The sequence below is a fragment of the Galeopterus variegatus genome, unplaced genomic scaffold, assembly GCF_000696425.1.
Source record: "Galeopterus variegatus unplaced genomic scaffold, G_variegatus-3.0.2 Scaffold311, whole genome shotgun sequence".
Taxonomy (NCBI): Eukaryota; Metazoa; Chordata; class Mammalia; order Dermoptera; family Cynocephalidae; genus Galeopterus; species Galeopterus variegatus.
The window spans coordinates 552855-624943 of NW_007726422.1; the positions used below are offsets into that span (position 1 = coordinate 552855).

General features: G+C 36.1%; 2 protein-coding genes across 3 annotated transcripts in view; both read left to right on the forward strand.

Annotated features, from left to right (window-relative positions):
• Positions 1-24662: 24662 nt before the first annotated feature.
• On the forward strand, positions 24663-50876 carry ING3 (inhibitor of growth family, member 3). Of its 2 annotated transcripts, XM_008567341.1 has the most exons (12): positions 24663-24825; positions 25071-25142; positions 27320-27420; positions 29065-29130; positions 40082-40178; positions 42009-42080; positions 42877-42996; positions 43284-43441; positions 44046-44239; positions 45830-46022; positions 48348-48386; positions 49941-50876. In XM_008567341.1, the coding sequence occupies exons 1-12, from the start codon at positions 24798-24800 to the stop codon at positions 50055-50057; spliced, it is 1257 nt and encodes a 418-aa protein (XP_008565563.1). In that variant the 5' UTR covers positions 24663-24797; the 3' UTR covers positions 50058-50876. The 2 variants fall into 2 exon arrangements, 1 of the variants encoding a protein (XP_008565563.1); XR_550126.1 differs by lacking the exons at positions 40082-40178; positions 43284-43441; positions 44046-44239; ... (1 more) ...; positions 48348-48386; positions 49941-50876 and having other exon boundaries at positions 24685-24825; positions 42877-42964.
• Positions 50877-62156: 11280 nt separating this feature from the next.
• Positions 62157-72089, forward strand: part of LOC103586167 (cadherin-like and PC-esterase domain-containing protein 1) — a 97428-nt gene continuing 87495 nt past the window's right edge. The window contains exon 1 of the mRNA XM_008567342.1: positions 62157-62978. Coding sequence (XP_008565564.1) covers positions 62730-62978 — 249 coding nt within the window. The 5' untranslated portion in view covers positions 62157-62729. The remainder of the gene's footprint in view (positions 62979-72089) is intronic.

Genomic DNA, 72089 nt, shown 5'->3' on the forward strand with positions numbered 1-72089 from the left:
ATCTTGTAGGAAAGAGTGATAAATTATACCCAGGTCTGGCCAGCTGCAGTGCCCAAGATTTTAGCCACTCTACATTATAATGCTTCCAAGGCAGGCCCTTTTTTAAGAACTTTACATACATCTACTATTTTAATCTTCACATCAACCTATGAAGTAGGAACTATTATCTCCATTTGCAAATAAGAAACTGAGGTAAGAAAAGGTTAAGCAACAGCCAGTGAGTTATGGAGAAAGCATTTAATCTGATGCTGTTTAATTCCTAAGCACATGCCACTAACCATTACACCAACAAAAGTGTACAATAAACAAGTACAGTATATTTTTAAAGACACAGCAATGTAAAAAATTTTAAGATGTCAAAATTTATCTCTAATATTGCCACAGCATTAAAAGAAATAAACTGTATTTAATTAAAAACTTTGCATGGGAGTCAGTGTTGGGTGACATTTCAATATTTTAATGACTCCCAAACACCCTTTCAAAATTACGTTATATTTTAACTCATATAAGACAATTGCAAAGACGAGCCTTTAAAACCTGCACTTTTTTACTGCACACACAAATAAAACATAAAGTTAACATTGATCTTTTTAATTTTACTTGTCTAACGGTTAATCACTTAAAGATGTGAGATCCTTGTGCTAACATGAGATGAGAATGTAAATTAATTCAAAGAAATTGTGAGAAAATAGAAAACAAATGGTTAATAACTGATGATGTGTTTGCAGACTATAAGGAAACATAAAGGAAATTATGACTAATTCATCTGCAAATGAAATTAACTAAAAGAGAAGTTGTGTATTTGTCTAAATCTGGGCTTAAAGTCAAGTTTGAAGATATACGGAAATTCCATTTTCCTGTCGATGAATCAAGTAAATTAATGATTCTGATCTTGAGAGATATGTTACCATCCATAATTTACTTCTTCAGCTGAAAATATGTACATAGGTCAAAATAAAATTTTCTGTAAGAATGACATGTTCGTGGTAAAGCACTATTTATTCAATATTTATCATTATAGAATTTCATTTATTGACATAGCTATCTCTAAGACTTTACAATGAAGATGGCTAGCACTGATGTTTACTTTTAAGAAAGGAATGTCAGATGACATAATCCTAAAAGCCAAGTTGTGTATGAGTGTGTGTTTATGCCATAGACATAGTATAGAAGGGAAGATACAAGGAGAGAAGAGTAGCTTAGTTTCTATTAGAGGTAAGTTTAAGTGTAAACAGTGGTCGAAAGATTTTCTTAAATAATTCAATGAATCTTGACTTTAAACCTCTGGATTTTAGAGGAATGAGAGATCCATTTGAACAAAGAACTCTTTCTTAAATCTGGGAAAAGGTAGCTCTAGAAATTGTGTACATATAGGTCACCATGAACTCTTTTTCGACCAGATTATACATGGCTTTAAATTAGAAAGCACTGTGGGGCTGGCCAGTTAGTTCAGTTGATTAGAGCACAGCCTTATAATCCTAAATTCATGAGTTAGGATCCCTGTACCGGCTAGCCACCAAAAAAATTAAAAATTAAAAAATAAGGAAGTTAAATTAGAAAACATTGTAAATGAGAGAGAGAAGGCAAGCAGTTTCTCCCATGTAGAGAAGTTAGTTGGGAGCCCTCACAAAGAAAAATAATGTCTTAATATTTGATATATTATAAATAACAGAAAATTATCCAAAATGCTAAATCAAAATCTGGAGCTAGGAAAATTCTGGGAGATAATGCATGCTTGTGGGGATATGACACTAAAAGTATCATGGTGAGTGTTCTCTTTAATTTAGAAGAAAAAGCCAGAGTTAAGTTAAACAGTAATTGTTGCAACCAATAACCAGGTAAAAAACAAATTTTTAAATATTTTATGTTTCTTTAAATGCTGCTCTAAATATTTCTTTCTTGGCAAATCATAGAAAACAAAGGAAAACAAAACAATGCCAGATCAGAAATGTATTTCAACATAATTGTCATATCATAAGTAAAATGCAATCCATTAATCCATTAGATTGGCTGTAAAATAATAGCCAACCAGATAGGAGAGACATATTTAAAATGAAATGACTCAAGGAAGGTTGAAAGTAAAAGGGCAAAGAAATACTAATCACATGGGGAAAAGTAGGGTTTGTTATACTGATATCAGGCAATTATGAAGTTTTTAATTTTTAATGCCAAAACAAAAGGCATTAAAAAATGGATACTTTAAGATTGTAAAGAATGCAATCCACAATAAATATCTCTCAAGGATATTTATGCATCAAATAACATCTTCAAAATTCAAAAAGCCAAAGCTGCAGAAAATACAAGACACAGCAAGGCAACAATATTTAGCTCAACACATGATAGATTAAATGGATAGAAAAATAAGTATATAAAGGCCCCAAGTAACAATAATGTAGAATTTATATTGAACTCAATATCCTGAAAAAAAAAAAAACTTTTCAAAAATTCCTTTAAGCATTTACAAAAATTTACCATGTGTTAAGCCACAAAAATTCAATAAACTTCAAAATATAGAAACAACACAAAACACATATCTGATCACAAGGCAATAAAATTCGAAGTCAACAAATATAGAAAAAAATCTTCACAACCACCTAGAAAGTCAAACTCTAGTAAAGTACTTTTGGAGCAAAAGACTACCAAAACCAAAATTTTAGAATATTTGAGTATATAGTAATGACAATAAAAAACATAAATGCTTAAAGAAGGTTTTAGCCTTGTACACATACATAATTACACAAGAATGAATAAAAATAAGTGAAATATATATTGAACTCAAGGATTTGGAAAAAAAATCAAATAATGTGAAAAAAGAATTGTTTCAATATAGTTTTTTGGTTGAAACCAATAGATTCCATGTCTGATAAAATTAGGAAGTTAAGGGCCGGCCCGGTGGCGCACTGGAGAGTGCGCCGCTTGGGAGCGCGGCGGCGCTCCCACCGAGGGTTCGGATCCCATGTGGAGACCAGTTCCCGCTCACTGGCTGAGCGCAGTGCGGACGCAGCACCGAGGGTTGTGATCCTGTTGCTGGTCCCTGGTACGGGCGCAACACCGAGGGTTGCGATCCCGTTACTGGTCAGTAAAAAAGACAAAAAGGAAAATAAAATTAGGAAGTTAATGAATTTATCAGAAGAATTAGGAAGCTCTTTAAACCTTCAGTAGGACCCCAAAACCAGGCTTAGAAGATCCAGTCAAGAACAGCATTAAAAAAACATCACAGCACTGAACTGAACATAGAGTCAGCACCACGGGGCATGGAAACTGCAGCTTTTACCATGAGCCCTGCACTGGATATGGACACTGCCACTCTTAGAAAGAATTCCTCTTGCTGCTAGCTTCAGCACTAGTTTCTGATTCAGTCTGCAGGGGGTACATCTGATTGGCAAAGTGAGGTCATGTGCTGTGCTATGCTCTGAATATCTGTGTCCCCCCCACCCCATTCTATATATTGAAATCTAATCCACAGTGCAATAGCATTAAGATGTGGGGTCTTTAGGAGGTGATTAGGTCATGAGGGTGGAGGCCTCATAAATCGTATTAGTGCCTTTATAAAACAGAACCAAGGGAGCTTGATTGCATCTTCTACCATGTGAGGATGCAGCAAGAAGGCACCATTTATGAGGCAAAGAACAGCCCTCACCAGACACTGAATTTGCTGGCATCTTGACTTTGAAATTCACAGCCTCCAAAACTGTGAGCAATAAATTTATGTTGCTTATAAATTACCCAGTCTATAGTGTTTTGTTATAGTAGCCTGAACAGGTTAGGACATACTGTAAGGAAGTCTGGAAATGCAACCATCTATCTGGCTTTTATTCCCATAGCATAAAAAATTCCCCAAACATAGTGTGCCTAATGACAGTTCAAAAATATAACAATTATCCACCACAGCCCACTGCATTAACTGCCCAGAATTAACGCATGCTTTTCCAAACCTAAACTTCTAAAAACTACATCAATAAAAACAACACAATGCAACGCAATGCCACTATTCCTCATATAATGAAAGCAAGTTCACCCTCTATGTAAAAGGGAGAGAATTTAGGATCTTTTCAATTACTGTATATCTAAACCAGCAAAGGTACAGAGTTGGGAACCAAATATTTGGGAAGTGGATCATTCCCACTCGAATTTTTACATTCCAGGACTCCTATATTGGTCACTGGTTTAGAATACATAGTGCATCCTATTTGACAGTACACCACCCTCATAAGGTGTCTCCCTAGTGGCACAAAATCTAAGTCTTCAATTGACCATTCTACCAGTTCATAGGACAGACTCTTTTGAGATTATTATATGGTAAGAGTTGTGAATCATATAAACATTACCTCATTGGTTGACTTATTTCACTGTGAAATTAATTATTCGATCAGATACAAGGACAATAATTAGATAGTCAATCCATAGATGGCGGTGTTGGAAGAGCATGGTGACAGGGAAAGTGAATCAAAACTGACTTTATTCCACTAAGGAAAATGTCATCGCCCCTTCTAACTTCTAAGCTTTTCAACATATTCACAAGCTGTCAGAGCATCATAGGCTAAGAATTGATTGCTGCTACTATCAGATTTGGCACATAGCAGTGGCACTACCACGTCACAGTGGATGAGAACAAGTCCTTCTTGTTTAGCTTGAGCAAAATCTCTGTCCTTGGCACATGCCCACTGAACAAGCCACAGGGTTTAATAGGAAAAGTATGTGACTAACATCCACAGAGATAGGCATCTTGCTCATCTGGTTATGGAAAGCCAATCTTGCTGTGGAGATCTTTTTGTAAACATTCAAATGTTTACAAATATGTCAGATACAAATATCCTGACATATTGGGTATATTATTATTACATGTCATTTCTCCCAAAGCCTTTGTTACCAGTCTCCAATATTGCTTTCCCCAAGTCCCAGATGATTTGGACAAATAATTAACCATACCCATGAATTGGTATATTTAATTCCTTATATCAAATCATCCCACTCCACAATTCTTATAATTAGCATTGCTCCCATTCTGTTCAGTTTCTTTAGTCACAGCCTATCCTAATATTTCACTTTCCGTCTGACTTCATCATAGGGGAAAGTCTCAGTAATCAGCATGGTGCCCACAACAAGTGTTACCACCGCCCCACCTAGCGCCCTCTGTTCAGTTAATAACCAGCTTCAAAATTCTATCTTAAGGAAATTCTCTTTAGGGTTACTTCTGGTACCAATTACCTCAGCCAAAGTTCTCCAGAAAACAGAGCCCATGATTTATTTGAAATTATAGAATTAGAACATAAAATCCAAGGGAGTAGAGATAAGAGGAAAAAAGGGTGTGAGGGAAGGAAGGCAAGCTCATAAGAGTATGAGTGTTTTACCTGGCCATTGCTTAGTGCTACGCTTGTCCTCAGGAAGTGTACAAAGTGCATTTCTGGATAATTATATGGTGACTTGGGAGGCAGGGGAATTCATTGGTTGTCATCCTTCAGGGGTCAAAGATGTGCCTTATAGTGTGTTCACTTCTCAGCAATTCGAAGGTGTGCATGCATACATTTGATCACAGAGCAGAATCAGGAGGTAAGAGGCATAAGACACAGGCTGCAGTAAGAACTGCATGGTACAGGCAAAAGGGAAGAAGCACACTGTGTGAGAAGGTTGCCAGGCACCCACTGGTTGTGCCTAAATGAAGTCATTTACAGCTCAGGCAGCTTAGAACAAGAAACAGGAGATGCCAGAGGTGCTGACCTAGTTCATCAAAGGTATCTGATACACAAAAACCCTAAGTATCTGTAACTTCCTGATATTCGGTCCTGGCAGCATGATGTCACCATATTGTAATCCAGTACAAAGTCCAGTAAGATGTTGAAATGATGAAGGTCCCAATGGATTAAACCTTAGCATGGAGCTGAAGCAAGATAGTGAAGGTGCACTGCTGCCCTTCCAGATGAAAGATAACTTCTTTTGATGTTCTTGCTTATTGAGATATAGAAAAATACCATTTCACAGATCAAAAGTTGCAAAGCAGGTGCCAGGGTATGGGCTGACTTGCTCCTGTAAATGGACCATATCTGAAACAACAGTAGTAATTTGTATCACCAAATAATTAAACTTTAAAAATCTGCTTTCATTTTTGCAAACAAATTTGTCATTGGCTAAATGACAATGTGACAAGTATCACAACCACTAAGCCTCTCATTATTCCATAATAAATAATTATGGGACTATTACCATGTGCCATAAGGGTTTGGCTTTTCTTGGGACTGAAATGGTTAACCATGGGAGAGTCTTGATCAGAGGGGAAAAATCTTTTGACTTACCTTTTGAAAGGATAACTCTGCTGGTCGGTCGTGTAGAGAATGGACTGTAGAGAGGAAGGGGGTGGCGGAAGTAGAGAGGCTAGTTAGCACACTATTAGAGTAATACAGAGAGATGATGGCAGATTGGTCCAGAGTGGACCAGGAAGACATCTCAATTTTTAGTGATAGCATTAATCTCTTTGATATTCCTGAAATGTGGTATCACCTTAGAGAATTGGATAGTTTGGGGAGGAGAGAGAAAGTCATCTCAAGGTGAGTTTTCTTACCATTGTTCCAAAGTGAATATTCTCCCAGTAGCTTGATATATTTCAACATTACATTTAGGAACTGGGGAAATTATCGCAGACTGAGTTTAGAGTAGCACTGGATGGACTATGAAGCAGAGTCTGTTGAAAACTATAATGAATTCTATAAGCACCTACTTGAATTTGTGGACCACAGAATTCTCTGTATCCAGGTATCAACAATTAGTTGAGAGCAGGTATCCAGTAATCTCAGAAAAGGTAGGTGTATTTCACCTAAGTGCAAATTGTCTCTTTGGGGAAGGCTAGAAAGAAAAATTGATGGCATGACCATATAATGATGCAAAGGGATCTAGATCTGTAAACTAACTTAGGTCTTGGAATCTAGTAGAGTGGTTCAAATCAAGCTCCTGTTCTCCAGACCTTGAGGTTTTTGTTATAGAGAATAAATAGGACCTTAGTGTGTTACCCAACTATTAACTTACAGGGAACTGATTAATCATTAGCCATGACTGAACATCATCGCAGGTCAGATCATTCAGATTACCAGTGAGGCCCTGGTGTTGATCAATAGGGCCAAGCCCATTCTGTCCCTGGTAGTTTAACGTGGCTATGTGGCCCATACTACCTTGGATCCTAGCATCGCCACTGCAATCCAAGAGTTAATGTCAACTGCAGCATCTTCCATTAGCATTCTTAGCTTACACAGACTATCCCCTTAGAGCATTTTTCAAATTTTCTGGTGCTCTCTTCAAAATTTGTTTCGCAATGTCATGGTAAACGCCAAGTCTCTAGATGCACTCAACAGACATGATTAGGAGGAGAGTGAGAGAATAGCATTTGATAAGTTTATTACAACTTTCTTATCTCCTTAAGGCTTAGGTTCTTCTCACCTTTTCTGGAACCTCAATTCAATAAACGTAGGCCACTGTTAAGTACTTATTTAGTCAACCAGTCAAGCACAATTACTCCCAACTGCTTGAGCTTACGTGAACCTTGGTTCACTGGTATATGCCCCCACATACATAAATTAAGCCTGACCTAAACTTTTTTCTCCTTTCTTAGTTTAGCATCTTCACAATCCATTTACAGTTTCATTCTTCTCATTTTTGCTTATATAATTAGCAAAATCTTACCAGTTTGGGTCCATTAACCTTTTCTTCTTGAGGTTGACTTTGTATTTGACCTTTTCTGAGCCATGCTGGGATCTGACTCTAGCTGTAGGTTTGGAGCCAATCAGAGGAGGTGGCAGTGAGACATGAGAAGAACTGGTCTCCCATGGGTGGTAACTATCTCAGGCAAGGTCATTAAAGGATTCTCAGGTAAGGCACAAATAGCCTCATTTAACAAAGTAGGAGGGGTTGTTTTTTATTGTAGTAGAAGCTCAGAAATACTTGGAGATTTGGAGTCTTTGAGTCATCTGAAACCTTCCATATGATCCCATTCCTGTTCTTCATGTCTTTCTCTTGAAAAAGAAAGCATTATACTCAGACAAGAGATATGGTAGGGCTGTGATTTTTTTTTTTTTGATGCTGTAATCCTATAATTTATAGAATCTAACTTGAAGTTTATTGTTGCAACAAAGCAAAATATCTTTTGTGACAGTCATACAAATTTTTCTGGAATGGCTTGAGCAAGTAATTTAGGATGTTTCTATTGTTGTTATTCTTTAAATTTCTCCAACATAATGTTAAAAGCAAACATCTGATCTTGAATTCTTTATGGCGTTCAAACTTGAGTGCAACATAACCCTGATACCAAAATCTGACATGGAAAAGACTAGAAAAGAAAGTTTCATAATCTTCATGCCCATAGACACAAAAAGTCCTCAAAATATTAACAAATTAAATCTATCAGTATATAAAAAGTATTACAATAGCATAACCATGTGGGGTTATCCCCAGGAAGGTAACATTGATTTAATCATCAAAAGTCAACAAAATTAACTATTTTATCAGAATAAAGGAGTAAAATCATATGCAATATCATAATTTAGATAAAACATTTGACAAAATTCAACACCAACTCATTTTGAAAAACAACTTTCAACAAACAAGGAATAGAAAGGAACTTCACAAATTAGATAAATAGCATTTTCGAAAAACCTATAGCTAACATCATATTTAATGATGAAATATTAAACACTTTCCCCCAAGACTAGGAATAAAGTAGGCACATTTTCCTTACTACCACTTTGCAACTTCATTCTAGAGGTTCTACCCAGTGTAATTGGGCACAAAATACAAAAGAAATAAAATTGTCCGTGTTAGTTTGCTAGAGATGTTTTAATGAAGTACCATAGACTGGATGGCTTACACAATAAAAATATATTTTCTCACAGTTCTGGAGGGTAGAAGTCTGAGATCAAGGTGTGACACTGGGCTATCCAGTTAGCTCAGTTGGTTAGTGTCATGTTATAATACCAAGGTCGGGGTTTGAATCCTCATGCTGGCCAGCCCCAAGGGGAAACAAACAAACAAACAGAAAAACAGTGTGACATTATCTTCTCTCTGTCTACGTCTGTGTCCAAATCTTATAAGGACACCAGTCATATTGCATTTGGGCCCACAGTAATGACCTAATCTTAATTTCCTCTGTAAAGATCCTATCTTCAAAAGCAGTCACATTGTGAGGTTCTGGGGGTTAGGATTTCAACATGTTAATTTTGGGGGAGACACAATTCAGCCCATAAAATTGTCTTCTTTACAGATGATATGATTATATATGTAAAAAAATCCTAGGGAATTTACAAAACAAACAAACAAAAAAACAACTCTACTAAAAGTGAGTGAATTTAGTAAGGTAACAGGATATAAAGTCTATATTTTAAAATTAATTATATTTCATGTACCAGTAAGAATAAAGGAACATCCCGGGTTGATAACTGTGTAACAAGCATAGACAGCAATCAGCACTGATAAGAGTGTAATATAAAGAGCTGTGGAAATGGGGGAAAGAGGAAGAGTTTATAGAGTAAAAGGCATGATTGAGAATTACAAGGTAATTGAGGATGTAGCATAAGAAAAATAAAAAAGAAATTAGAAACTACAAAGAAAGAGGGGAAAGGGACAATAATCGATGGTCCAAACATTTTAAAAAGAAGTGGCATCATTTTGAGCACTTGATGGAGTATTATAAAATGGTATTGAGACATTTTCCTTCAGTTGCCTTCACAGTTGTTACATCGGACCTCCTAGAAGAAGAAAAGTTTCTTTCCCTAAATATTAAAAATATATTTATATAGTCATAACGATGTAAATGCTGCCTATTTGTAACCTTTTAGAGTTATCATATAGACAAGGCAAGAAAGATTAGGCTGTGGTTACAGGGCAGAACGTAATATTAACAAATACGACAGGTAAAAGTATAGATGCAGAAGGTAGGAAATAGAAGGGGAGAAGTTAAGACAAAAAAAGTTAGGCACTGTAATGACTTTGTCTCCCAAGGAAGGAGTCAAAGAGACACTGTCTCAAGATGATGGAGTTAGGGTTAGTGTTAGAGTTACAGTTAGGGTTATACATGTAAGCATATAATTAACATTAAAAATTTAAACAATGAAAAAATTATATATCAAACCCTGAAAACAAGGAGCGAGTGTAAGTGTTTTATATGCTCATCTTTTGTATTGAAGATGCAATATAATCTTATCTAAATTTAATATTCTAAGAACTTTATATATATGTATACAATTCTGACTTCTGAAGGTAATTGCTAAAAGAATTAAAAACAGAAATAGTAATTACATCCAGAGAATCAAAGGGAGGTGAGGATGAATTGGCAGGAGTCTGCTGCATTTCATTATAAGCTTTTTATAGTATTACTGTGTTACCACATGCATGAACTTTAAAAAGTTCATGGAAAGATTTGTATTATCTTTTAATTCTATTTTTCCATGAACTTTCTGAAGTATCCTCATATTACTTTGGAAGAATCTATCTATCCATCCATCTACCTACCTATCTACATCTATCCTTATTATCTATCTATATTTACTTCTGTATATAAACTTTGGGGACAATTGAATGATCATTTAGAAAATAACATTTTAGATAACTGGTCTCTCATTTTGCCATTATTTTTGTTACTATAAAGAAAACAATAATAATAATAATTTTTTTGTTTTGTTTTCTACCAAGGAGGAGGGTTATAATATTAAATGTGAAAAATTGCCTATCTTAAACTATCTTTGACATTTTTTATGACTAATTTGGAGCAAAGATTAAGGATATATTTTAAAAGTTTCTTGAATATACAGAGTACTAATGTAAGGAGAATATATATCTCTGAGTTTCATTAAATCAACTACCAAAAAAAATATGCTTATAGGAAAAAGTGCTGGATTCAGCAGTTCAAAAATAAGGGTTATCATATACTAGAATAGGCTACCAATAAAAGAATAATCAATTACACATTAGTATTGGATGCTATATTTCATTTTTTCAATATTTAGATACCACTGGTAATTTTTTTTCAAAGTGAATAAAAAGTTGCAGATGTCAGTGCTCAGGATATACATTAAGAAGATAAGAAAAGTCATGGTTCAGGTATCTGTGGAACTTCTACTCTAAAATCTTTAATACACTCTTGCAAAAAATGTGGAGCTTTTCCCTCACAACATACAAAATTATTTTCTTTAGTTTTATTGTTTTGTTTCTATTATTATATATGTTTTAGAATTAGAGAAGTAGAAAAAGGAAGAAATCTATGGAGGACAAATGATAACTTAACATAAAAATTTGTTTTTCACTGCCCTCTACTGTACGATTTTCTCAAACCAACACTATTTGTTTAAGGAAATGACAAATTCCTGTTAAGCACAAAACATTGACTCAAGAATGTTGGGTACTCTTCAACCACAACATCTGTCTGCAGCTGAGCTTCTTAGTCTTGGCATTACTGACATTCTGGACCTGATAACTATGTGTTGCAGGTGGCTATCCCATGTATTGTAGGACATTTTGCAGCATCCCTAGCCTCTACCCACTAGAGGCCAGTAGTACTTCTCCAACTTGTGATAACTAAAATGTCTCCAGACTTTTCCTAATGTCCACTGGGGGCAAAAATCACTCCTGGTTGAGAACCACTAGTCTACATATTAGCATATCTGTAATGTGGTCTCATTATGAATCAAAGCCATATGCATCAAATGATGTTATCTGTTCCCATGGATCCACTGATTATATCAAGATGACACAATAGAAGTATTTGTTTACTCCATCAGTTTAGTCCTAAAAATATATTTTCATATATTCAGCTAGATGACAAAGTAACTCAAGTGTTATATGATGCTGATGGTGCTATTCATCTTTGCATCGTTCCCTTCAGCCATCATTGCACAATCACTACAGTGTGAATATGTGCAGAAGCAGAACTTACCTGGCATCCATAGCAGATTCTTTTCTCTATGATTAATTAGTTCCAAAACCTGAATTATGTTGTTTTTGCTACCTCAGATGACCTGAACATAGTGTTTTGAACGTTGTCCTGTATTCCAGGATTTGACTTGGCACTGAATTTTTTCCTCCGTGTGTTCTTGACCTCATTTCCCATCTGCTTTCCCCAGATTTTGACCTCTACATGTCTGACCCAAGGCCAGTAATGGGACTCAGAGTCCTGAATGCTTCATTTGCTTAATGACTTGACTTGGTATTTTGACACTTGAACACCATCTGGATCCTGATATTGACCCAGGATAAAAGACTTTTGAGAATAAAATTGATTATTGTAAGAATAGTTGTAAGATTATTGTAAGAATAGTTGTAAGATATTTGTATCCAGTTTTGTAGAAATTGGAAAAATTTGTGAGCACAGACACAACAGACTACATAGATTGTCAAGCTTATTGCCATTGTGCATGTGTGTATATATAAAATATATTTTGGATTATAAAATAACTTGAAAGCTTAGAAAATATAGAAATATGTAATAAAATACAATTGGCAGCTGGCAGGAACATGGGGACCTTCAGAAGCTAAGGGCAACCCCTGCTGACAGATGACAGGAGCATGGGGTGCCATCACATGGGTGGCCTGCCACTGCCACAATCACTGACACATTGGTGGTCCACCATAGCCACTGCTACAGCAAACACCACTGCAAGTGTGGCCTCCCAACACTGTCACCACAAGGGTGGCCTGCCACCACACCTGCAGCTACCACCACTGCAGCAGCTACTGCTGCTATGTAGGCAGCCCACCAACCACTAAACTGCATCGACACAAGGAAGGTCACTAGAGGAGCCTGGGGAAAGAGATGAGCAAGTGCAGACCCTTGATCCAGTGGCCCAGGGAATTATGCTATTCCCTATGGTAGCACATCTGGGGGTGGGAGGTACATGTACAGACCATGTGACTGCCTTGATCTGGGGAAAGACACACACAGAATTCCCAGAGAGTGTAGAAACCCAGGACAGCCAAATAGAATAAGGAAGAAAATTGACAACCACCACCAACTCATCTCCCAACCAGTAGAAGCAAGGATTCAGGAGGCACATCAGCCTGTAGGAAAAAGGAAAGAAAAACCCCACACTAGGTCATCAATTCAAACTGAGGAATTCCAGTATATCCCTGTGCACCCATCAGGCCACAGGACACTATCTGGGGTGCCAACAAGCCCACCCAGGGTCACCCACTCCAGCCAAAGAGTGACAAGACACCCAGGTGCTTCTCACAAGAACTTGAGAGCTAATGCATGTCCTTGATAACCCAATACAGTACGTTAACCTCAGCAAGGAATCACTAAGTGCCACTGTGCCTAGGCCACAGAGGCATACATACACAAATCTGAAACTGAAAATGGTTGAATTACCCACACTGAGACTACAGTACTGTGTCTACCTGGAACCAACAAAAAGTTACCTTATGATGAATATAAAACACATTGACAGGAGGAAGTCTTTCTCCTCAAAGCATACTCCAGAGTAACAGAAGAAGCAACTGCTTTACAAGATGACTAGACATCAGCATAGAGATACTAAAAATACAAAAAACCCTAAGAATATATAACACACCAAATGAATAATTTTCACGTATCAGACCCCATAGAGCAGGAAACCCTTGAAATGACTAAAAAGGAATTCTGAGCAACAATCATAAGAAAACTTAATGAGATACAAGAAAACTCAGACAACACAACAAAATGAGAAAACTATCCAGGATATGAAGGAGGAAATTTACAAAAAGATAAATACTTTTAAAAAGAATGTAGCAGAACTCCTGGAACTAAAGGATTTATTCAACAAAATAAAAAACACAAATGAGAGATTAAGCAGTAGGCTAGAGCAAGCAGAAGAAAGAATTTCTGATCTTGAAGACAGTCTTTTCAAAGTAATCCAGGCAGGCAAAAAAAAAAAAAAAAAAAAAAAAAAGGATTAAAGCAAATAATCTAAAAGAACTAGCAGACAATTATAACAGCACAAACATCTAAATCATGGGTATTCTGGAATGGGAGGAAAAAGGAAAGACATTGACTATTCAGTGAGATAACAGATGAAAACTTCCTAGGTATAGGGAGAGAGATGGACCTTTAGATCCAGGAGGCTCAAAGATCCTCAAGCAGATTCAATTATAAAACATAATCTCCAAGAAATATTATACTCTAACAGACAAAATTCAAAAACAAAGAGAGAATCCTAAAAGCAGCAAGAGAAAAGCATTAAGTCACCTAAGGGGAGTTGCCATCAGACTTGCAGCATACTTCCCAACAGAAACTCTACAGGCCAGAAGAGAAAGAGATGATATAATCAAAATATTGAAACAGAAAAAACCTGCCAGCCAAAAATACAATACCCAGCAAGGCTATCCTTCAAAAATGAGGGAGAAATACTGTATTTCTCAGACAAACAAAAACTGTGGGAGTACACAACCACATGACCAGGCCTACAAGAAATCTTCAAGGGAGTCCTGAATCAGGAATCCAAAAAACGATAATCACTATCATGAATAGACAAGAAAGAACAAAACCCACTAGTAGAACAAAAATGCAAACAAGAAAGAGAAAGAAACTATATCTCACTGCCTAAAAAACAAATGAACACCAAAGACAAACAATAAAAGGGGAAGAAAGGGGCCGACCCGGTGGCTTTCTCGAGAGAGTGCGGCGCTGGGAGCACAGAGGCTGCGGGTTCGGATCCTATATAGGGATGGCCGGTGCGCTCACTGGTTGAGCGCGGTGTGGACGACACCAAGCCAAGGGTTGCGATCCCCTTACTGGTAACAAAAAAAAGGGGGGGGGGGGAGAAAGAAACAAAAGATATTTATAACATCCGAATGAAAATTGACAAAAACGCCAGGAGTAATACAATTCCTTTCAATAAGAACATTAAATGTAAATGAATTCTCCACTATAAAAACAGACTGACTGATAGGATTAAAAAGCCAGACCCAACTATATGCTGTCTTCAAGAGACTTACCTCACCTGTAAAGGCACAAAGACTAATAGTGAAGAGATGGAAAAAGACATACCATGCAAATAGAAACCAAAACCAAGCAGGAGTAGTAATTCTTATATCAAATGAAATAGACTTTAAGCCAAAACCATAAAAAGAGTTAAAGAAGGCCATTGTATAATGATAAAGGGATCTATCCAGCCAGAAAGCATAACAATAATAAATATAAATGACCCAACATTGCAGCACCCAGATATCTAAGGCTAACACTATTAGACCTAAAGAAAAAGATAGACCCTAATATGGTAATAGCTAGGAACCCAAATACCCATCTCTCAGCACTGGACAGATAATTCAGGCAACAATCAACACAGAAACACAGGACTTAACTACACTTTAGACCACTTAGACTTCGCAGATATCTACCAAACATTTCATCCAACAACTACAGAATATACATTCTTCTCAACAGCATATGGAACATTATCCATAATAGACCACACATGAGGTACAAATTAAATCAACAAATTTTAAGAAATTGAAATCATTTCAAGTATCTTTTGAGATCACAAAAGATAAAAACTGGAAATCAATAACAAGCAAACTCATGAAAGTATACAAACACATGGAAATCAGATAACATGCTCTTCAATGAACTAAGAGTCCAAGAAAAATTAAACATGAAATAAAAAAAAATTTGAAGCTAATGAAAATAACAACACATCATATCAAGACCTGTGGGATCCTGCAAAAGCAGTGATAAGAGGGCAGTTTATGGCAATAAATACTTAAATTAAAAGAATAGAAAGATCTCAAATAAACAACCTAATGTTACACCTTAAAGAATTAGAAAAACAAGAAAAATCCAATCCCAAAATTAGTAAGCAGAAAAAAATAATTAAGATCAGAGCAGAATGAAATGAAGACCAAAAAATACAAAAGGTCAATGAAACAGAAAGTTCGTTTTCCTAGAAGATAAACAAAACAGGCAAACCACTAGCTAGGCTGACTAAAATAAGAAGAGAGAAGACCCAAATAACAAAAGTCAGAAATTGAAAAGGAGGCATTACAACTGATACCACAGAAATACAAAGAGTCAACAGAGACTATCATAAAAAACTATAAGCCAACAAATTTGAAAACTTGGAGAAAATGGGTGAATTTTTGGACACATTCAAACTACCAAGACATAACTAAGAAGAATTATAAAACTTGAACAGACGCATAACGAGCAATGAAACTGAGGCAGTAATCAGCAATATCTCAACAAAGAAAAGCCCAGGAACAGATGCCTTTACTGCTGAATTCTACCAGGCCTTTAAAGAGGAATTAATACCAATTCTCTTCAAACTATTCCAAAAAATTGAAGTAGAGGCCACTTTCCCAAACTCATTCTATGAGGCCAGCCTCACCTTGATATTAAAACCAGACAAAGATACAACAAAAAAAGAAAACTATAGGCTAATAACTCTGATGAACATAGACAAAAAATTCTCAACAAATTACTAGTAATCAGAATACAGCAGCACATCAAAAAAATTATATGCCATAATCAAGTGGGATTCATCCCAGGGAGACAAGGAGGGATCAACACACCAATAAAATCAAAAACAAAAACCACGTGATTATCTCAAGAGATGCAGAAAAAGCATTTGACAAAATTCAATATTCCTTCATAATAAAGACTCTCAGCCAATTAGGTACAGAAGGAAAGTATCTAAACACAATAAAAGCCATACATGACAAGCCCACCACCAATATCAACAGGAACAAGACAAGGATGTCCTCTATCACCACTCCTATTTAACACAGTGTTAGAAATGGTAGCAAGAGCAATCAGGAAAGAGAAAGAAATAAAGTGCATCCACACTGGAAAAGAGAAGTCAAACTGTCCCTTTTTGCAGATGACATGATCCTACATATAGAAAAGTCTAAAGATTCTACAAGAAAATTCTTAGAACTCATAAATGATTTCAGTAAAGTTGCAGGATACAAAATCAACACGCAAATGTCAGTAGCATTTTAATTCTCCATTAATGATCTAGTAGAAAAAGAAATCAAGAAAGCAAGCCCATTTACAAAAGTCACCAAAAATCCAGAATACCAGGCATCAATTTAACCAAGGAGATGAAAGATCTCTACAACAAGAACTGCAAATCACTGCTGAAAGAAATTAAAGAGGACACAAGAAGATGGAAGGACATTCCATGCTCCTGGATTGGAAGAACACTGAAATCCTATTTTCTCCACAGGGCTAGGTAGTTAACAATCATGACAACTTCATGTTGCCCTCTCTGGTCTGAACTTGGAAACTTATGAACCTGTGGTAAACGATCATGCATTATTCATTCAATGATTTATCACATCTTTATTGAACTCATATTACCTGCCAGATCTGTGGATCAACAGATGAATAAAACATGGCCTCTGTCCTTGAGGAATTCCAAATTAGTGGGGGAGGTAGGCTCTATACTACAATGTAGTAAGCCTCATCAGATATAAAAAAGCACTGTATTGTCATACTTTCACAGTCTATTTCCTCAATGGCAATAATACCCTTACCAAATTTAGAAAAATACTCTCGTTCCTACTAGCAAAATAAAGATGATTAAGCCACTAGTGATCTGGTTTTATTAAAAACAAATTAAAAATAAAAATAAGAAAAAAGCCTGAATTTTCCAAATACCACCTCTTGTCAATATCACAGAATACCTGTGTGATAAAGGAGAGGAAAAAAAGAAAAAGTAAAATTTTGAGGATTTCCAGCAGTGTTAAAAACCCACACTGTCACTAAAATATTTTCATATTGTATTAAAAAGAGAAGATGCTTGGTAATTTACATTACCAGTCTCACGAAAATAAATGTTAGAGCCTAAAGCTTTCAAAATCAAACCCAGAGAAATAGTTACAATTATACTATTGTGTATACATAAATTTATACATGCCTCCTGTGAGAAGAAGCATTTAAATAAACATACCTAGCATATCTGACACTCAAGGCAGATACTTTTCTTAATACATATCCCTCCTCTACACAAGAAAATTATTTTCAAAAACAATCATGAAATTAAATGAATAATAATGGGCAGAAAAGAAATTCAGACAGTGTAATCTTTTTTTTAAGCTTTATGATATAATCATGCTTGTAACGAATAATTTACAGCAAAAAAATAATGAATTAATCTTTTAAATTAAATTTAAGCACTTTGTTTTTGAAAAGGTAAAAACATTGGTCTGTTACACTAATGAATGTATTAAATGTAGCAATTGAATAAAGATTAAGAAGAATAACAATTTTAAAAGAATTCATTTCAACTTTCAAGATATTATTCGAACTCAGGAATACATATAAAGTATTTTTTTCTGAATAAACTAAAATTTGCATTTAATAAACAAAAATATTATGCCTTAGCAGGTAATAGTTTCACTATTTTAAATTTAAAATTCAAATAAAAATTCCAAGTGATACCATAGAATGATGTAATTTAAATAACTAAAGTTCTTGGGCCGGCCCGGTGGTGCACTGCTGCAGTGTGCCGCTTGGGAGTGCGGCAGCGCTCCCACCGAGGGTTCGGATCCCACATGCAGACTGGCCGCTCACTGGCTGAGTGAGGTGTGGGCGCAGCACCTAGGGTTGCGGTCCTGTTGCCGGTCCCGGTCCGGTGCGGGCGCGACACCGAGGGTTGCGATCCGTTGCCGGTCACGAAAAAAAGAGACAAAAAGGAAAAAAAATAAAAATAAAAATAAAAATAAATAAATAAATAAATAAATAAAGTTCTTTGTCTTTGTCCTTACAATCTCTATGCTTTGGACTTCTATTTTCAATCCACTTTTTAGCAGGAATATGTAGTGCCACAGTTACTTAAATTCAAGCAAAACTTCAATGACTGTATAGCACTTAGACCAACAAAATACTTTTCCAGGGGAAATATTTTATCACTGACATTATTTAGAATTGCTGGCACATGGTGGTAATAAAAAGTAGACTATAAAAGTCAGTTTCATTATTGTTTTTAAATCCTCTAAAGACAACACGTCCCTTTATTTGCCTGCTTTAGGGAAAGTGCTATCATGGCAGGACCTTTGGTATGGCAGTTGCAGCACCGTTTACCTCTTGGTACTGTCAACTCTACAAATATTTTTTCATGATTATATTTATGTGCTGGGCACTGTGCTAGGTACACATAAACATTATCTCCTTGGAGCCTCACAACAATCCTTTAGTTTAGTGCCAGTACCCTCGGTTACCCTCATTTCATGGATGAAAAAAAACAATCTTAGGGACCTTGGGTAATTGGGTTCAGATTGTATGGGTATAAATAATTGGGTTCAGATTGTATGGGTATAAATAATTGGGTTCAGATTGTATGGGTATAAATAATTGGGTTCAGATTGTATTGGGTTCAGATTGTATGGGTATGGGTATAAATAATTGGGTTCAGATTGTATGGGTATAAATAATTGGGTTCAGATTGTATGGGAGGCAGGATTCAAACCCAGGTCTGTCTGATTCCAAAGCCCATAACTACCCAATACTGCTTCCGTTTATTCATGTAAGTATGGATTGAGTGCCTTCTGAAGCAAGTTAGTAATAGAACATGCTTAAGAAACAATCCCCATCAGCAAATGGTTCCAAGATTCATCAGTCATTCCACTTTCCCTCTCCTATTTCTATAATTATACATTAGTTTTACCTGCTCAGAAACTTCACCTCAATGTTGTCTAGAATATGTTTTTTTTCCTCTCTCTCTCTCTCTCTCTCTTTCTATTTTTTTTTTTTCTGTCTCTCTTTGTTGAACTCCTATGTATAAGGTATTGGAACTTCCAGACTGATCTCAAATTTTCACATCTTTTCTATTTTCTATCTTTTTCTTGTTTGTTCTTTCTGGTCCGATTTTATCCATAAAGACTTCCAGTGTTTACATTTTTAGAATACCCTTGTTTGTTCCGCTAACAGTCTCTCAGAGTCTTCATTTCCTTCAGTGATTTGTCACGTTTGAATGTGAGCTCATTTTCAACAGAAGTTGCTCTTCTTTGTGTCCTAGGATGAGGAGCATCCTTAATGGGTATTATTGTATTTGCCTTTACGTGGGCCTCCTCATGTTTTGCCCGGCCAGGCTACTTTATACTATCTTGGTAAAAAGTTTCTGTACCCCGTGAGGAGTCTGAATTTGGACTCCAGGCCCATGCATGATGCAGATATGGGGTCTAAATTCCTCTAGGTTGCCTGGTAGATGGATAGCAAGCTCCTTTGTTGTTTCCCCAGGTAGTTTCACAGAAGGAACAGCCCTTGGTGATTACTGGCTTATTGCAACATGGTTAGGTCTAGCTTCCTGCAGCAAAGAATCTGAAGCTTGCAATATTTTCACTCTACCATGATCAGAGCCCAACATCCAATAGTTAAGGCCTATAAACCCTCAAGTTCTTTCAGCTTCAGCTCTTGTTCACTATTCCAACTCTGAGTTTACTCTTCACTTCTGAATTTCATACTTAGTTTTGAGCATTTTTCTTATATTTTATCCAGAATTTCTATTTGCTTTGAGGGGATGGTTTTGTGATAGCTTTATATCCAGGAATCCATCATTCATCTTAGTATCTCCTCTCTCCCATCCACCAAACCCACACAGAGAAATTCCACTGATAAATCTCCTTAAGTCTCCTTTCATCAGTCACTTGTTGTCGTCTTCTGCTCTGTATCCTCCTTTACTCTAAATTCTCCATCACCAACACACCCAGGAACCAGGTCAGGAGAGCAGACCCTTCCTTATAGCGGTCTCTTTAGTGGCTACTGGGAGGAGAAAAGGCTGAAAACATCCACAGACGTGTAAAGGAGACTATCATACTATATATACTGCTGAAAATGATCCAGTGAGTGACTCAATGGGTTTTAAAAATGTAAAAGTTACAGAGGTTCACATAAAGACAGCATTTTATTTTGCTTTCTTCCCATATTACAACGGTCTGTCATGGAGGATACACTGTTTGGCACAAAGTTTAAAAAAATTTATTACAATGTTTTACCAGAAAAGTTTCAAGATGTTGGTTTTCTTTGTAAGATAGGGAGGTGACAAAACCTTAAGATGTCAAGCAAGCCTTCCCGTGAAGACATGCTATATGAACAATTTAAATTTTCCTTTTTCTTGGACTGTGGTAGTCAAATTTCTCATCCACTTAAGAATCTTTTCCCTAATTTCTAATTCCTTCTACTTTAGTCAATAGTGTTACATGCAGTACTCTTACACAGCATTCCCTGCATCTTTTCTCTTTTGAATTTAGTATGACAGCAGCAGTATCACACCTGGAGATGAGATAATCCTAGAGTTATGGTGGTGTCCAGACTGAAAAGCAGCAGAGGCACAAGGCAGAACTAAGAGTAGCACAAAGGAAATATGTCATCAGTAATGATGATGGTGATAGCATCTGACATTTTTTGGATCATAAAATTTACCAGGCATTAATCTAAGTGTTTTGTATAGGTGATATCATTTCAACCCAGCACGCGTATGATTCAGCTACTGCTACTTTTTTCCCATTTACAAAACAGGAAATGGAGGCACTGAGTGTTAAAATAACTTTCTCAAGGTTACACAACTAGTGTTAGAGAAAATGACAGAGAAAGGGGAAAAAAAGTCAAGGAAAAAACTAGAGCTTCTCTGTGGGTTCTCAGCAGCAAGGGCTGTGGATCATGTATTTACTGTGCTGCAATTAATGTAATTCTGCCATGAAGTCATCGGTCTCCATGCCTCTTCATTCCTAATTTCAAATCCCAAGACAGTGTATCTGATAGGCTCAGTTTTGGTCCATCCCTGATAAATTATGATCAGAGAGCACAGGAATGTAACATAGATATGGTCACCCCAGTATATGAGAGGCACTGCCTAGAAACGTGGTTTGGTATTAAGTTGGCAGCCACTCCAAATGGTATTTACTGTATGACCTCATGATGTAAGAAGCTAGCACATGTGTGTACAAACAAGATTTTCTGATGCTGATACACGTTCCAACAATAAGAGTTAGGTTCATTAACTAAAATATACAGTGTATAAGTTTTAGTTTTTGTTTCTCTGCAATATGTACGTATACTGAGTGAACTGGTAACCATCTATCATCTCATTTTCCTTAGTATGGAACACTCCCTAAAGAAGCTCAGTTTACACTGAAAAGACGGACTTCTATTTCTGACTGTATGCCATTTTAACTACTCTGAATGAGTCACCTGCTGAAAACAAGAAAAAATGCTCGGTTAAAAAAAAAATCAAACACATTGATGAACTGGTAGGAAATGAAAGAATTCTCACAGAGAATGTAGGAATTAAAAAAGGAAGGAAGAAAAATGATAATATCCTGAGAAATAAGCGGGGTCCAAAGTGGGCTTTCATTTAGAAATTATCAGTCAAATTCTGAACACCCTAGTGCTCCTGCTTTGATAGTTGTGCAGCAAGCCAGGGTCAGAAGAAAAAGCCAAGGACCAGTTCAAAAGGAGTCATCTAACTGAAAACAAAAGGACTATATTCCCTGTGTAAGGGTGAATGAAAAATGAACCTCACACACAGAAGAGGTCAGTAAGGAAACATGCCTGTCTTGGCCTTCCCCTGAGAATCTATAACAAGCCATTTGGGCTAGAGGCTTAAATTCAACTTATCTGTGCAATACAACAGACCTCAACGTAGAGAGAATGGAGAATATAGTCTGATCCTAGGGTTGATGGTGCCTCCAAGCAATGTGCAGAAATGAATTCTAATATTAATTCTAATACTCTCTAGGAAAACTCAATTTTAACTCCAGCCTCAAAGAATCCCCACATTTACAACTCCAGAAACATGAATTCAGAGCCCCACATCACAATCCACATGGAAACAGACACCTTCCTTTCTCTCTTCACCAAAGGTACTTGCTTTTGAAGAAACACACAGCTCAAAAAGACCCCTAAAATTTTCAGTACTGGATTTAACACATACAAAACATACACTAAATATGTTTAACTTGAATAAGAAGTTAGAAAATGGCTTGAAAGGAGAAACAAACAGAACTTCTAAAACTGAAAAGTATTTGAAAATTTTGAGATGGAACATATGAAAGAAAGTTTAAGAGAAATGGAGGATAAAGTGAGAAAGTCTTAGGGATGTCTTAAAGATGTTCCCAGGGGTAATGGAGAAAATAAGAAATATGTAACACCGAAGAGATAATCGTTGAGAATTTTCTAGAATTGTTGCAGTACACCAACCCTGGAATTCAGGAATCCCCTCAAATCCTAAGCACAGTTAAAAAAAAGGGAGGGAGGGAATGAGGGAGGGAGGGAGGGAATGAGGGAGGGAGGGAGGGAGGGAGGGAGGGAAGGAGAGAAGGAAGGAAGGAAGGAAGGAAGGAAGGAAGGAAGGAAGGAAGGAAGGAAGGAAGGAAGGAGATCACTGTGAAACTGCCAAAATATTACAGAGATCTTAAAAGCAGCCACAAGGAAGGGAGGAAGGAAGGGAAGGAGGGAGTGAGGAAGACTGAAGGTACTAGATTTTGGATACAAGAACAGAAAATAAACTAGGTAATTATTAGGAGGGAAGTAGGTTCTGTTGAGATTTAGTAATATGACAGGAATAGTATCTTGATTAAGAGCAGTGAAAAAATCTTGAGTATAGCAGTATGTAATGAAGTAGGAAAATAGGAAACACAAACTTAGTTTCAATTCCCAATGTAAAAAAATAGAAATAGAACATTAAATGATGAACTGAAGACAATTTTCCCTGACAAAAAACCAAAGCTAAGTAAAGAAGCGTGGAAAATAACAACACTTAACATTTATTGAGTGCGAGGGTTTTTATGAAAATTAAAAAAAAAAAAAAGAAAGAAAGAAACTGAGCAGTTAAGTACTAAATATATCATTGGTGAATATTTGGCGGGAGAAGTCAAAAAGTAGAAAAAGACAGCTCCCATGACTGCGGACCGATAACACAGGCTATTTACTCAATATAATCTAAACTTATTGCTAATCCTTACAGGCCATTAGATACTAAGGTTCCAACCGTTATTTATGGTTGCTCCCTGTTTGTTTTTTTTCCTGCCAGTGCAGGTTGTATGTATAGATCAACTACAGGTACATTAGAATGACGATAAGACGGACCGCAAAATAGAATATATAGAGATAAATGGATATTAAGGACTATTTGTGCCTCTTTTAATCTGGGATATGCATATTCACTCCAGAGTCTCATTATACACTACTTTAAAATTACATGGAAGCCAATTAGATGTCCCAGTTATCTTTTAGGCGTGAATACTAAGGACCAGCTCCAGGAGAGTTCTGTTTTAAACCACCTGAAATGCTCGAACTTAGCTGATTATTCTAGCGTTTAGAACCTTTGCTATTTGCCTAGCACTACTTGAAACTCATGACTCACAAACGCCGGGGCATGGAATCACAGCAAAGAACAGGTGAAAAGTTGTTCCCAGTTCTCCTCTGCAAGCGCATACAACTCCCGTCATTCCCCGTGCAAAAATCAACAAATAAACAGAGGCACCGCATTTCAGATTCTGTTGCGCACCGTTCGCAACGGCGCCTGGTTTTCGTAGTTTCCACGTGAAGAACTGCCAGCGCCCTCTTCCTCGCTCAGGAGAAACAAAACTACACTTCCCACAAAGGCGCGGGGACGCGCACCGGCCTGGCTACGTCATCGCTTCAGCCAGCCAATGACATCTCCGGCCGGCAGTGAGGCAAGCGCCGTCAGTCGCCAAAGTGGATTTTTTTTTTTTTTTTTTTTTTTTTTTTGACGGAGTCGAGCGGGTGCTGATAGCGGAGGCGCCATATTGGAAGGGACAAAACTCCGGCGACAGCGAGTGACACAAATAAACCCCTGGACCCCCTGGTTCCCCCAGCTCTAAGGGCCGCGATGTTGTACCTAGAGGACTATCTGGAAAGTGAGTGCGCGGCGCTGGCGGGGGCCTCCAGTGGGGCCTGCGGGCGGGCGAGAGCGCGAGTGGACGGGCAGACGGGATGGCGGGAGGGAGGGGGAGGCGGGGGATATTTCTTTCTCACGGTAACTGGCAGCCTCGTTGTGGGCTGTTGGCTCCCTCCCCCCCGACGCACGCTTGCACGCACGCAGTGACGTAAGCGCGTCCTTTGCCGTTGGCCTCGCCCCTCTGACGGACTCTCCCTTTGACAGTGATTGAGCAGCTTCCAATGGACCTGCGGGACCGCTTCACGGAGATGCGCGAGATGGATCTGCAGGTGCAGAGTAAGTCGGCGCCTTTTACTCTTGTTCGCTGCGCGCGTTCAGTGCCGGACTTGCTTGCCGTCGACGCTAGCGCCTCCTGCTATTTGAGTCTCCTCCAGCTCACTCTGCTAGTACATAAGGAGTTGTCAAAGAGAACGACAGTGCTGAATCTCGCCTCTTCCTTCCCTCCCACGCTCCTTTGCCTGTGGCTTTTACAAGAGAAGGAGGCATTGGGACACGTGTATTCCTTTTTCGAGTTTGGGACTGTGCAGACGTGTTTGCCTTCATTGAGAACGTAGCTGTATGTTTCAGTGGACATCAAAATAAATGTTGAGAAGATTTTGACTCAAGCCGTTAAGGATTTCAGCATTATACTTAGGTTTCAGCATTTCTATTTCTGTTCAAGTTCATTTTATTCAAAAATTTTCAGTAGTGGAAAACACAGAAGCCGAGATTGTGTGTACATCTGTAGCGACGCTGGCGAATTTGGAATGTCAAATTTTGAAAAGTCACACATTATAGGATACACTTTCAATTGTCAACAGCATGTTCATTTTCTCAATTAAAATTAATGAGGGAAATGAGATTTTACTGTAAAGCTTCTTGTCTGCTGTAATAAAACTTTGGCAATTAGTGGGCTTTTCTTTTTCTTTCAGTAATGGCTTGGTAGTCTGGTGTCTTTTTCCTGAAATTGACGGTCCTCTGTGAAAGAGCAAGGACTGTAATTAGGTAGCTCAGGGGCCGCTTAGTATAGCTGAGAACCTATCCCCCTTGCTTCTCTGCCCACCACCATACACACACTTCTTTGTTCATGAATATACTTTTCTCAGCCTCTTGTCATTTCATGTGGTACATAATAAAAGGTGATATGGTTTGGAAGCCACCCTTTTCTATTTAGTAGGCTATAGTGTGGAATTGTATGTGTAGTTCTCCAGCTAACTTACAAAATCCATTTTAATTTTAATGTAGTTGAAATGCTGAATACTTGCTGAAGTAGTGTTCTCTGCAGGTTGGAGCACAGTCCTTCATGTCAGGTAGATACCAGTTTATTTTGGGAGTTTACTAATTCACTCATTGACCTTGACTGCATTAACCCTCGTTATCTGAGGGGTTTTCATTGTCTGTGAAAAGAGAATCATCTGAGGATTAAAAATAACATAAATTAGAAGGCATAGTACCTGATACAAGATAGGCATTGATAAAGGGTAGGTGTTATTTTAAATGTTTTTATCATCATTACAAATTTTAAATTCTACAATTTGGACTTAGATTATAAAAATTACAGTTTTCTTAAATAATTGTGGTTTTTACAATAATTTGAATTTTCAAAAGTGTATTATGGATTATAAAAAGAGACCTGTGTCAAATAAGTTAGGAAATGTTTATTTAAACAAAGGAAAATACTTTAAAAAGATTGATCGTGGGACTTCTCAGAATCTTTAAAAAGCTGTTATGTACTGTAAATCCTCAAAAGAAGAATAAGGTATAAACGTTTTCTTCAGTTTACATAACAACAGAATCCCTTTTCTTTTTCCTTTTTTAGCAGATATCCAATGAGATGACTATTTTTGGCACATATCTTGGGAAAAACTTACCTAGAATAAATAATATAGTGTATTAAGTGAATAGACGATTGTACCCTCTACTTTCATTTGTGATATGAAATGATGGGATGCTTAGCTTAATGCCGTATAGCAAATGATTAAAATCTTTTTATCACTTTTTTTAATTGAAAGAAATGTAAGGATTTTCTACTGATGCTTTTTTTTTTTTTGTCTTTTTTGTGACCGGTAAGGGGATCGCAACCCTTGGTGTGGGGTCGCCTGCATCTACTGATGCTTTCAATAAGCAATTGTATTTTGGCACATTCAGCTGATTTAATTCCATTAGCTTTTGACCCAAAGGCTGTACTATTGAAAAACTATGGTATAGATTCACTCTGCATTGAAGACTATTTTGATTATTGGGAAAAATTTTGAAATAACAAAAATAAGTTGTCAGTAGGGAAAATTATAACTTTTTAAACTAAGGTAATTAAGGCATTATATAATTACATAATCAAAGCATAACATATTTAAGTTACTGGCCAAGTGAAAGAGCGTCTGTTATCAGATTTTTTTCTTTCCCCAAATCAAAGCATGTATATTTAGTATATGAATTTTTTCATCTAAATATGAAATGTTTTTATTATGCTGTAGATGCAATGGATCAACTAGAACAAAGAGTCAGTGAATTCTTTATGAATGCAAAGAAAAATAAACCTGAGTGGAGAGAGGAACAAATGGCATCCATCAAAAAAGTACGTGCAACACTTTTATTAATAAATATTAATGATGATTAATATTAATAAATTTATTAATGACTTATTAATAAATATGAGGCCTCTGAAAAAGATATTTTAAAATTAAATAGCTTTCTGGATATCAAAGTGAGGGAAAGTTACAATGGCTTTTTAAAATTTAAATAATTTATTGTTTATAGGGATTTTTAATCACTGAAGCATGTGAAGTGAATCATTGTGCAATATATGCATGTATTGAAACAACACACCATATCTCACAAATATGTACAAGTATATGTTTATAAAAATGGCTTCAGTAATTAGTGGGTATTAGAGAGTTACAGAACCATTAAAAAGTACATCTTTTTCTTCTAGTTACATATAATTAAAGTTGCTTTGTCTTTAGAGATATAATACTGTATTCCAATTTTGGCCACAAACTGGGGTGAAAATCAATAGATGTTGAACCATATTTTATATATTGCTATGTATCTAAGTTGGTGGACTCACAGAAGAACAGAATTTTGAGAATTGGAAGGATCCTGAAAAAGTGTTTTTATATAAAAAACTAAGTTTGTACATGAATTGGATCTAGAATGTGGAATTTGAGTTTTTATTAACTTTTTAGTACTTCTAGCTTTTTTCCTGATTAGGCTGGCATCACCTCATACCCCAAAGTTTGCTTTAAAAGTATGATCTAGTTGATTCAGGGATGCACTAGAAAAACAAGTTAAAAGGCTTGGGTTTGGTCATGACTCTGCCATTTAGCTGTGTGACATCGAAAGGTCTTTTAATATAGTTAAGTAGTAAAGCCTCACTACACCCAACTTTCATAGAATTATTCAAAGATCAACTAAGAAAGAAATTTGTAAACTTCAAGTTGAGTAGTTGTATTATTTATTCTATCACATGGAGGGAAGATTGTCTGTAGTAGTAAAAAAAAAAATCAGAATCTGTAACAGAAGTGGTCCTGTCTTGGAAGATACCTGGAAGCCCAGGTTTGTGTGAGTATATACATCACATATATCCCAAAGTCATTGGTCATCCCTTTAACCTATTAAATTCTTGGTATAGTGCAACTTGAATACACCCCCAAAAGTCTGATATCCCATGGCAATTCATAGAACCCCTTTTTTCCTTTTTTTTTTTTTTAAAAAAAAATTATTTGTACTGAGGAGAAATCTAAAGCACAGGTTGAGTTGTATGAATTTATACCTAATATAAAATGGAAGTTATAGGACAATTGGAAAACAGGGATATGCAGATCAGAATTCTTTGAATAGCTGTACTTTTATAAAAAAAGTTTTAAAAATGGAGTATAAATGTGCTTTACAAGTTAGATAAATCATATCATTATTATTTTTTTCTTTTAAATACTATTAGCTCACAAAGCTTTTTTCTGTTTTAGAGGCTAGAATGAATGGTATTTCTCTTTATCTGTGTTTTCAAGGAATTTCGAACATCTTTGTTTAATTCTTGGTCCTTGTCCATAATTTCTAATCCTTCCTCATCCCCACCATATCCCTAATAGAATGTTTATTGCTAATGTAAAGTGACTAACAGTGATGACAAGGTAGGATAATAAAAATGCAGTTATTTGTCTTCCACATGCATATTTTAAAGTTATTAATTTATTATTGAAATGAAAATGTTTTAATTCAGGACTACTATAAAGCTTTGGAAGATGCAGATGAGAAAGTACAGTTGGCAAACCAGATATATGACTTGGTAAGTAAAATTAACGTGTATACTATGCTATACTACTTGTATTATGGATTATGTTTTAAATTTTATTGTCTTAAATGTAATAGGAAGAGTAGACTAAAACTGAAGTATTGCTCTCTTTATCCCATTTAATTTGAGAGTTCAGTGTCTATTTTTTGGTTTTTTTGTGGAAGAGTGATAGAGAATCCATAGTGTCAGTTAATAGGTCAAGAACCTTGCATTTTAGCCAAGTCTGTATTACTGTAAGATTGTATTCGATGTTAGATTTTTTTTGCTTTTTAACAAGAATTGGTGTTTAACTGTATTTTACTAATCCTTATCTTCTGAAGGTAGTGTGTTTACTTGCCTAATATATCATTTTGAGATTGTTTTCTGGTAAAATACAGGTAAGAGTACTGTGTTGATAAGAGTTCTTGGTAGTCAGGTTAAAATGAAGAGACTCATTCGAATCAGTGTTTATCTAAGTGACATGAATAGATAGTACTTGCCAACTAGGTCAGGTGGCAAAAATGTTTGGGAAACACTAGTTTATGTAAACTTTAAAAAAGGGTTATTTTTTGCTGCAGCACTTCTAAAAGATTGAAATCACCAAGGACAGATATAATACACAATATTTCTCAAATTGATGTAATTATGGTGCTCTTTTTTATGTGAAGCATCTTCTCCTAAAATACATACTTTAGGAAATAGACATTTCTGTTTTTGCTTCAAAATAAGTTAAAGTAGAAAACAAATGCTCACTTTTGGTTAACTTTAGCATGTAGATTTCATATCTTATTTTTGCAGTATTTTCTAGGTACAGTTTTATTACTGAACATGTAAGTAAAATACCTATAAGTAAAATGTCATTGGTGAGCAAGACAGAAAATAAAAGATACACACCTCACATGGTGTGCATTATAAATGCTTATACTAAGCTATAAAATATTTGTTATGTAAAGCCATAGAGAATGTTTAGTTTTTATATAGTGAGAATATTTTAATGGCTGTAATAACATAGGCTCTTTTGTTCATAGAGTTATTGTGAAAAAAAATTTATAAAAGATAATGTCTAAAGCAAGATAGAGTAAGCTGTAGCTTGAATGAAAACAAAAAGTTCTTGTCTCAGTCTTGAATTATATCTATAAACATAGAAAAAGACATATACATTTGAACCTAAGACTAATTTGTTTAGTAACATTCTTCCTTATATTAATGACTCGTGTGTATCAGTCTTCATTTAGAGACAACCTGGTTTTTAATTCATGTAGCACTTTGATTCTATTCTTTGTTTTATTTAATATTTTTATTTTACTGCTTTTTACACCTTTACTAAAGATACTCTTGTATTTAGAAAAAATATGTAACAGAAATGTATGCATTTTAAATATGTGTATGTGCATTCAGCTTTTATTTATATACCACACTGTTCATCCACTCTGTGCCTGATATAATGGAATTTTACCTGGGTATAATGTAGGAATAAAAAATAAATACTAGAAATGGTTTCTGACCTCAAGGTGTCTGTAAATTAGTTGGGAAGACAAACCCACAAAGTGGGGAACCCATATAGAAAGATGTAACAAATAAAGATTAAGGCAGTTGAGTATTAAGGGCTATCTGGTAAAAACTGAAGTAATGCACAGTTATTTTTTGATTTCTTACAGGGTATTATGAATTTTGAACAGAATTTATTCAGAGGGTCAGGGGCCTGGATTAGGTGTTGTATTGAGGAGAAAGCATCTCACTCAGAGATAATGGCCTAAACACAGAATGAAAAGTAAAACTTAATAAATTATTTGAGGAAGTAGAATAGCTATGCTGGCAAGTGAGGTAATAAATTTAATAAAGTACAATAAATGTGATAAAAAGTGAGTATTCATAATGAATTCATACTGAAGTGAGTTCAAACCCAGCTCAGACACTTCACTGACAGCGTGAATTTGGAAAAGTGATTTAATCTCAAACCTCAGTTTCCTTATCTGTAATACGGTAGTATTAATTTATACCTTACTGGAGGATTGGCATTAATATATACATAATGCTCTTATCTTGGCAGATAGTAGGCATTCACTCCTTATTTAAAGACTCTATCCATTTCATTTCTCCAACTGGAATTTTCTGCTTTCCTGAAGCCACTTCTGCCCTTTCAGCCCTGCAAGTTGAAGCTCTCTTCTCTCATTCTCCTGGTATCTCTAGGTCTGCCTTTTTTCTTTCTTTTCCCCTCCCTTCCTCTGCCCTCTTCCTTTTATTAATTTTCTTTTTCTCTTCCACCCTCCCTTCTTTCCTTTTTAAATACTTTGTTGCTACTTCAGGTGACCATTATATCTCTAATGTAAAAATCCCTTCCTCTTTGAGATTTAATCGTCTATATTATCCTCTACTTTGTATTGTCACTATAATTTAATGGCTTTTAGATCAGTCTCCTTCAATTATTGAGGAACTGGCACCTGGTTCACAGTTGTTCTCTCTTGAAATCATCTTACTTCCTAGTCATCATCTACTTAGACTTTTATAAATACTTATTTGCTTCTGCTGCCACAGATTGAACCTGATCATCACTTGGAATTACTCTACCTCTGAAATTCCTCTTGTGTCTACACTTCATTTTCTTCTACTTTCTCAGCTCTTTCCTATCCAATCGAGACTGTGGTTGAACTCTTTTCATATCAGTACCTCCCACATTGTTGCTGTCTTATGGCATGTTTTTACTTGCTCTAAAAATCACCAGTCTTCACAGGTAGCTGGCACAACTGTGGAACTTCACGCAATTGTGCAGTTGGTGCCACTACACATTCATGGTTTTCATTATCATTTGCACCTTTTACATCTGATGCTACTTGTTGGTCCTTGTATTTGAATTTGGTCAGTTTCACTTCTTATTCCTCCCAGTGGCTATTCCAAAACTATGCCACACTTGTCAGACAGACATCCCCTTTCCAATCATGTGGTCTTGTCTTGCATTGAGAATAATGTTTTGAGGGTATCCTGTGGGAACTTCATGGAATATCTCCTGCTTAGTAATTTTGCAAAACCTCATGTCTTCCTATGGCCTTACTCTCTTACCTCTAATCTCAAAGGATGAGGTGTTCCTCCTTTTCATTCCTCCGCTTTTATGCTTGTTCTCATCCCTTCCCATGTGCTCTGTGATTTTGCTGCATCACTTGTGCCTTCTCTCTTTTATCTTCACCCTCTTTTCTTTCTACCGGCTACTGTACCACAGTGATTAAACATGCTTAGGTCTTCCTCATCTTTAAAAAGAACTCAGACAATCAAACAAACACACATGAATCCTGCTGTGATCACATGAGTCTACTATAGCTAGCTTTGTCTTTGAGTTTCTCATTCAGTCTCTTTGAAACTCCCTCACCTTTATTTTTTCTTAAATTTATGGCAATCTGGATTCTATTTACCAATCCTCTGAAACTTAAGTTCTTCATTGCTAAATCCACTGGGCACTTTTCAGTCCCTTTTAACCGACTCTATTGGGAAATGTAATGCTGTTTATCATTCTTTTTGCCTTGATGTTCTTGCTCATATACTACTGTATGGCTGCTCTCTCCTGTCATTCAGGATCCTTTTTGACCCCAGATCTCTAACTGCATCCCTTTCTTGTCCTCCAGCTCTCACCACCATCCACATGCTTTATCCACAGTGAATATACTATGTGTGTATCACTCTCCCCAACTGGAATGATTTTCCTTTTCATGTTTGTTTGACAAACTTTTCTTCATACTTCAGAATCTTGAACATGCATTGCCTCTTTATTAGCAGTCTCAATTATCATGGTATTTATATAATTTATGTCCAGGAGAAGAGATTTGACAGCTTATAACAGAAAAGGCAGTGGTTTAAGAGTAGTATAAACGAAAGATTTATTTTCCTCTCTCATATAATTACTGCTGGGGAGGCAGACCAGAGCTTGTATGGCAACTCCAATGTCATCAGTGTCCCAGGCAACTTCTAATTAGTTCTTCTATCTATTCTGGGCAGGTAGAAGAAGAATTGCCACAGGGAATTACTGAAAAGGGCACATTTTGTAGTTCAGTCAACTTCTTTAGTCTTTTTGGAAATCTTACTTACTGACTTCTGCTTATATCCTATAGGCTCCTTCTAGATACAAGGGAGGCTGAGAAATGTTTAACAGGACTCGTTGCTACCCCAAATATGTGGGATTCTGTCAGTAAGAAAGAAAGAATAGATATTGTGTAGGTAATTATCAGTTTGTGCCTTACCCTGTTCCCCAGTATAATCCTGCCAGCTTCCAAATCAGTTATTCACATGATTTTTTTATTGATTGAATCACATTGTAATTACTTATTTACCTTTGCTCATGTGTTTGTCTTCCCTACTATAAATATCAAGAGCTGTGTTTTTTTATTTTAGTGTCTTCAGAACCTAGCATAGTTATCCCTCAATACATATTTGTTGAACAAAATCACCTGAATATGTTAACAGAGAAGAAAAAGCACTAATATGACTCCCAAATTATGAGTCTTGGGGATATAGACTTTAATGGTGTCATTGTTGGTGTCAGATATATTTTCGTTGGGAGGCGGTTTCTCAAAAGATAATAGAGTATGCTGTGATTGGTCTGTTTTGATGGACAAACAAGGATAGACTGCAGTGCAAATAGCTACTTCTTTACAAAGTATGTCTTCAAGAAAAGTGAAAGTAATGTAATTCGGGCGAGTTTTGTTTTTTTTTATATCATCACTTTAGGAGACCAAACATTCAATCTTATGATCCTTGTCTTTGCTCAACTGTTTTTGGTATCCTTATTTTTAGATTGTTCTCATAATTTGTTAGTTTTTTTCAATTTGGATAGATTTCCTTCCCTGACATGTAAATGAGCTCATTTTCAAAGTTCTTCTAAAACAGGATTTTCAGATGTGTATTTAGCAAGAGAGGCATTTTTTAAAATATTAAAGCTTATAGTGATGTATATGTTTTGGGCATTTTAACTAAAAATATCCTTCACTTTATAATAATTTTTTTGCTATTTTCTATTTCTTTGCTTTTAAAGCACTTCCTTTTTAAATTTGACAGAACAGATTTATTAAATGGTAAAGTGAACAATACTTTGTAATGATAATTTTGGACATCCAGTTAACTCATTCCGAGTAAAGTCTTATTTTATTATTTTCATAAAATTAAAACTGTTAGATCTTATAGTCATTTTGTGCCATCAGAGCCTGACACAATAGACTAATTGAATGGTGAACAGAAGGACAAGTACTTTCCAGGTGATCTAGCCCAGTGTTTTCCAAACCTTAATCATTTGCTTCCCTTGTTCATGGTATTTATAATATCTGCATACCACCTGGAACATCTATCTACTAGGTATATTTTAAATGAAATTTAAGAGAAAAATTTACTAATGTGATACTATAAACATAAATGAAAAACTAGCACTGCTTATAATGAATAAATTATTAAAATATTAAAACCAATTATGTACCTTCCTTGGAACACTTGTGCTTTGTCCAGCGCATATTGCCATGGCGTCTTATGGTCTTTGAACACTTTATGCTTGAGTGTAGGAAATTTGCTTTATTAGCCTTATAAGTAATTACTGTTAAACATAAGGGAATTATTGATTTGTTCAGTTAGGGAGGTTGCTAAATAGAATGACCCTGTCAAATTAGTTATTCTCCCTAAAATGTGAACAGTAAACATCCAAGTGAAAGTCACAGAAATTATGTTACGATAAAATTTAAAATTTGATAACTTAGAATGCTAGTGTGTTTTAAAGATGTGTAGATGATACATAGTGTAAATGTAAAACTACAGTAATTTTTATTTATAGATCACTTACCCAATAAACAGTGGTACTTATATTTATACAGTTTTATGTAGTGGGAGAGTGTAACTTTCATTCATTCAGCAAATGTTGATAGAACTCCAGCTGTGACAGTCACTGGTGCTGGGTGGCAGTAATGATAGAGACAGGCAATGAACAGGCAACTGTTAAATAAAGATTATTTTAGATGCTGTTAAGTGCTGTGGAGGAAGGAAACATTGTGGGATAGGAGAGGAGAGAGGGGAAGAGGGAGAGAATAGAGTATGAGAGACTGGGGAGGCTGCTGAGCATGTAGTTGGGATATGTGTAGTCTAAGGACATTTGAGGTAGTATTTGGAAAATGAGAAAGAACCAGCCAGGCAAAGACCTAAAGGAGGAACATTTTAGGGAGAAGAACAGAGTGTGAGGAAGAAGAAGGCTTGGCATGTTGAAGTAGGAAGGAGGCTAGTGTGGGTGATCCGTACTAAGAAAGAAGAACAGGAAGAGGAAGGAAGCAGGCAGGAGCTCACGTGTGAGGGCTTTGTAAGCCCACCAAGGAGGAGTGTGATTCTTATTCTAAAAACAGCAAGAGGTCAGTGAAGGAGGTATATTATATTATAGTAACTTTAAGCAAGCATGTATTATTTTTATAGGTTTTAAGATACAACAGTTTAATATATAAATTGTGTTTTGAGTTCTTCCCTCAGTGTTTTACATAGCGTGGTATTCTGTTGTATCTTTTTTCATTGAAGTATTTTATTTACTCTTTAAAATCCATAGTAAATATTTTATTCCTATGAACAGCACTGCACTGGTTACCTCATTTATTAAAGAAAGAAAACATACTGTATAATATCAGCAAATGAAGAAATTTGTAGGATTAGGGATCCAATTGAACAAATTGACAATTTATTTCAGTAGTTGTTTTAGTGAAATTGGACCAACAGAAAAAAAAATCTATATCGTTAAAATAATTTCCTTCCAGAATCCTGATACTCATAGTTATTAAACACATTTGTGTTCCTTTGCCAGATGTCACTGTCATAAAGATGTATTAGATTATAATACCTAATAAAGTTGACTTATATATACTCTGATAAAATTTGAGCTTATAGCTAATGCTTGAATGATTTTAGCAGTCTTTTGCAGTGCTCAATACCCTTGAACTTGCTTCTTTTTTTATATTCTGGCCTATTCCTGAGATGATTATATTTCAGATTCACATTTTACCTATAAATCTGAGAGTTGTTCATCTGATACTCTAATTAAGGAAATATATCATGTGAGTTTGACCTTTTGATTTGTCTCCTGTCCTTATTGTCTTTTAGGAAGATCATTAGATGTAGTTTTTAGGCTAAAGCCTTAAGGATTTGATTCAGCCTAAGGATGGCCCAAATTTTCATCTAGTTTGAATATAATTAAGAGATATAAAGAATCATTTTCATTACTGATTATTAGAGAAATACTCTGCCATTGTGGTTCCTTTTTCCTCCTTTCTGCCATTGTGGTTGAATTTACCCTCCTTATTTACTATTACCAGATCTTTTCATGTATAGAAATTTATCTCCTATTGCCATGGATTTCAACATAAAACCTAATAGACTGATTGCTTATTCTGAGAGGACAAGCTAGACATCTAAATTTTAAAATTTAACTGTAAGGAAGCAACAGGTCATGTAGAAATTTTTAAAAGCTATATCTAGTTTTATTTGGGTCTATCAATGACACATTTTAACATTTGAATATTGGAAATCAACGAGCGCCAAAAGAGAAAGAACAAAGTATTACAACTCTATGCAAAAATGTTAAAGATTGAGGTTTTGTAAATTTATTAGAGCCATGTGTGACTTAAATTCTTTATATCATGAATATATAACAAATAATATTGACTGAATTTCCTTTGTCTCTAAAGAGGTCAGAAAAAGGATGAGTTTAAACTTGTAGCAGTTATGATTTGGGGTTGTAGAATATGATTTGGAGTTGTAGGATAAGGAAACTCTTGTGGGTAGAATTTATTGACATTGAATGGGGAACAAATAAATAGACTCTGTGGTCAGCCTTGTGTTAGGAATCTGTGGCTAATGGAGAATCTCTTTCAATTGGATCAGAACCCTCTTTACTACTGATGAGTCAGTCTCATGGGGTCAGGTGTGTGTGGAGGGGTGGGGTAACTTAGGTCCTTGCTTTACCTGATACCTGTGGAATCATTATGTATGATGATCAGCTAGAATAGGTTCATTACCAATCCAGAATCATTTAGGAAGAGGAAGTGCACATAATAGATTTCATTCAGGTTCATTCAGCTCTTATTATGGCTATATAATACTGTTTAAGTATCTGATGCTTTATAGCTCAAATTAATTCTTATGGTCAACTCATTTTCAGACTTCTGATTTGATTTAGTATAGCAGTGTTAAATTTTTCTTTAAAAAATTCTCATTGCCTAATAATTGCTTATAACATTAATCAGTTCATAATCTATTTTATGTATTAGGAAGTAAGAATGATTGGAAGCTGTCTTACAGAGCTACCCACCATGAGGTGGTTAAGGCCTTTCTGTCTTTATTTTAATTATGAATTTGGTTTTTAGATTTATTAATTCTTTGGGTTTTATTTCATTTTCTGAGCTATATAGTATTGGAAATTTCATCATTTTCCACACTTTCATGTGTAATAAACTTTATCAGTAACATATTTAATAAAATGAAGCAATTGGTAAATGCAGAGGGGAGTGGGTTGGGGGATGTATATGGTATGAAAAATAGTCTTCATCTTACCTTAATCCCACCCTTCCAACCAAGTTGAGAGAAAGTTCTAACTTTCTTTCTCTCTGTGCATATATGCCTAATACAAGCCACACTGTATTTTCTTTCTCTCTGAGCATACTGTTTGTCTTTCTGTCTCTACACATTTTTTGATTATTACTCCTTCTTTCCATCTGTTTCAACACAATCCATTCTTCACTAACTCATTATGCCTCCTTTGCACCTACCATAGCCCAATGTTATATTTTTTCTTTATGTGCTGCTTCTGATTCTTTTTCAACTGTTGCTTATTTGTTACATCTAGACTATCTACTTTTTAAATCTTTATTATGTTAAAAATCTTATGTAAATATTTGTCAGCTAAATTCTAATTCCTGTGGAGGCAAGTAGTCTTTCCCATTCTTGATGTATCTTCCATTTATCCAGCGCCAAGCACACGATAGGAACTCAATATTTATTATTAGGATAATTGTAGGTAAGAAAAATAAGTTGTGGAATGTTTTCATTGCATTAAGTTGTCTCGGAACTTAAATACAAGTACTTTTTCTGATTTCCCTTGAGATTAAATTTTGACAATGAAAGAGATATTCTTGAATGACAGAGGTCTGTGTTCACACTTTATTATTGGAAGGCAGGTTCCATTAAAGGATGCTCAATTACCTGCAGGTTCTTTGAATAGGAGAAAGTGTCCATAATATGTCACCCTATCAGATTTTTAATATTCTAATAACAACTTCTGCCAGGCTCTGAAAAGTAACTTGTATGTGAAGATGGAGGGAAAACTAGGCTTTAAAGTATTGAAAAATCGCAAACCAACACCCCAATGGTTGCTGTTAATATGCAAAATATAAATAATAGGATAATATTACTAGTTTTTTTTTTAACTTCAATTATCTTACTCTGAGTTAAAAAACAATTGGTTCCCACATGCATAGTTTCAGAGGGCAATGTTAGGTAAATGGTGAAGCACAGTTTATTACAAATAGATAAAAGTTATTTCTCTTTTCTTAACACATTATCTATATGACTTTGGGCATGTCACTTAACCCCTCTTAGCCTTAGTTTCCTCACTTATAAAATGGAGCCAGGTGATAGTCTATCTCCAAAGATTAGAGTGAGGGCTAGAAAGATATGATATCTACTGCACCAAGCACATTATCTGGCCTATAGGCATTTATTTTTATTTATTTATTTTTTTTGTCTTTTGTCTTTTTCCGTGTCCGGCAACGGATCACAACCCTCAGTGTTGCCCCCGTACCAGACCGGGGACCGGCAACGGGATCGCAACCCTCGGCGTTGCTCCCGCGCCTCGCTCAGCCAGTGAGCGGGAACCGGTCTGCATGTGGGATCCGAACCCTTGGGCGGGAGCGCCGCCGCGCTTCCCAAGCGGCGCACTTATCCAGTGTGCCACCGGGCCGGCCCAGGCATTTAACATGTGTACATGGTCTTTTGCTGCTTTTCTCCCCTTCTTCCTCACGTTAGATACACATTATTAAATTGAAAGTCTTATTTAAATTTTTGCCCTCATGCTGTTTCATAGCACATTTTGAAATTTGTAAGAAAGTTATTCCTAAATATAGCAGTGGTCCAGTGTGAAACTAGACTTTGAAAAAGGATGTTGTCAATAATATAATGTTAATATTTTTAAAAGAATTCATGTTTTTTGTTTCACTTCAAAGTAGTAAGTTTGAAAAAGTATTGAAAAAATAGTTACTATAAAGCTTAAAAATATGTTAAGACATTGTTACTAGTTTGAGGCATGATAACTTTCTGAAATTAGTCAAAAGATCTGTAGGTATGTGAAAAAATAAAATTTTTCCACCTTAACTAGGGCAATAGTATTACACATAAAATCATTTTAATCAGGCTCTTTGGGGAATGGAGTTTTCTGGCTAAAAACCCCTTTTGTTTCAACCCTTGACATAAATGTTTACAAGCATTATGGTCCACTTTCCTGCTTTAGGGAAATGTATGTATAGAGTATAGTAGCCTCTTTGTAGACTGAGGATCTTTCATTATTCTAAATAACAGTTATTATGGTATGGCAGTATGGATGGCCTTATTACAAGTAGGAAGAGATTAGGCTGAAAGTAATCACAGGGCATATTATGAAAGTTATCAACCCCACAGCCCCTCCTCCCACCCTCAAATCCCTAATCTCAGTTTTGCTTTAATTTTCACATCCCCACTTCTGAAAATGGAGTATAGAACATTTTCTAACAAATTGAGAATTCTGGTTTCTTAAAAATCTATTTAGCTTAGCACCCTCATTTTATAGACTAAAATATTCTGAGGCATAGGTTAATTAACTTGCTCAATGATTCTAAGCAGATTCACAAAAGAAACAACCATTTAGATTTCCTCATTAAACTGACACTTTAACAGTGTCCCAAATTTTGGTGGTTATCTTTGATCTTCTTTGAAACAGGTAGATCGACACTTGAGAAAGCTGGATCAGGAACTGGCTAAGTTTAAAATGGAGCTGGAAGCTGATAATGCTGGAATTACAGAAATATTAGAGAGGCGTAAGTAAAATTTACAGTTTTCCATCAATATTGGACAGTACTTGTGCAAATCACTGAAGAGACACTTGTCCCACAGAGACTTTTCAGTGGATGGTGGCATCTGGGTTAGATAGCTTGGACCCTAGCAGTTGGAACTGTTTGGGTCATGGATACTGAGAGGTAATATAGGATATCATCCACTCATTCTGTATGAAAATAACATATTAAGTCATTTCATTTTTAAATATCCACATATGCTAGTAAGATGAGTGGTAAGAACAAAGATTTAAAGAAATGTAACCATCAAGAAACAAATTAACCATCTGTCATTAAATGTACTGACTTTGCCTTTCCTTTTATACACTTAAGCTTTGAGGAAGAGTGTTCATTTTTTTCCCTTAAGAACTGCTTAAGGCTTTTCCTCAGCTGTATGTACTGAGAAAGAGTCTAATTGGTTCCATAACACTTCCTCTTTTTCTTAAAGAAGTCTTTCCTAAACTTTCCCTTATCAGCAAGAAGCCATTTTAATATTTCCTTGCAAGGGTCAACTTCATCTCCTGCTATAACTTACCCCACCAATTCCTGGCTTTAACTCAGGAGATTTCCCAAAAATAGAAGCATGAGTTCTGTTTTCTTAACTAATTTAGCATTTCTTTAAACATCAATAGGTAATCTACATAGAAGCAGATAGTGTGGTGCTAGGACCAGAGTAGGCACTCACTAAATGTTAATTTGAACCAAGTTAGTATTGGGCTAATTTCTACTACAACTTAATTAAAGCATTCAAACATGTTTTGTTTTGTTTTTAACTTGGTGCATTTCAGCAACAATAATATGTATCTGTTTCTGCACAAAGATGAAAAAAAAAAGGTTTCTTTATAGTGCTAGGCTATGTATCTCTCTGTTTATGTTCTCATTAGAAGTCAGCTAGAGGAGCCAGTCACAAATCTATCGTGGTATCCATGGTTGCATTTTTATATTCAAAAGTAGATCCATCACTTTAGATGATCATCTAATTTATCGCTGATACTTTTATTCTAAAGGAACCCTATCTGAGGATATTAACTATTTGGGGACAAAATAAAATATATAGCTGCTTTGATTTTTTTTTTTTTTTTGAAATGCTGATGGTAGCTATGAGTAATGACAATTCATACCTATTCAGTACTGCAGGAAGGTTAATAAAGCATCCTCTCTAAAGACACAGACATGTGAAACTAAATTGGATCAAATTACAAAAACTGCTCCACCCTGTGCCCTGCCATAATTTCATCTCAAGGGATCAAAAATAAACCCAGGAAATTTCATTAAATGTATTTTAAAGCATGGCGTTAGAGATTCTGTTCCTCACTTTTTGCAAGCAAAATCCCTAACTTCTTTTAGGAAGTCTATACTATCATATGCCATTTTAATGATCAAAAAATTTTCTTTCATATAGTAATGTCCCCATCACCTTCAACTGTAGAATCTCCCATTAAAAGGTCTTCGACTCATTAAAAAGTGGTTGAGTTTTTTAGATCTAACCAGTAATGGGGTTGTGATGTCCATTCATCCATTTATGCGGTACTCACTGTGGTGAATTCCCTAATTGGACATTAACATGTCTGAGCCGTTTTGTGCTTAAGGTGAATATTGAGAAATGGATTATGTATTGTTTAGAGAGAGGATAGTTTAGAGTGCAGTTGGCAGTGGTGACCCTTTGACGTGTCTGTCTGAAATGATACAGGCGTATGCATCAGAACTTGCCAGGCCTCCGCTGGGTAAGGGAACTCATTACCTGTAGTTAGTTGATGTGTAAAGTTCTGTGGTGACATTTAATGGTGGTGTATGTCTGTGCCTCTTTTTTTCTAGGATCTTTGGAATTAGATACTCCTTCACAGCCAGTGAACAATCACCATGCTCATTCACATACTCCAGTGGAAAGTAAGTTTGGTTTAGTGCAGCTAAGTTTTAAATACAGTTAAAAACTCATACTAACATCTGTATATTCTCCTTTCCTTCCTTTTTTTGTTTTTTGGGGTGAGATATATTTTTTCATTGCAGTTACTGATGAACTTATTTTTTCCTTGGGAAATATGTATTCAATTTGGGAAGAGGTGGTTTGTTTTCTCCGAAATTCCTAGAGGGAGAATGTGTAGTGCTAATAGCAGCATATGCTCCTTACCTACAGATACCTGATTCTTTCTAGGGAATGTTACAACTGAGCCAAACAATAAACTATTTTATGGTAGGCTATTTTTCTTTTTCATTCTTGCTTCTCCATTACTTTGTCTAATGTTTGGCATATAATAAAGTCTTAAATGGTTGGTGGGTTAATGAATAAGTGCATTATTGGATGACTGGCTAGTTGGCTGACTGTATCCATGCATTTTTTGACAAATCAATTTAACAGGAAAGAAGAGTTGATTGAAAACTATTCTAAATGATAGATAATGTGTTAAAAACAAAATTCCCCTCATGTTGTTTGTGAAACCATCATGCATCATAGGTTATATTTAGTACTTTGCTACTGAAGTTGTTTAAATGTCTGAGAAGTACACTCATAATAAAACATGTGATGTAGAGTTCTGCTGTCCTGTCTTCTGAGAAAACATGATGTCTTGTATTTCATAAGGAATCCCGATCATAACTATACCAGTTTATAACTGGATGGAAGCATTGTGCCTTGTCCATAGTTCTCTACTGTTTAAAGACACACAAATTCTTTATTTATATTCAGAAAGAAAATATAACCCAGCTTCTCACCATACGACAACAGACCATATTCCTGAAAAGAAGTTTAAATCTGAAGCTCTTCTATCTACTCTTACATCGGATGCCTCTAAGGAAAATACACTAGGTAAGTTTATTTTCTTAAATGTGATTTTTGTTTGTTTGTGTTAGAATAAGGGTAATGAAAGTATTCAGGACTAATGAATCATACAGTTTCTTTACTTTGTTAAATTCTACATATATGGAGAAAGAAGAAAAAGGAAAAATGTAACACATTATTCTTTTGATTCAATCTACAGTGACATGAAACATTTAAATTTAATGATTATATCTGTACTGGAAAATAATGTATTTTAAACCCACTAACATTATGTTCTCTGTAGCCATTTTTATTTCTTCTTTATTTCTATACAGGTTGTCGAACCAATAATTCCACAGCCTCTTCCAACAATGCTTACAATGTAAATTCCTCTCAGCCTCTGGCATCCTATAACATCGGCTCATTATCTTCAGGAACTGGTGCAGGGGCAATTACCATGGCAGCAGCTCAAGCAGTTCAAGCTACAGCTCAGGTAAAAAGTAAAAGGTTTAGAAACAAAATGTTACATTTTGTCTGAGTCATTGGCAGACTGAATGGAAACAACTGGATATGAACAATTAGAGTTTTTTGACATTGTATAGTTTCATTTTAAAATTATAGTTTTATGATATCTCATTTTATTTAATGAAATAATATGTAGGAATTACCCGATTGATAATGAGAAGTAAAACATAGATTCAGCATGCAGATAGCACGCAGATCCTTCTCACAGTAATTGCTCATGTTGCTTGGGTTCGTGCTGTAGTCCCCATCACATGCTAGGACAATTCTTTGTTCTTTCTACCAGCTCCAGGGCTTTCTCTGTAGCCTTGGGACTTAGGTTGCCTTGAATTTGTTCACTTCTGTACAGTTTGTCTATATTCCAAATTAAAAGGTTACCTATCCATAGTTATTTCCTAGCTGGGTGAAAAACTGATTTTAAATCTTCATATAAAATAGCGTGAATTCCAATGGTGAAAATAATAGTTTAAACAAAATAAATTGATTTGGATAAACCGAAATAATATTGTAACTTGTGAAACTTGAAAATCTATGTTTTTATGTATGTTAATGCTATCAACAAATGTCTATTTAAGATGAAAGAGGGACGAAGAACATCAAGTTTAAAAGCCAGTTATGAAGCATTTAAGAATAATGACTTTCAGCTGGGAAAAGAATTTTCAATGCCCAGGGAAACAGCTGGCTATTCATCATCTTCAGCACTCATGACAACATTAACACAGAATGCCAGTTCATCAGCAGCCGACTCACGGAGTGGTCGAAAGAGCAAGTAAGTTTTATCATTACCATAGCCCCAAACCTTTACTGAGTACTCAGTCTACTTGGCATCTCAGCTTTGTATATTAAATGAAGGCAGGATACAGTGGATGGATGAACCTTGGAGAGGTGGGAAGATGTGAAGTTTTCATTTACACTGCCATACTTTGAAGGGGTAAAGTCTTTAAAACATGTTAGAGTTATTTTTAATTTTTCTAGAGTCTTAATTTGAGTTTGTTAATAAATTGCTTCTGTTTACTTTCTTTGGTTCATTAGGATAAACCATTTTATTTATAACCTCTTATAAATGTTTTTCATTTATAACCTCTTGTTTTGTCATGTTTTTCAGCAGAAATTAATGTGTAAAATACAAATTATATCCTGGGAATTTTTTTTGCCTTTTCCTGACTGGTAAGGGGATCGCAACCCTTGGTGTGGTGTCGCCCGCGCCGTGCTCAGCCAGTGAGCGCACCGGCCATTCCTATATAGGATCCGAACCCGCGGCCGGAGCGTCGCTGCGCTCCCAACGCCACACTCTCCTGAGTGCGCCACGGGGCCGGCCCCTGGGAATTTTTTTTAAAAAACAAGATTCTTTTATTTTAATAGCAAGATATCTTAATTCTTGGTCTTATGTCCCCAAAATTGTGATATGAAAATATCCCTAGATTTTATATATGAGACTCTTATGATGATTATATGAGCTTTAAATATGAAAATTTAACAGCATTTGGCACCATCTAGTTCAGGTAACTTAATATGCTGGGTTTTATACATAATGAAAGAATACTAGGCCAAAAGAATTAGTTAATTGATAATTATAATTTATTTTAAAATGTATTTTCTGTGAATAAATTCCTAAAAGAATGATCAATGTAAAATAACCACAGAAGTGTCAAACATCTTAAAAATTAATTCATCTTAATTAACCAAATTTAACGTAACTGCTTATGGTAAATTTCTTTATTTTAAAAATTTAATTAGCATAAGGTTAGTGGTAAATTTCTATCGAGTTTTAACAGTTTTAGTTACCTGTCCTACACATGGTAGGTATTCACATGTTGGTTGATGGCCATAATCATTCTCATCAAATGCTTTTTTGTATTTGTATGTTAGATTTTGATGAACAGTATTCAGTTTACTTAAAAATAGGAAGACTGTCTGTAAAGTAGCCATAACTAATGTTAATTCTTTAAAGTGCTAAGTACAATTTAAGTCAATGGCAAGTAGGAACTTCAATTAAAAATTATTTGAAAAACTTTGAAACGTTTTTAAAGAACTTTCTTTTGAATACCTTTAATTCTCCAGAAAACAAAAAAATCCCAAGTAAATACTGATAGTCGACTCTGTACCCCATAAGTATGTATAAACAATTATGTGTTAATTGAAAAAATTAATTTAAAAAAAATCCCAAATAAAAATAAACGCTTATTAAAAATGTCACTCTGTTGCTTTGTACAAGTGGGCTTTTAAATCAGATTACTTTAACTTAGTGTTAGAAATTAATTTGTACATTTGATGTCATTTCATTTCATACCACTTACTTAAGAGTTATTCTCGGTGATTTCTGGATGATGAGCAAATAAAACTAATACTCTTTTTTCAGAAACAACAACAAGTCTTCGAGCCAGCAGTCATCATCTTCCTCCTCCTCTTCTTCCCTGTCCTCGTGTTCTTCATCATCAACTGTTGTACAAGAAATCTCTCAACAAACAACAGTAGTGCCAGAATCTGATTCAAACAGTCAGGTCGATTGGACCTATGACCCAAATGAACCTCGATATTGCATTTGTAATCAGGTAAAAGTCTGGTAAATGTCTATAAAAGCATAATGTGAATAAAATAGAAAAAAAGACCCATTTCATTTTTTAAGCGTGCTTTTTATGCCAATTAAAGGACCCTTGCTTTATTTGTGTATTTTTCTCCCCCTTTTTATAAAAGCGATATATGTTTGCTATGATACAAAAAGTATAAAGAAAAACATAAGTTACCCATAATTTCAGCCCTCAGATATAACCTGTAATTAAATATTTTGTTTTACCACTACTGTATACCTCACATGTATTTTGGCTGCCATAATAAAATACCACAGACTGGTTTGCTGAAACAACAGAAATTTATTTTTTCACAGTTCTGGGGCTGGGAAGTCTAAGATCCAGGTGCCAGCTCATTTGGTTCCTGGTGAGGACTCTCTTCCTAGCTTGCATACATTTACTTTCTCACGGTGTCCTCACACAGTAGAGAGAGAGTGGGCACTCTGGTGTCCGTAAGGGCACCAGCTCTATCAGATTAGGACCCAACCCTATGACCTCATTTTAACCTTTACCACCTCATAGCCCCTGTCTCCTAATATAGTCACATGGCAAGTTAGGGCTTAAACATAAGAATTTGGGGTGGGAGGGACATAAGCATTCATTCCATAACATATGTGTACAGATACACAGGTGTGTTTGCGTGTGTGTATGAATTTGACAGTAGGAATCATAGTATGTATTTTTTTTGTAATGGGTTTTTGTTGGTAAATCAGGTATACTGAACATGATTTTTCTTTAAGGTCAGTTTTTTAATCTTCTCTCATAGTTATGTCATATTTTATACCATAATTTATTTAACCAATATCTAGCTGAAGATTATTTTAGTGGTTTTAATTTTTTTTGAAATTACAAATAACATTATGATAGGCATTTTTTTTTATGTAACCCATTTTATACATCTGATTTCTAGGATAATTCTTTAGAAGTAAAATTAGGTTATAAATATTTGATACAAGTATCAAACTGTCTTCTAGAAATTTATTACCAGAAATTTATGAGCATCCTATTCACTAAACTCTGTTCAATACTGGATATTATTTTCTCTTAAAAACCATTTGCTGTACCTATTTGATAGTTTTGTATCACATTTTAATTTATGTTAGTATTAAGATTGGACTTTTTTTGACCATTTTTATTTCTTTGTTTATGAATTTACCCCTAATGGTGTTGGCCAAATTTTCTATTGCTTTTGTTGTGTACATTATAAATATTTTGCTTGGTTTAGTTTTTTTTTAATTCTAAAATTTCTATTGTATGTAGTTATGATTGTCTGTCTTTCTATGAAGTCAGCCTTATATGCTTAGAAAGGCTTTTTTTACCCTTCTTCCCTGATAAATCTGTCTTGTATTTTCTTCTAGTTTTTACTGTGGTATTGTCTGGTTCTTGATATGTTTCAGTTATTTCACATTTAAATCTTGAATCTCTCTGCAGTTTATTGTGTTTTATAGTGTGAGATGGTCAGTATAATTTTTTAAAATTTTAACAGTTTGCTGGCTATTCTATTATCACCTGGTAAACATTTTCTAGTATCAGTGATTAGGAAAACCATATCCTGTAAATATCCTGGCAATAAAAATAGGTTACCTACAAAAGAACAGAATCAGATTGACCCTAGATTTTTTTCTTTGTATAACAAAAGAAAACTAGAAAATGATGGAATATGTCTGTAGACCTTTGAGGGAAATATTGAGAGCCCTCAAAAACTTGATACCCAGAGAAGTTGTTCCTCTGCTTAGGACCATATAAAAATATTATCACTTGTGCAGAGAATCAGAAAATGTCCCATCTAGTTAACTCTGCAAAATTACTCAGTTCACTGAGAACTTAATTGAATTCAGGAATTATGAGGTTGTGCTATGAAGTGCTGGTGATGAACAGCAGAAGAAAAATGAGAAAAGATATATAATAGATAATAAATTTAGAAGTTTAAATGAAATGGACTGTTGACTGCAATAATACAAGTGACCTAACGTGACCCAAGAAGAAGTAAAAATGTTCAGTAGGTAAATAACCAAGAAAGAAACTTAAAAATTTTTACAATGAGAATTGCCCATGAAGGTGACTCCCGTGTCCAAGTGGTTTACATAGCAAGTTCTTTCAGACTTTTAAAGAGCAGATAATTTCTGTGCATCTCTCCTGGCTCCTACACCAAAATAAATCTTTTAGAAAAAGAACTATATACCCTGATTCTCACTGTAATTATATATTCAGTGTAATTCTATTTTCTAACAGTATCATAAAAAAATAAGTTGGATTTAGATGTTTGTTACATAGTCATAATAAAAATATTTAATCTTCTTTTAACTCTAGGTATCTTATGGTGAAATGGTGGGATGTGATAACCAAGATGTAAGTATTAAATTTTTCTACTTAGGAATGAAAAAAATCACAGGTGGTTATTACTTGAATGTTTTCTTCTTTTTTTTTTTTACTGTGTCTCGGTCTAAGAAAACAGGTTTGTAGTTATGTCGGTTATGTTATGCTAATGCTAGAATATTTCTCTCCAAAGTAGAGTAGTGTCCCTTAATGTGTTCCCTATTTTAATTTTTAAAGCTAATTTTATAGTTTTATGTGCAGATTGTATTTCTCAAAAGTGTTACATTCTACAAAAATTATAAGTACCCTCCTTCCCCTTTGCTAAAGAATATTGTGTTTACTAGAATCCAGTTCATTACCACATTGAGGAAATGGAACTTTAAAACAATACATTCTTTTAGGAAGCATGATGCTAAGGTGAAGGGTGAGATAATCGAGGATCCAATGTAAGATGATTTTCCTCCCATTAGTATAATATTTCCTGCTGTACTCTGCAGGTTTTAGCTGATAAGAGCCACCTCTGATATAAAAAATACAGGAGATTTGAAAGGAAGGAATCCGTTTCTTTTTTAGGAAGCTTAATTTTGGTGAGAGATACATTTTTTATTAAATGCTGAGAATATTTTTATCTAGTAATTTTGTCTTCCTCCTTACTTTTTTGCACCTCAGCCCCCTTTTGTCTCTCTTATGCTTCAGAGGGGTAACAGAACCTTAATGTCATCATCCTAAAATTAACAAGAGTTTTAAATTTGTAAAACAATCTGAAGATGGAGGAGGGTTGGTTTGGAACACTCAAGTTTGTACTTCCCTGAACTGACAGCAGCATGTTTACACAGATGGGGTCAGACCCTCCTTCCTTTGCCCTATCTGGAATCACTTCTGGGCTCTTTGTGGTTATTGCAAAACAATGTTGCCCAACCATTTTAAGAATATCACTGTAAACTGTCTTGTGGGCAGTTAGTGAAAGTGGTAAGTGGGATTTCTGTGAGTACCAGCATCATACTCTCTCTCATTCCTCTCATTCCAAGTTGTGCTCTTCTGAGTACTAAGACTTTCCCTGGAAGTTTAGAACTGCTTAATGTGTCTCAAAGAGGAATACACTGTCTTTACACCTCTAGGAACACATACAACCAGAAAGGAAACCCATGGCACCTCTTTGTTTCTCTAATTACAACTAGCTTACTCCACTTTCTGAGGAAGCAAATAAAGCTCAGTATTAAATAAAATATTTAAAATATGTTTACCTTTTGCATAAAAGACTCATCTCAGTTCTTTTTGTTCTTGAAAGTTTCAACTTACTCTCTAAGTTAATGAAAATTAGTGAATTTTATTTCGTTATTTAGGATTATGGGAATAGATTACATGAATCTCAGAGTTATCAAAGATGCATAGTTTCTCTGTGCCATTTTCTTGTCCATTAAGCTTCTCAGTTGGACTAAATGATTTCTAAGCCATCTCCTAGGTCTAAAAATTCTGATTTCACAAATATAATTATTATTAAATGGAATATTCAGTCTCCTGGCATATTTTAATATACTCTATTCTTTAGAAGTACTAAAAACTTTTTTTTGCAATTTTGCTTTCTAGTGCCCTATAGAATGGTTCCATTATGGATGTGTTGGATTGACAGAAGCTCCAAAAGGAAAATGGTACTGTCCACAGTGCACTGCTGCAATGAAGAGAAGAGGCAGTAGACACAAATAAAGTCATTACATTTGAGGAAGAAAAAAAAAAAACTTCAGTTAAACATTTTATATAGGACTCTAAAAAGAAGAAAAGAGAAAGAAGCAACAATGCATTTCTAGGCAACCACTTAAAGGATTTACACAGACAATCCTATAAGATCTTGAACTTGAATTTTATGGATTGTATTTTAATAATGTAAGTAAATTATTTATGCACTCCTGGTGTGCTATGAATATTATTCCAGTTAGCCTTGGATTATTTCAGTGGCCAACATATGCAGACATTTGTACTCCTCAACCATTTTCTCAAAGTAATGGGCATTCTATAATTTAGACTTCAAAGAATTCCAACGATGAAGATTTTAAGAAAAGTATTTTATATTCAACAGGTATATTCTGCTGCATGTACTGTACTCCAGAGCTGTTATGTAACACTGTATATAAATGGTTGCAAAAAAAAAAAAAAAAAAAGTCATTGCTTCTAAAAAGAATTTAAGATAATGGTTTTTAAAATGCCTTTATAATAAGCTTTGTTTCTTTGTGAAACTAATTCAGCAGGCTGAAGGAAATGGTTCATGTGATAAAGTGGGCTGGTGTCCTCTAGAGTACATGGGTACATAAACAGAAACTCCTGTAGGTAAAAACTAATTCGTGCCATTAGTCTTTATATGTTTCTGCATCCAGATAGAGTGCAGTTCATGAGGGTGGGGGTGGGGGGCTGTGGGGGAAAGGCTGTTAAAGTGATACATTTTTATACCAAATGTGTTTATTTTTTTGTGCAAGTAATCCTTAAAATTGGAATTGTATTAGGTGTTAAAATAAAGTTTTTAAAAAATTACTTGTATTTATACTTTGCACACTTAACAATAAATTTCTTAATTCCAGTTAGCATCCAATTTTCATAGTCTAAAAAGACCAGATTCCCAGGATACAGAATACTGTATAATCTATGATTTCTTTAATAATAATAATAACAATGTTTGGAATTCATGATACGAAAATAAGGGAAAGACATTTTTAATGTAAATTTGAAATGCCACAAACATCTCTCTGGCTTTTCCTTCAGTCTGAGAGACATGAAGGAAGTCCAGTTACAGCAGATAAAGTGAAAATAATGGTGATAGATGTTTTGACTGGAGGCAGTATGGCCAATTCTAGTAAAGAGATCCCTCAATTAGAGCTTAAAATTCAGCTCTATTTTTGGTTCCACCACATATTGGTATGACAGTTACTTCGTATCACTCTGGGTCTTATTAAACCAGGGTGATGCTAGCTACAGGATGTCTTTAAAGCACTCCTAAGGGTTGTACTCCATAGGTGCGATTTAAATGATAAATTTTGCATAGTGGAAGTTTTATTTAAAACATTGAGTCTGATCAATAGAAAAATCCTTAAAACTTTTAAGGTATGTATTGCATCATATTTCTTTTATATTGAAATTTCCCCAGATTTCTGCTTTTTAAAACCACTTATGAGCCTCTTAGAACATATTCAGAAAACTGTGAAATCTATGCAATCCTACTCAATGTGTATGGATTAAATAGGGGATGGGGTCTCTTCCTGCTTTGAGATTCTATGATTTTGTGATGCTCCAGTCTGATATTATAACTGACAGCCCCCCAAAAGTAATTTAGGTTCATCTGTGTGTTCTCATGACTTCATAATATTATGAATATCATGACTTCATGATACACAATATTTTCATGGAGATTTTATAAATCTTTAAGAAGTAATATATAGCATAGTATTTAATTACCTTATTAGTATATTGCCTAGAGATGCTCAAATTTATCTTTTACATCCTTTGGTTATATATTATGACTTTTCCAAACTCATTCATTTTATAAGAATTGGGCAAAGGAAAAAGCCTATGCACAGCCTTATTTTAAGAGAAAGTTTCTTGTCTGAGTCAGGAACATTCCTATTTCCAGCTGCTACGGCCCCGTTTAGTGTGTGAATTCCACTTCTTAACCAAATCACCCAGACAATACTTTGACAAGTTTTAAACTCAACACTGAATATTTAATGAAGAGTATATGAAGAAGTAAACCAAAATTGTGTGCAAGTATTTAGTAATGGGTAGAACCTATTAATATCTGAGATATATAAAATGGGCTAAACATGGAACTACCTCATAAAAAAACAAAAAACCATGGCCAACTATTAATATTCTTTGTGACATTTACACCAAGGGGTATAAAGAATATTTTTGGTATTATAAAATACACAGTCAAAATTTTTGTTGTATAAAACTCCTATAACAATTGGTGGCAAAAAAAATATCCAAATGTGGGTTCACAATTTATAGGTGGTGAAAATCGAGGCCTTACTGCTATGGAGTGTATATTAAAATGTTCATGGTAACACATTTGAAGCAATAAATGGCTTAAATAAATGCCTAAATGAAGCTGAGTGTTTGATAAACATACAATCATTCTTTTTAAGGTCAGTTCATTTATTTTGCTCTTTTTTAAAGCAAATTCTGCATATTTTAGGTTTTTAACCATCTTAAGTGCCCTTTGTCCTTACTCATTACAAATGGTCTTCTTGATCAAATTAATTATTTTAACCTTTAGGCGAATAAATGTCTAATAAACGTGGGTTATAAGGGGTAGGATAGTCTTTGAATGTGCAGATATTACAGTGTTTTCTCTCAGCTGTAACATTTTAAAGAAACAAATCTTTCAGCAGGCAGGTTTTAAAAGAAAAAAAATACTCTCAAAAAGATTTTTATAACTTCACAAACATTAAGCACCTACATGCTGAGACTATGCAGATGAAGGTATTTGTGAGTGAGTGAGAGAGAGAGAGAGAGAGAGTGTGTGTGTGTGTGTTGATGGGGGAAGTGGGTGGGGACCTACATGTTAACAAATAATTGTGATATTTTGATAAATACTGTAATGAGTGTACAAAGCACTATGGGAACACTGGCAGCAGGGAAGTTGATTACTGCAACAGCCAAGATTTAACAAAGGAGGTATTACTTGAATCATAAAGAGAAGAAGTGGGGAAGGTTTTCAAAGGATGAGAGACTATTCAAAGCCACATGCATGCTGGGAACTTAAGGTAGTCTGCAGTGAGTGGACATGAGGTAGGTAGACCTGCCTGGTGTCACAGAAAGAAGCTAAGAGCTGAGTCTGTTCATCACAAGCGTTTTACACTGTGCCTTGGAATTGTTGATAAGAGTCAGGAGTAACATTTACACATTGTTGGTTAACTATAGTCATATTATGATTATTTTAACAGTTTAATGAAATAATGGCATTTTTCTTGAGAATATCAAGTAGGGATGACTTAAAATTAGTCTGTAATTGGAAATTGTTGAATTGTTAAATTGTAAGGTGAATCTTTTCCCTCAATTTTTGCAATGACAAATTAGAATTGCTCAACAGTAAAGATTTTTAGATTTCCTTATTTAGATGATAAAATCTAAATTATTGAAACAGATTGTAATTTCTGAACCAAGATCTTAATATTCATAATTCATTCTGCTACAGAGAAATAAGTTAAAGTTTAATGTGATTAGAAATGAACTGACTTCAGATTTTTGTTTGTTTTTAATTGAAGTTTGATATAAGGAAGAAATACACACCCTTCTGGCTGTTTTCAGTTCAAAGCAGTTAGTCATATATAGCATATAAGTTGATATTTTAATACATTGTTAGAAGCATAAGCATTAAAATATTTATTTAAAAGAAATTAGCAATTTCTTAATAAATTCTTCAGAGCCATGTAATTCCATTTTAAGTTAATCCAGTACCACCTTTTACTTTCTTCACTGCTAACAAAGGGAACTGTAGAAGAGAACATAATTGTTCATTTTTCTGCTGCTTATTAAAAATTCAAAAAGATTTGATGGAAACTACATCCAGTAAGGGAAATGAAAGTAGGGAATGCGTATGTTTGTGTGTTTCTTACCCCATTCCCCACCTTTACTTGCCTATGTTAATGAGTAATAACAGCTCAATTTAGGAAGATGTATACTTGCTAGTCTTTAAAGATGAGCTAATTTAAAACATCACAAGGTTAATATCAGTTGTAGGAAAATGAGTGGTCGTATTTTAATTCTTGTATTGTTAAATCTGCTCCAGTAGAGGGACCCTTTATGCTGATACATTAAATAATCATAATAGGTACCAAGTTACCTTAAAAAGCTGTCTAAGTCAAATGTAATACGAGGAACCAGCCAGAAATATTTCTAAATTACCCTGAATAAATATGAGGTGGTTCACTAGTGAGTGAGTTTAGTCTGACCTCCCCAGTATATCTCATTAGAATTGATCAAAATTTGTGTTCATATCCTTGAAGTATTTGTATGTTTGTCTTTAATGTGACAAATTACTATTTTCTGGAATAGTTTGAGGAATTGATTATAAAGATAATTTTTTCATGGGTTTCCTAAGTGTACCAAAAAGTGTTTTCACTTTACCAATGGTTGTCATTTGTAAATGTTTAAAAAAGAGTTATCTGTTGAAAACAAGAAACAAATTAAGCTTGTATATTATTAAGCTTATATATTATTAGAGATCGTATGTGTGAGATTGCGAATCTAACTTAACACATCATGAAAGCCCTTACCACTTGCTGTGTCCTTTGTATGAACCCTGCCCACAGAAGTTATACAGTAAATAGGGGTAAGGAAGCTAGAACAATAGATAGAAACAGCTTGCTGACTACAAAGAAGGGACTTAATGATTAACAACTGGTATGTCAATAGCCAGTCTGGCTACCTGCATCAGAAGACCACCAAAGATGATAATCATTGTTAGCGTGTTTCTTAGTAATTGCTTCTTGGCTTTTTCCACTGCTTTCTGTAAACTGCTTAAATAAATAAGCTTGGGCTTGACCATGAGATCCCACAGAGAAACTTTGCGTATAGTCCTGGGTCGTCACCTGTCTGGTCCATTATGCTGTAAGTAAATTACCCTCTTAATTAAAATAGTTTGCCTTACTGCATGGAAGTGCCTGCTTCATTTTTTGGTCTTAAGATACCTTCTCAGTTTGGTGGGCATTTTGCCTTTGCTCCACTGTAAGACAATATGGTATAGATTAGATATAGAATTAACCTTTTGACTTTAAGTGGCGGACCTATGACCAAAGAGCCAGACTCAGTCAGAGAACGTTTCCTTCTTACCCACTCAGATTAAGCTAAATGAATGCCAGCATTCATTGCAGTGGTAGGACAAAACCTCCACTCCCATTCCATCCCCATTATATGCATCAATTTTTAGGTAGCAAATTTGATGCTATAAAAGTTTCAAAATGGCTTTTATTTTCTGAAAATGAAAATAGAGGCTTGAATTGTGATGAAATGGAAGGAACGGAGGGAGGGAAAGAAACAGAAAGAAAGAAAAGACAAATCAAATCATGTAGCTGTTTTGAAACTTTAAAAAATGTACTATGATTTCCGAGGAATCTTATATTGCAGGTCTACAGAGAAGGGAAATGAAATTTCTAATTGAGAACATAATTGTCATATAACAAAGCTTAATTTGTTCATGTTTTATATATTGTTTGACGGATAAAAATTTAGGAATTCAGGCTCCACATGAAGGTGTAAACTTGTCTCCTAAAGAGAGTGAAACAAACAGTATAATTCTTTGGATTAAATGTTTACTGTTCTACCTGTGTGCTAACTGACTGACGTCATTCTGGTGATTCTCTCTACCTGACTATCTATATATCTATCTGCCTGCCTTTTCAAAGATGTGTGTGTATATACACAAGAGAACTTCAAAGAGTTCATGGGAAAATAGAATTGAAAGATAATAGGAATCTTTCCATGAACTCTTTGAAATACCTCATATGGGCATGTATGCACACACATGCATACTGTGTGTGTGTGTGTGTGTGTGTGTGTGTGTATATATATACACCTATAAATGTATATATAATCTTTTAGAAGACATAAATCTTAAAGACAGATTTGAGAGGCTTAAAGGAAATTATATGCCCAAAGCTGCATTTGTTTTGGGAGCAGTGGTTAAAATCCTAAGGAGGCTAATCATGTTGTTGCCATAAGCTGCTGCTCTATTACTTAAGTTATAAATAGTGCTGCTCACTTATTCTAACATAAGTTAACAAACAAATCTTAGGCAGTCACATGTAAAAATTTTGCAACAACTATCCCATTGGTTAAATTTGAGTTTTCCAACCTCAGCATTTCTGCCATTTTGTACTGGATGATTTCTTGTATGGGGACCGTTCTATGCATTGGAGGATGTATTTAACAGCATCCCTGGCCTCCACACACTAGAAGTCAGTAGTATTTTCTCCTCCCGCACCCCCCCATTCCCTGCTAGTTGTGACAACCAAGTATGTCTCTAGACATTGCCAAATGTCCCCCGGGAGACAAAACTGTCTCCACTGGGTTAAATGTTACCATGATGTAAAATCTTATGAAAAACATGGCAATTAATAATGCAAAGTATTTGAATCTATGATGTGTTGACTTCTACAAAGACAAATTGTTAAAACAACTACCTGCAAGAAGACACTGCTAGATGCCGAAAGGGCATGGAGATGAGTAAAATAGCTTCCATGATGCAGTTTATACTGTTAAAGAGTTCCGAGTACACTAATAACTAAAATAGAGCTAAATAAAATAAAGTAAACATGAGAAAAGAGTAAATGTGAGAGAAATAGAGTAAATGTGAGAAAAGGAATTTTGGTACTGGTGTGAGCAAACTCAAAATGCCTATAAAGAGGAAGTTGGGGAAAGTAAGTAAAGCAACCAGTTGAAAACCGTGGGGAACTAAGAGCGTATGTTAGAAATGCAGCACCAAGTGTTGGCATATGGGATCCTCGCCCTCCCCCCAACTCCCACTTCCCCCAGTGATTTGTATGCTCAGAAACACTGGTCTAATGGATAATCTAAAATTAGAAGCATTTGGTTTGGAGGATTTGGTCTATCTGGACAGCTTGTTCATCTAGAAACTAAAAGAGATTGTAGACTATGTCTGTTTAAACAAACAAAAACCAAGTAAAGGATAGAAAAATGAATTTTCACTGTGCCATTTTACTTCCACGTATAAATTGGGCAAATGCTGTGCATGATGGAAGTCCTGCACGCTGTTCCTTTTACCCTTTCACACAATTCCCAGACCTCCGCCTTAGCCTGCTATCTCCATTCAGCATTCCAGTTTAGAACCACTGGAAAAGAAGAGGAAAATCTTCATTTTTTTTTTTTTTTAATCCATAGACATCTCCATGAAAATTTTAGGGATCTTAAATTGAAATCCATAGTTTGTACAAAAAGTGATTCTAAACTTAAGTGAGGTGATTTGGAGAGAAGGAAGCTGAGTTGAAAGAAAATTAAGCAAGTTGAAATGTTGACTGCATTAGAAATTGCAGAACTGATTTAGGATTTCATCATATCAAGATCCATACATGAGCCTGACTGTAGACTGAGCTTCTGATATGCCATGGTAATGAGTGGTAAATTAAAGCTGTTAAGTATAAGTTCAAAAATGCACGGTCCTGAACCTGATATAAATTAATAGTCTATGTTTACATAACTTTGTGGAATAATACATAATTGAGTGTATTGGCATAAATCTTAACTACTCAGTATTTTCCTCCTAATGGTCAGTGAGGGCTCTAAGGCAGGAATTTGACATTTCACATAGATTTTTCTATTAAATCTTGTATATATTTTGCATTATTAAGAGTAACCACATGAACTTGACCCATATTGTTGTCCTTATTCCACCTAAAAAACAAAGGAGATTTTGCCTTGTGAATTTACAATTAATGGTAATATAGCTGTAGATAATTGTAGATAATTGTCACCCTACCATGACAGCTATCATGATATCTTCACTAATAAGTCTTCTGGGAAAGAAACTTTTTGGATTCCTACTGTCTGCAGATAAATGCTGAAGAAATTCTTAAATTTGAAAATTGTAGCTATCCTTGATCTGTACCTAACAATCTTTTCCAACTTTATCTTAGTGGTTTTCCACTAAGACATAACACCTATATTTTCCCTTTTGCACTAGTTGAAATCTTTGTGACTCTTAGGGCCTGGTTGAGAAGTGGCCACTTTCCTCACAAGCTACCAAAAGACGTGAACTCCTGTTTTGTTTCTCCTTGGTGCTTGGCTTATCTTCATCTTGGTTGTGGCTGGAACTGTTATATGTTTATCAGCCTTACCTTCTTTTCCTCCTGGGCGTGTAGCTAGACCTCATTTCCCAGATCAATTTCCGGTAGATGTGTCCATTTGTCTTCGCTCTGGCCAATAGAAGGTGAGACAAAGAATATGTGATAGTTTAAAGCTTGGCCCCTAAAAGACCTCCCACACAATCCACCATTTCCTTCTCATTTCTTGTCTGCTAGTGGGATTCAGAGGAGTCCGCAGGTATCTAAGATTCTAGGCTATGAAAAGCCACCAGGTGAAAGAACCCTGGGTGCCAAATCTCTTAGCAGAAACTGACACTGAAAAATGGTATGCATGAGAAATGAGCTTGTATTATATCAAGCCACTGAGATTTTAAGGTTGTCTGTTACTTCAGTTATCCTGCTCATCAGTGTGTTTGTTATATTTCAGTCATTTATAGTATTTGTTATATTTCTTCTGTTTTCCACAGCACACAGGATGATGTCTCTGCATAAGAAAGATTCACTATATGATTCATGATTTGAAAACATCATCTTGTATTCAGAGCTTATGGTAAAAGTTCTAGAGTCAGCATTAGATGAAAGGTGGTAGGAGCTGAGAAGCGGGCAGTCAAACTTCTAGGTAAGAAGTGCTGGAAGGCAAGTGTTTCGGCATTGCTGACAGCGCTTCCAGGACTTAATTTGCAACATTACCACTAGTAGCTACATCTGGATTTTACATCACCATGGTCAGAAGCCTTCTTTAAAAAGAAAGGCTGTCCCCTGCAGGAAACCAAGGGAGGCAGAATCCGAGGATTACAGCAGAGGAAATCCACATCAAAAAGTATTCCTAGAAACATAACTTTTTGAAACCTCTGGTGACCTTTGAGGTCATCTGTTGATCACTGAAGCCCCTATATTATGAGAAAGCTGAAATTCAGAGAGGTATATTATTTTTCCCAAAGCCCCTGTTGCTACACTGGGATCTTCTCTGTTATACATACCTTTATTCTTCTAGTTTAAAAAAATAAAATAAATTTTTAGAAACGCCTGCTTCAAACCACTCTTATTTGAGTGCATACTCTCCTCCCACCCCCACTCCACACCGAAAACCAAAATGAAACATATATGTGATAGGAGAGTATATTTTGTGTTGGGAAGTCTGGGGAGGAAGATGTGTTTTGTCCAACCTTGAAATTATAAGATTCTGAAAGGTCTGTCACTCTATCGTCTCAGGTTAGTGCTGCTTAAATATAGGCCCTCCAATACTGAAATCACTTAGTGCAGAGGGTACTTTATGAAACTATATGCACAAAAGCATTCAGTCCGAAACACTGCCAGATCTACAGGTTCATAGCCCTACTGCATGTTTACCCTCCCATTCTCCTCATGGAACCAACTTATTCTGTCTTTATTATTCCCTGTCCTGACTCCTTCAGACTCTGACACACGCTTCTACTCAGGCTTCCACTCAAATATGTCTAACCTACTATTCAGAAACACCTCCCATGTGTAGTTTCCACCTGCTCACTTTCACACTACCCGTGACCTCTTCCTCCCAAACCAGCATTTGCCACCCATCTGGACCTCAAGACTAAAGGGAAGAGAACTAATATTAACTGCTCGTGTTAGCTTTTGCTGCTTATGTGTTCCCCAAGCCCATTATTTGATAATTATCTGTTCACACGTCTGATGCCACACCACACTGTAAGCTCAGGGAGAACTGAGCACAGCCACAGGATCCAAAACCTAACGGACATGCACTCAACACACCTTCATCCGACAAATGTTCACGGAATGCTTAGGTATTTTCCATACATTATCTCATCGAATTGTGCCAACAACACTTCAAAGGAAGAATTCATATCCTAATTTCACAAATGAAAAAAGCTGAGACTTAAGTCTTTTGTTTGAGAACAGCTGATAAGAGGCAGTGCTGTGATTCAGATCTACACAGGCTTAACTCTAAAATCAGATGTTGTCTGTGGATCCCCTTAGTCTATTTGGTGATAATTCCTGCTGTATCTTTTTCCCACCTCTTCTTTGCACCTTCTTACTCACTTTTCTATCTCCTGCTAATATCCCTTTATCTGCTGTCTTTTCCCACTCCTTCGGATTCAGTGGTTAAGATGGAGAATTGGGTTCTTCAATTGTTTCTGAAATGCTAATTTTCCACCTTCTTCCTGATTCCTATTATTTGAAGTCCGGCTATAGCATCTTCCTAAAAATTTCAATGCTGTTGTCTTTACTTCTCCTAACCCAAAGGCACTTTTATTTTAGCAGCTAAGTACTCTTTCTCCTGTAGTCAACAATTTAATGCATAAAAATGACCCTTTAGATTCCTCAAACTCCTCGTTTTTCCAGACTCGTTACGTAAATAGAACTGCCTGCCTATTCCTTCTCACCCAGTAAACATCTTTGTCACACCCTGGGTTTCATCAGCACAGGAACCATTCCAATTTACAGATACAATAATTCCTATTATCTCTCCAATCACATAGCATTCACTAAAACTTTATGCCCAGAAACAGTATTGTTTAGCCATTTCCTCTTAAAACTCTCTTGGCTTCTAAACGTCAAGAGCTGCTTCATTTTTCACTTCTTGTTAATTTGTCATGGGATTGAGGACTCTGAATCTATAAATCAAATAATATTAGACTCACTGGAAGGGATGCATGCAAGGACTTGGGATAAATCTAAAATAGTTTCTTACAAGCAAGAACTCCAGATGCCCATTTCTCTGAATCTACAACAGCTGGGCACCCCTAGGGGGAGCTCCGTCTCACAAAATGTAAGCTACTGACAGTAGCGGGCTATGGGATGGGCTCACTCTAGGGGTGTGGCCTCGCTGGAGAATCTCGGTCCACAAGAACGACTTTGACTTAGAAACAAGTTAGGTTGTAGCCTTTGAAGAATGTCTGCTATGAGTCTAAGCCAGTCCTTGGTACCCAGAGTTCGCAAAGCAAGGACTGGGAGAGAGAGCAACATGCGCAAGACGGATTTCCTTTCCCCTTAACGCTCCCTCGGCTGACCCAGCAAAAGTGGACGGAGTTTGCAGAATTGCACTACTAGCAGTGTCCTTGTGACCATCCGTATAGAATTGAACTGAGCTGAATTCTGGACAAAGCCCGCTGTGTGCCCCTTTCTGCTGGACAAAAGTTTTCCCCATCACCTGCAACAATCTACTTACTTTAAGAGCAAAGTGTCAGGCGGATAGCCTTTGGAAGACCCAGCTATCAGTCCAGGAATGGAGTAATAATAACTGTGATTTGAGTTCGGTCCTAAAGCAGAGAGACGACTTCGAGTTATCATGGTGCGTACAGCAGGGTTTCCTCATCTGAGGTCCAGACAGTGCTTTCACCCTCTTATCCTCATAAGAGTAACCACAATTCCCTCGAGTGAAGAACCCCTCCATTCACTTCTGGAGTCTGCTTTAGAATCACCCTCGACCTTTGCCATCAATTGACTAAGGGCTACTTGTTTTTCCAACGCTGTGTTAGGAAAAAGAAATTCCCCAGGGGACCAGACATCAACTATGTTTCTAAATTCTGCCGCTCTGGTCGGCAGCCCCACTTCAGGGGAAATGAACACGGCTGTTTGCCGTGTGTGGAAGCCCCCCGTTTCCGATCCAGAGCTGACGGCGCGGCTCGGGCTGCCCCCGAGGGCCGGAGGAGCCCCGGGCTTTGGCTCCGCCCCGCTGGGCCCGGCTGGGTGGCCGAGGTCCCCGGGCTCCCGGCCGGGTGTGCAGCAGACGCGTGCGTGCGTGTCCGTGTGGGTGAGGTGAACTGGAGTCACACGGCTGCGTGTCTCCTTCTGAGTGGTTTTGATCGGCAGCCCATTAGGGGATCATGGAAACTTTTTTTCTGGCTGCAAGGATAAAAACTGAGTAAGTACACAGAACTTTGAACTTGAAACGGAATGAAACAAATACAAGCAAAACCCTGACATACCGTGTCCATTCAAACCGCTTGTTCCCCTTTTATGTTAAAAGCCGTGAATGCTTACAGCAAAGTGGCCATTTAACACTGAACGAAGGGAAGCAGTTCAGACGCATAAAAGGCCGAAAGCAGGACTGCTTTAAGATCGGGCGAAAAATGAGGCACCGCTAAGGCCACCTGGCCCGCGCCCAGCTGTGCTGCAGGCGCTCTCGGCTCTACCCACTGCTCTGCAGACTCCAGGTTTACTCTGCTGCTGCTTTCTCTTTTCCTATACGCTGAGGCAGAGTCGGGACTCCTTTTCTGTGAGTTTAAGGATGTTGTGAAAATAAGGCATCGCCGGAAGCAACGGTTTGACAGCCTGGGGTACTCTCAGGTTATGCGTTACAACTATTATTATTTTGATGTCTTTTTTTAACCCAGGTCAGGCACTGTTTGCAGTCATCCATGGAAGGGCTCTTATTAACCGCCTCAGACTTTTGGGACCTATGATTCTTTGGCAGGACCCTTCGGAAAGTTCTCAAACGGAGATGGAGCAAACTTGACTGAAGTCGTGGAAAAAGAAGACGGATTTGTATTTTTCATGCTGACAAAAAAAAAAATAGCTGCTATGACTTTTCTGTCAACGTGGACAGGGGCCAAGTGAAGCTGAGCTGGTCATGTTCTGTCGCCCAGTGTCCCTTTGTCGTCGGCGATTTTGCCCCCGGCCCTTCTTGGTGGGCTTGGTGGTGGCAATCTGTCTCTTCTACCAGACCCTGACACTCCGAGGGACGAGGAAGCTCACAGCCAATGTCCCTGGGACTGCCGCCCCCACACTCACTGAAACCCAGGCAAGTGGATGCAAGAAAGGATTCTCCCTGGACAGACAGTGCTTCCTTCTCTCCAGTAATGCACAGGAAATCAGAAAGGTAAGACTCTCCTAAGCTTAACTGAAACCATTTCTGCAAAGACAGCAATCTGCCTCTCTCTGTCGTTTCTGTAAAACTAAAATTAACTTTCATGAGGTCTGAAAGGGATCCAGAGTATAAACAGCCCAGAGTGACCTGATGACAGGGAAACACATTATTACATAAGCTGCAACCCTTATATTTACTTCTGGAAAGTTTGGGCCATTATTTTATCTGTTAGCATTTCACTTCATTTTAGCAGAATTAAATGGACAGTTTGGAGAAATGGTGACTGATGTGATTTTTTAAAAAAATATTAGGAATCTAAAAGATTTGAGGATTTACAGTTCAGAAACATCAAAGATTCAAAAATTTGATAAACATTGTGTCCCTTTCCTCAAGGCAGTCAGTATGAGTGCTTAGACCATTCCAGACCCAACGATACTCCAAAATTCCATTTTAAAACTGTGTTCATTATTTATTGGCGATCATATTTCTAAAGCAAATATTTATTTCTGAAGCACTTAAAAGAATACGTTTCTTCAAAACAATTGACGCACTGTGTTTTATTGTTTATAGAATTAAGGAAATAGAGACTATTCCATACTGATCCTATTCAGGTTAACTTCACTAATCTTACTTGTCAAGTGTTGAAAAAAAACACAAAATACAAAAAACACGCTGAGTTTCTATTTTAATATACCACTCTGTTTATGCCTGTCGGTAAAATGATGACCTTTAAAACCATACTGTAAGAAAGAAAAAGAAAAAGGAAAAAAAAAAAAAACTACAAACAAAAAAACATGGTGACAAAGTCACTGAATTCTATGCTACAGCAAGTAGTACCATAGTAAGATAATTTGGGAATTTATGAGTAGTATCTTTTATCTACAATAGATTTAGGTAGAGCTTATAATTCTGGTTATCGTTCAGAGAATTATCTTGAAAAACCAGCACTACTGCTACCATTATTACCAACACCTCCAGTGCCACCATCATCTTGTTTAAAAAACTCTTTTATTTATTTCATTTCAGAATCATAACACTGTGAGATAAGTATAGTAGGTATGATTGTCATTACTTCATGGATAAGATGACTGACACTGAAAGATGTTTAGGTAGGCCACGTGGCCAGCATTATGATAAGGTGCTGTCACAGAAAAATAGAAATCCATCTGCTAGGATCCTACTGTAAGACTGATGCTCTAAACAAAAGTAAAATCAAAGCTCTCATAATAATTGTTGACACCACAACTATAAGAACTTATCGAAATACAAAATAATATTAGATTAAAACAAAGAAACTTTGAAAACTTTTAAATGAGTGACTTCATTTGTTATCAATAATGTTAAGATACATCTTGACCGAGAAATATCTTTCAGCAAAGAATAGCAGATAGTATGACTGGAAACACTTTAAGAAGAAACTTCAGCTGAAAGTGCGAGTCAATTTTTAGATGCTATAAAGTAATTAAAATATATGTATTTTTTGTTCACTCATATTAGCATTAATTCTTATTTGCATTTTTTCTTTCTTTCAATACATCGAATTTATGATGGAGGTAAATTATGACTTGTGCAGTCACTTCTTGTTAGTTTTTAATATTGATAAATACAATTTCTTTAAAAATAGTTGAGATAGTATTGCTTTTAAGTGCCTAAATCTTTTACTTAGAACGTTGGACAAAAAGATTTTGTTCATTAACTTACAGCTTTTCTTACTCCCCTACTTACCTGTATGCAATTCCTGCTTTGTTGGTAGTTACGGCATGTATTAACTGTTGTTTGTCAACTGTCATAGAAAATTCCATTTCAACTTTCAATCTCCTGTTACTTATAAATCATCAGAAACTTATTGGCTACCAGTGTAAAATATTTACTCTATAATTTTCTTCACCCAAAATGCCAAACACATGATGATTTTAGTTACCAAATGATTCATAGTCTTAAATATTTTAACCATAAGCAAGATTCTAAATTCACAATTGTAGTCTGGAAAACTGAATATGAAAACTGAATCCCAAACATTAGCCATGTGCCTCCATTTTTAATCTGTGGCAGCCACTGGTTTAGAGCCAATTTTTATTTGAGATGGGAAGAAAGCTAGGACGAAAGTATCATGTAGACATTAGCTAAAACCGGATACAATTAATTCTACTTGTAATATATGTTCCAAAAAGGAATCTAATAATAATCCAGTTTTAAATGACTACATATTCTTTCAGATAGCTAAATTGAAGTAAGAAATTTACTTCAACATACAGTATAGCCCATTCTCAAAATAGTTACTTAAGGAGTTCATTAAAAAAAAAAAAATTGATGAGATGAGATGCTATGTAGTTTTCATAAAGACTTAGAATTAGCTTTTAGGTATTTTATAGAAGTAGCATTTTTTTCTATCTAAAAATTTTGGATTTTTTATTACTTTTATTGGCAAACCAAAATATTTGTGTTATTAGAGCTTTCCCTTACTTGAGTCCATTCATCTTTGCTAGAAGTGTTCTTTAAAGTTACTTAAAACAGCTGGTTTTGAACTATGGTTCATGGATTCCAGAATCTATTTGGATGTATAAAATGATTATAAACCCCCCAAATTTTATGCAAAAAGTTGTATGTATGTGTATGTGCAGATCTCTGGAAAAAAATTATTGATTTCTGTTCGATATTCAGAACTAAATACATGCTAAAACCCACTAAAAATAATTAACAACCAGTGTATTTAAATATTAAACTAACTGCCTATCAGAATGTGTAAATTGATTCTGAATTTATAAACCTAAAACGAAAAAAACTTAAAGAACTGTTAAAAGAACTGTTTCAGGAAATGTCATGGTGTCTGCAAGGATAAACATTCAGAAACCAAAGTGTACTCACTGAGTATTTATCAAATCAGAGTTTTCATTCATTGATGAGTAAGTGATAAGTATTTCCCAGTCTTTTTGGTTGCAGTTGTTTCCAAAAGACCTTCTGTGTTTTATCAGCCCAGTGACAGAGAGTTCTGTAGTAGCAAATATTTGAAGGTGGGTAACTTTGTCTATACACCTTTACAATTGGGATCTGGTTCATGTCTAAAGCTCTTTTCAGTACTGATTGAGACCATGGTATAGTATATGCCAACTTTCCATAGTGAGGAAGTACTCTCCCTCTTTCTGGCCAAATTTTAATTCATTTTTCCATTTGAATGTTCCAAAGGGCCTTGCTAAGCAGATGTACTTTTGTCATTTCTTCTGGGTTTTCTCCCAACTTTAGTTGTTTGAATGTTGTCTGATAATCTGCCAAGTCTTAAAATTATTTTGATTTAGTATATAAACATAGTTGTGTTGTCTTCACTGAAGTAGGTCACTCAGTAGATTTATCTATTTTCATGGAATTAACACTTTAACATTTCATAATACAGGAAGCACATTAAATTATAAGCAGGCACAATGGAGGAAAATCTCCTTAGAATGTGCTCCTTTAATGGAAACTTTGCTATTTGGGGAATACATTTATACTCACCATGGCCATGTGTTTCTGATTATCTCCTGTTGATGGCTCCACAATGAGAACTACTATTTTTTTTGACTGTTGCTTGACTGTTCATTTTCCATTTCTTCTTGACTCTTCCTTCTCTTTCAGAGACTATTATATGTGACTTCTACTCTCTCCAAGATCCAAACACAGCCCAAGGCCAATAAGTGAATGTTCTCATTAAACATATCAAATTCATTTCTAACAGTAAATAATATATTTAACATTTGAAAATTTCTTAAAAATTACTTTTGTAGCCCAGGTTTTCTAGAAACAGAGCCTGAGGCAATCACTTACCTGCTAACACTTTACTGGAGAATGCAATCTCACGGATACAAGAGTGGGGAAGAAAAAAGGTGAAGGAGAGAGAGCAAACCAGAGGGGCTGTCTTCAACTACCCCCTCTCAGAACTGGCATTGGAGGAAAGGGGCAGGAAGGACAAGCAATTTATCTCCTGATAGCCTCCTCTCCATCTTTTTGTTGGTTGGAGTCTATCCCATGCTACTTACAGGCAGTGTCACTTGCATTCTGAGGGCAGCCATGGGGGAAGCCAGAACTTTGGTGGATGTCCTGCAGGTGCAAAGGTGAGGTGGTTCCTCCTTTTCAAACAGTGCTGTGAGTAAGAGCTCCCAGGTCTGCAGTGGCAGAGGTGGTGAAACCAGTGTCCATAGCTTTATGATCACAACAGTGGCCTGAGGAATGCCCACCAGAAGGGTAGAGGAGGAAAGGTGATCTAGTAACTACTGATACAGTAGTGGTGATAATTTTGCTTTCTAAAAATCCACCAAAAATGTGTAAGTGTGCTCTCACTCTTGGAAAATGGCCTCCCTTTCTTTAAATAAAAATTTTGTAATTATCTCACTGAGAAGCCTCCTCTTTAAATGAAAAACAACAACAACATAAAACTCACTTCATTTTTACCCTTTCTTCTCCTGATCCTTTTCATTCATTCTTTCTTTCATTTTATCATTCATTTAGTAAATATTTATTGAGCAATTTGTATGTGCCAGGCTCTTTATGAGATACTAGAGGTACAGAAATAAAAGCCACTGTGAAATAGACAAGTAAATTAACAGTGCTAGAAAACTGATAATGACATGACTCCTTTTTGAAAGGTGAGAAGGAGCTAGGGAGGGTAGAGAAAGAAAAAAGTATTACAGGTAGAAAAACCCACACATGCAAAAAAGAAATTACATAGCTTGACACAACTGGATAATTCAAAGTATTTATTATGCAGTGTGTGTGTGTGTGTGTGTGTGTGTGTGTGTGTGTCTTTATGTCTATGTGGCACTGAAGGAAGAAGGAAGGCAAATACATAAGAAAGAAAGTTCACCTGGGTCTTGATGTTAGAAATGTGCACATGATAAGGAGTCTGGATTCTATATGGAACGTAACAGAGAATTCCTGAAGGATGTTAAGCAAAGAATAGCATGAAAAGATTTATATGTTAGAACACTCCAAAGCACCCACTGCAGAACAGACAGGAGCAGAGGAGAGCTGAAGGTAGGGAGACCAGTTAGGATGCTGTTTCAAAATGCCTCTTCTTTGCCAAATCTTACTTTCCGCATATATTCTCGAACACCCCCTTTTTCGACCTTTTCTGGAACTGGCTCCACAGTTACCCTCCATTACTTATAATATTGTCAATTTCAAACCTTTCCAGTAAACCATTTCTTTGGCCAATAAACATGCTTAGAACTGATAAAACAACAATATCCTTTCTCATGCCTGGCAATCTACCTAAGGTAATGTGCTCCCTGTCTCTCTGCTTCCCTTCAGAGAAACTGCAGCTGGTCCTCTGTGCATGCAGTCCCTGGACACCCCACCCGTTTCTTATCTTTGCATTTGGTCTTCTCTACTGAAGCTTCTTTCTCGGTGACCTGCTGACTACCGAATCTAATGGGCTATTTTCAATCCACATTCTTTCTTCCTGAACTTTCTTACACTGTCGGGCAACAACTCTTTCTTGAAACTCCCTTTTTGAATTCCATGATGCAACAGGGTTATTCTCTGACCTCTCTCAATAACTTGTGGTCTCCTTTCAGGGTTCATTTTCTCTCTCTGTCATAAAGATAGACACACCAAAGCTTAGTTCCTTTAATTGTTTTATTCTTTTCCTTGATGAATGTATTAACTTTGCCTGTTGCTCATTTTCAGCTTGGGACATATCACTCATTACCTGCATCCTCAATTTCTGGTTATCTTTTCTAGAATAGTTCACAAAATACAAAAACTCAAATCATTTTCTCTCAAAGTTTTCATGCCCAAATCAATAACCCCTCTTGACCTCTCTACTCCCATGAGTAGGTGAATAGGACCGAGTCCTGCCCACATTCCCCATCCTACCCCCGTTCTCCTGGATGCATAGGTTAAACCTTGGGTCATCACTGATATTTCTTGTTTCTTTCCCACACTTTGTCTCTCGCCAAAGCCATCTGGCCTGGCTCCCTATCAAATCTGAGGCCTGCCACTGAGCCACATGGCCAACTCCAAATTAGAAAGGCCACAACATTTTTCATGTTTCTTTCTTTTCTTTAAAAATATACTCTTAAGTTTTTTTTTCCTTTTTGTCTTTTTTCGTGACCGGCAACGGATCGCAACCCTCAGTGTCACGCCTGTACCAGACCGGGACCGGCAACGGGATCGCAACCCTCGGTGTTGCGCCTGCATCTCGCTCAGCCAGTGAGTGGCCGGTCTGTATGTGGGATCCGAACCCTCAGCGGGAGCGCCGCCGCGCTCCCAAGCGGCGCACTGTAGCAGTGCGCCACCGGGCCGGCCCTCTCTTAAATTTTTTAAATTGTGGTGAAAAACACCTAATATAAAATTTACCCTCTTAAGCATTTTTAGTGTACAGTTCGGTAGCATTAACCATATTTACCTGATTGTGTAAAGGCCACAGCATTCTGCCTATTCAACTCAACTCGTATGTTGCCTCCCAGTCTGTTCTCCAACTCCTTGGCTTCTGGCCATACCTAGATTTCCTCTTTGTGGTTATATACTGCCTTTAGATGTGGTACCTCTTTTCTGACTCTGACTTCTGATTTCTCTCTGAGTTCATGATGCACATTTAGTGCTTTATTATACTGAGTAATTTAGTAAATAACATTTTGGCACAAGCCTTTATGACTGGTATAAAGTGGGATTTTTCCCGAGTCCCCCAAATGAGTCCAGATAAAAGCTAATCAGATTCCAAAATCTTAAAGTCTACTTTTATAATCTCAGTGCTGTGTCCTCATTGCCACTTACCAAGACTATTTTGATATAAACTAGACTAGTCATCCCTCCAGTTGCCGGCACATTCTATGCTATGTATGCACAACACCTATATTATCTCTGCTGAAAAGTCTTCAGTAGTTGTAATGTCGAGCCTGCTAAATTTAGTAGAAACACACACACCAGCACGTCCCAACATGCTTTTCTAGTCTCATCCCCTTACTCTGCCTCTATATGTAATCAATAGACCACCCAAAAACCCTATTCTCCAAATGCCAACCTCTCTACTTCTGTCTGGAGTCTCCTGCGGGGAGTCTGCCCTGGTGAACGCCTCTAGAAATCTTCACAATTATTCTTAAAGCATTCTGAAACCTATGAAATTTCACCTCCTCCATTGTGGCAGCTCTTCTCTCCATAAGTAAATGCGTGCTTAAACATCCTTAATAAAATTTATTTTTCATTGTAACTGCTTAAAAGTGAAGGGACATTAGAATGCTAGAACTAGAAATATGTTAGAGATCATTAGGCTCAACTCTTTCATTAGTGAGGAAAATGAAAGTCACAGAAGGAAAGTGCCTGTTAAAGTAACACATCAAGTTGATAGGGAGGACAGGATTGGACTGAGACCTGTGCTCTTTCTAACTATTTCCATTCCATCCTCATATATTATTTTTACTCATTGCTATTATGGATTGAATTGCATCCTCTCAAAAATATATGCTGGAGTTTCCCTAGCCTGATAGAAAGCAGGAGCATCTGCAGGGACCTAGGCAGGAGTTACAGGCACCCTCACTTGCCTGACAGAAAGCAGGAGAATGCTGCAAACACCACTTCCACAGAGGAGGTCCACTACACTAAGTGCCACAGCCACTGCTGCCACAAGGGCAGCTTGCCAACACAGTAGCAGTCATGGCCACCATTCATGTGGCCCATCACCCATTTGAATGCATTGATACAAGGAGTCACCAGTGAAACCTAGAAAAAGAGGAGGAAGGCTGTCTCTTCAAAATCCACTCCAGAGTGATACAAGAAACAACTCCTCTACCAGATGAACAGACATCACTATAGCGATACTAGAAATATGAAAAAATAAGAAAATATGACACCACCAAAGGAATACAGTAATTCCCAAGTACAAGACCTCATAGAGCAGAAAACCCTTGAAATGACTGAAAAGAAATTCTGAGAAACAACCTTAAGGAAACACAATGAAATATGAGAAGACTCAGTTAGACAGCACAATGAAATGAGTAAAAATATACAAGATATAAAGGAGGAAATTTACAAAGAGTCATTGAATGAAATAACAAATACAACAGAGAGCTTAAGCAGCAGTTTAGAGCAAGAAGAAGAAAGAATTTCTGTTCTCAAACATGGTCTTTTTGAAATAACCCTGGTGGACCAAAAAAAAAAAAGGATTAAAAAAAGAAGAAAATCTAAGAGAGCTAGCAGACAACCTTAAGTGCACAAACATCTGAATCATGGGTGTTCTAGGATGGGAGGAAAAAGGAGAAGGCATTGAAAACCTAGTCAATTGCAAAATAATGGAAAACTTCCCAGGTATAGGGAGAGACACAGACATTCAGGTCCAGGAGGCTCAAAGATCCTCAAACAGATTCAATTCAAAATATCCTCTCTGAGACACATTATAGTCAAACTGGCAAAGCTCAAAGACAGAGAATACTAAAAGCAGCAAGAATAAAAACACCAACTCACCTATAAGTGAGCCCCCATCAGACTAACAGCAGCCTTCTCAACAGAAACTCTACAGGTCAGAAGAAAATAAGATGATATATTCAAAATACTAAAACAGAAAAATTGCCAGCCAGGAATACTATACCTAGCAAGGCTATCCTTCAGAAATGAGGAAGAAATAGCATATTTCCGAAACAAAAACTTCAGGAGTTCACCACCACAGACCAACCCTGGAAGAAGTCCTCAAGGGAGTCCTGCATCTAGAATATGAAAAATGATAATCACTTCCATGAATACACAAAAATGAACAAAGCCCATTGGTAGAACAAAAATGAAAAGAAGACAGAGAAAGAAACTAAATCTTATACTTAAAAACTAACAAACATGTAAGACAAACAATAAAAATGGAAGAACAGAACAAAATATTTAAAGCATACAAGTGAAAACTGATAAAATGCCAAGAGTAAGACAATACCTTTCAATAACAATCCTAAATGTAAATGGACTAAACTCCACACTCAAAAGACAGAGACTGACTGATTGGGTTAAAAAGCTAGACCCAACTATATGCTGCCTTCAAGAGATTCATCTCACTTGTGAAGACACACACAGACTAATAGTGAAGGGATAAAAAGAGATATACCACATAAATGGAAACCAAAAATGAGCAAGAGTAGCTATTCTTATATCAGACAAAATAGACTTTAAACTAAA

Bases quoted from the DNA above. Each gene is read 5' to 3' on its own strand.
- ING3 (XM_008567341.1), top strand. From the start codon at position 24,798: ATGTTGTACCTAGAGGACTATCTGGAAA. The intron at 42,081-42,876 runs GTAAGTTTGGTT...ATTTATATTCAG, and splicing joins TTCACATACTCCAGTGGAAA to AAAGAAAATATAACCCAGCT. The intron at 48,387-49,940 runs GTAAGTATTAAA...TTTGCTTTCTAG, and splicing joins TGGGATGTGATAACCAAGAT to TGCCCTATAGAATGGTTCCA.